We start from the raw sequence: 60,684 nt of genomic DNA on the forward strand, positions 1-60,684 counted from the left end.
TAATATGAATAAAAGCTTAGGGCAGGTCACATACCACACCTGACAGTATGTCTGATCTGTAAGAACTGGCAAAACAGCGAGGACCAACAAGCTGTCCAACTGTACCACCCGCCTCAGCGGCGGCCTCGGAAACGGGACCTGCTGCGCGAGCTCGGGCCGGCAGCAGGAAGAGGCTCAAACGCAGCCGCTCCCGAGGGCTGCAGGAAACCCAGGGCTGCGCTGGCAGCGGGGATCGGTCTCGGCTATAAGGACATTCCAAAGGAATGGGGAGAATTTCTTCATGAGCAGCCACAAGGTTCAACTCTATGTGAAACCTCATACCTAAAAAATGTCACTTGGTGACAGCACTGTGAAGACATGTTCCTGGCAGAAACCTGCAGCTACCGCAAGTCTGAAAGAAACAAAACAGCTTTGTAGTCATCTAACAAACCTGATCTAATAAGCAGATACTGTTGTTAGTATACATACCAATCAGTTGGTGAGATGATAGTTTGATTTCACACTAAACAAAATCCCCGCATAATTTTCCCCACATTTTGCTATGCGGGCACTAACAGGGCAAGTAAAGGAATGACAGCTAGAGCCAAACAAGCCTGTTTGCCCGTTCACCACCTGAGGAGCAGCACCTGGTTGACACTGTGCACCTGTGAGCAAGACAGCAAAGGTACCACAGTGCTCAGCAGGCTGCACCATGTCCCTGCAGGCCCAGGACACGGACTGCGCACCCCTGGCTCCCTTCTGGTAGGAAGAGTTCCTTTACAGTGCTGCCTTTTTTTTTTTTTTTCCCCCCCCCCTTAAGAGGTTGTGGCAGACAAATGAGTAAATGCAGAGCCAAGATGACGCATTAGCTCTCTCTCTCTTTTTTTTTTTTTTTTTTTTTTTTTCCAAAAATGCTTTACAAGCTGGTTTGGCTACAATAGCGCTACACTGTACTTGAGCAGTCACAACACATCCATCTCTGCTACACTTGAAAAATGCAGAAATAGATTAAATCTATTTAACCTGCTCTAGCCCTAGTGGGCTTGTAGTCCAAGTCTTCACACACACACACACACACACACACACCTTTAGCAACGTCTCCAAAAAGCCTGTGGCTCTGCACGTGTAATTTTTTGCGCCACCTCCCCAGCAGTCTGCAATCCAACTCAAGTCTACTTCTCTCATGTTAAAAGATGGTCAGAAATTGCAGTGCTCCCAAAGTCCTGCAAATATAAAGCCATTGGAAAGGTGCTTTTCTGGAGTTTAAAACCCCCCTAGCATTGGGCCACTGAAGCCATGCACAACTATTGCCACCATCACTGTGCATGAAATTCCCCAATGTTGGCTTAAATGAAGCAACATCCTGGCTGACTTACTTAAATGAAGTAAAATAAAGTATGTAGTAAAATCCTCTAGGAAGGGCAGTACCTGGGATCCTAAACTTTCCAGCTATCAGGCTGAGCTCTCCCTTCTAAAGCCAGTTTTGCCAGGGGCGGGAACTATCATGAGGCAGCTTATTATCAAAACCCACAAAACTTACTTAACATTTTTTTTACAAACATCATTGTTTATGCCAAGCACGTAACTAGACATTGAAACAACTTACCAAGGAGCCAAAGGGCTGTCAGGAGGCCTTTAACGCGTTACCGTTGCACACACAGACATACATGAACCTTGATCACACGCTGGGGCCTGGTGCCTTGCAGGAAGTCAAACCAAAGGAGATGATTCACCTGCTTTGCCCAAGATGAAGGCATTAAAAAAGTTTTTTTGTTGTTTTCTTTTTTTTTTTTTTTTTCCTTTGGTAAGTGTCAGTGCAAGTATCACATACAAAAACAGGCATATAATAATTGTAGCCTGGAACTAGAAATTCCCTGGTGTCATTGGCTAAACCAAATAAAAGGCTATTGCCATCTGTAAGTACAAAAGCACAAAACTGTCAGGGCTTTTTCTTTTAACTGAAACTGAGATGATTAATAGATGTTTAGAATTCACTGCAGTAATATAGTTTGCTTTTTAAGTAAGTTCTTCGGCATAAAAAAGAAATGTTTCTGAAATTAATTTCCTTCAATGTTGTCCCCACTGGATCGCTCTCAGAGTCCACCAAGCGTCTCTCAAAAGTGATGGGAGCAGAGCGGGCGCCTCCCTTACTCCATAACCCACAACAGTTACCTCAAGGGTGAACAGCTCTTGTGTACACAGACGATGCTGGCTCTGTGTCATGAAGCCGCATCACTGATGTCAGCCCCAGCCAGGGACCCTGGTACAACCAGCAGGAGCTGAGGGAGTCTCCCCTTTTACCTGAGCTCTCCTCATGCCCTGCAGCCGCTCGCTCAGCAGTACCTCAGGCTCTGCAGGGGAACGTCAGTCTTAGAGTGGTGCCAGGCAAGGGATTTCTGACTCGCTGCTTGCCTAAAAGCCCTGGCCACCTACCTCGTGCTGGCCTGCACGTCCCCAGGGCAGCTCTCCAGGAGCACCCCTTGGGACAGGCCAAAGCCATCACACCAGCAACATCATAGCAGAGAGAGGAGAGAGTCAGTCTAAGAAAACGAGTGTTTAATCAGGAAACGAGAAGAGACAAGGGATAAGAAAAACGATTACAGGAGAGTAATACCCCAGCAAAAAGAAACACGATTGTACGACTCGAAACGACCAGGATCAGAACATCCTAAGAGCCAGCAGTGCCCAGGGAGGGCCACTCCTGAGGATGAGCCCAAGCACTTCCAGCAGTCTCCAGGCAGCTCAGTGCAGTCATGGATCCCCATTGCCCAAGCTCCAGCCGTGGGAAGCCGCAGAGGTGGCCCTGGCCCTGCCGCTCCAGTCTTGGCCTCTCTCAGCAGGAGGTGCTGAAAGGAATGGCGGGCACGTTGGCTGTACAGAGCAGTCCCAGCCTCTCCCAACAAGAGATGGTGTGTGTGGAGTAAGAGAAGCCCATACAAAAAAAACAAAAAAAGAAAAAAAAAAGTTTACATATTTATAAATGCCAAAATAAATATTTAAGACAGACTCCCCCACCCCTCAAACATGTGCACAACCACACTGCAACCTGCTCGTGGGCTGGCCTCCGGGGGCGCCAGGAGAGCAGCAGCGACTGCCACAGGGCAGCTGCTCTCTGGCCTTCTCGTTTCCTGATGCTTTGGAGGCTGCAGCCCACTGGGAAGGAGAGGAGGAGCGAGCGAAGCAGAGTGCCAACACGCAACAGTGCTGGAGAGGAATGTCATGGAATAAATACATCAGATCAGTGGTTTCCAACAAGTTTAAACTAAAATTAAAAAAAAAAAGACACCAGAAGGAAGGATGGTGTGAATGGAACTACAACTATGCGGGACGAGGGGCTGCGTGTCCGTGGAGCTCCGCTTGCTGTCACGGCGAAAAGGTGGTCATTTCCAGAGAGACCCTTTGCCACAGCTCCTTGGTCTGCTTGCTGCGCTTTAGGTTCTGGAGAATATCATTAAACTGCATCATGCCCATGGGGGTCAGGCAGAAGGCGCTTCTGGCGCTGCGGATGGCATTCACAAAGTCATCGTAGTCAGCTGGAGTAAGATGGATCAGCCGGTGGTGGATGTACTGGATGGGGACAGGGAGAGAGCCTTAAGGTATTTGCTCACGCCCTCACACTGGTAATGCTCGGGCAGGGCTCTAGAGGTGACACATCAGAGGAGCCTGTTACCCCACAGCAGGCACAAGACCCGGGGGCTCTGGCAGACAGGGAGCAAGCTCCACTGGCAGCAGTGCTCTATCCTGCTGCTAACATGGCTAAGGAGACTGTCCCCTCGCAGCATCAAAGCAGCTGGGCTCTTCCTCATTCTCCTTCCTGAGCATCAGGCCACGGCATAGCCTGCAGCAGAGGGGTCAGCCAAAGCTCTTCACCGTGACCCACCTGCATTCACCTCACACCGTTAGTTCTGCAGGATACGTATGCAGCACGCTCACAGGACAGCTCCTTTGCTAACGGGTATGGCAGCAGTACGGATTACACTAGTAGCCCTAGACCTAGGGCACTCAGGCAGAATCTGCCACTTCGCTGAGTTTCTCAGCTAAAGCCCCAAAACTGCAGGTCCAGCTGCTGAAAAACCTTGTTCCCTAATACAGCTCAGAGAAACAGCTCAAGCAAAGCAGCTGTGAGTGTAATGATGCAGCTGTGGTGCCCCAGAATATCATCTAGGTGGTAGGACACCCCTGATCCCACCTGGAAAGTAAGTCTACAGCATTACTCGTCATGTATTCAAGAGAAGTAGCTACATGTGAGGCAGTTTGCTTACACTGGTTTAAGGAACAGACAGCTCTGCTATCCTAGCTGGATCAATTAAACAAACTTGTCATGGTGTCAATAAATCCTGAAGTCTCTCACCTGTCCTGGTAGCTGATCAAGCTATATCCACTATTAGTGCTCACCCTAGCTCTCTAGACAGCTGTGCCAGCACTCAGTGAGGCGGTGAAGACAGGCCACAGTCAAGAAAAGAAGAGAAAGACAGGCTAGGGGAAGGCAGACAGACAGTTCAAGAGCAAAAAGATAAAGAAAAAAAGTGCGGAAGTGCAGAAGTGCAGCATTCAAAGCAAGAAAGGACAAGGACCACAAACCCACACCATCTTGCAGGGTGAGCAAGGGGACCAGAAGCCTTGAAAAAGAATCAGTACAATGGCATCCTTTGGACACAGCCTCCGAAACGGCAAGTGACCCCCTACTCCAGAGCCTGTGTGACCGATGCACCAGGCAAAGGCCAGTTCAGCTACCAGCCCCTCGAGGCCCCTTCCCCTCCGCACGCGCAGCGCCTGCAGGGTCGGGGGCTCTGCCAGCAGGCAGGGAGGGAGCACGTTACCTGCATGTAGGCCTGCTGGCACCTCTGCACCAGCTGGTGGAAGGCTGGCGTGCGCAGGTGGTTGTGCACGTGGGCTGGGTTGAGCCTTTGTAGCGCTTCCATGATGATCTCCTGCAGCACAAAAGGGCTCAGCACCCCCTTGGCTGCACCAACACAAAACTGATGCACGTAATTTACACCTGCACAGGAAGGAGAAGGCAGAACAACACTGTGTTACAACACACCAGAAGTCAGGCAACCACCCAGCAACAATCTGGGTTTGGAGCTCCCCTGGCAGCAGCAGGAGAAGCCATGCCACCAGACAGGTTGTTGGTAGTCCTGTTTTTGTCAGTTCTTACTGCTCGCAAAGGAAAAACAAAAAGGAAAAAGAAAAAAAGAAAAAAGACCCAAGATGAAAGTGAAATGTGCTTAAACCACCCAAGCTGGTGGTTTAAGCACATATTGCTATAAAGGTCTTCACAGAAGGCATAAATATACATAAGAAAGGAATACCTATGAAAGTAGAAAGCGAAAAGAAAAAGCTATTTTTATAGAACAGAAGATATACAAGCTCTGAATACAGTCCAACCCCATGAACTTCATCCAGAGCCTGAAAATAAACAGCTTGTGGAAAAAAAACAGAAAGACAACAACTGACTGAATGAAAGAGCAGCAAGGACCTTCTGAAACACCATCAGCAACAGCACACCGCTTCCCCGTCTTTGAACTTCCAGTCTTAAGAGAGCTTTTTCCCCACGACCCAATTCCAGCAAGCAGATTCCTGCTGCAGAACTGCTCCAAGCCTTACCTAACTTGGCAGCTAACCCAAGGAGCCATTTTACATCCTCCGTGTAGGGTGGGCTGCGGGAGAAGTTGTTGGGATGGTCGTTGTGAGCTCTTCGGCCAAGCATCTCCAGCGCCAGCATCCCTGTGAGAAAGGGGCAGCCAGAGTCAAGCAGCACTTCTGCCCACAGCACTCAGTCTAGCGCTTCCTGCACCGCCACTTGATTGCCCTGCCCTTCGTCAGCAGCAAATGCCCTGGCTGCAAAGAGCCCCGAGAAGCAAAAGGCCAAGTTTGGAGACTGTCACTATAAGGAGGAGGAGCTGCAAGGACAACTGGATCTGCTCCAGAATGGGAAATCCACTCAACTTTCACACCTTGCTAGAGCTGCAAAGAGACCAAGAGCATCTAGAACACACGGACATAAAGGATGCACTGCAAGAGATGCCCTGAAAACAAATCCTTCCCTCCAAAACTTAGGAACAGAGGAGCTATCCAAATCCACCAGTCCAGCTGCAACGGCAAGAGGCCCACACCAGGCTGCAGTATGCTAATCTGCACACATTTCTCTCATTCCTTTACAATTCCTCACACAAATTGTCCCATTTAAACATTTTTTAAAGCCCAGCAAGTCCTATGTAAACTAATGTAACCTAATCTTCTAGGCCCTCCTCCCACCCCCTTCTTGGTTTTCCAGGCTATTAAATGCCTTTCATGTCTTTCCACTTACCACTGCAATGTTTACCATGATATTTTCCCCCTTTCTGGTTGACGAGTACTTTCTCCCTGAGTTTTCAAGAAAAAGAAATGAAGCATCTTCCAGACAGTCTTCCTCCAGCTTCTTGCTGTTCCTCTTGCTTTGCTGCCCTGTACTGGCTTTGCTAATTTGATGTCACTCTCTCCATTCCCCACGGGCTGGATTGAGCCCTCACCACATACGAGCAGGTAACTGTAATCTAGGCCCAGCTGTAACCTCAGAGACTCAGATAGCCTTATCGCAGCACCAGTCAAGGCAGACACTGTTTATTTTCTAACAACCAGTGTGACTGGGAAAGGAATAGTAACTCTATACCCATATTCCAAGAATTGCACATTCTGCCCATACCAGTCTCCACAACACAGTTGGAGGGACAGAGACAAGGTGAGCCTTGAGCTGTGCCTGCACTGTTCATGAGGAGCAAGAACTCATCTCCACCTTCTTACGTGGTCACCGACTTCCACAAGCACATCCTCAGAGCCCCGGCAGGCTCCCTTGCGGTACCTGCTGAAAGGCAAGACTCTTCCCAGCTCTACCCACTTCGCTTTCTCTTCAGCTCTGCAGCTCTCCAGAGCAGCTGTACCACCTAGTGCTTCACCTCCTGGGACGCTCACCACACGCTCATGGCACAGCTCTCCCCATGTAGCTAGGATGCCATCACCCCCAATAGGTGCAGTAGGGAACTGTCAGACAAGAAGAACCTGCTGCAGCCCTGCCCTGGATCCCTCCTGAGGGGGCCACGGGAGCCCAGCGTGGCTGTCCTTACCAACTCGGTATGCAGAGTGGAGGTAGTGCAGACCTTGGGGGCTCACAGGCTGACTGTGCTGCTCATCCTCGGCAGGAAAACCCCCTGTAACAAGGGAGTTGGGCTGTGAGGACAGGGTTGTCAAGGAAGCCCCCTGAATCGCTGGGAACGTTGATCCTGCATGGACACTTCCTACTGAAGAGAGCAAAACAGCAGCATTAGGACCAAGCACCAAACCTATGAGAAGCTTTACTTGGGCTATCCTCTCCCTCACCTGCCTGCCCACTGCCCAGGTACTGCTCTGCTCCCCTAAACAGAACAATATGGCAACCAAAAACCACAGGCTTACAACTGAAATACAGTGGGCTGAGATGCTTGCTCATCTCTTCCCAGTATCCCAGTATGATATGACAGACATATTACCCATGATTTACATCAGAAATACATGCATTAACACAAACGTTTTTTCTATTTATTAAATTACATGTGTGATTCTGACTTCTTGTTCAAGGAAATGAGCATGTCAGGCTCTGACTGATGCAAAACTGCTGAAAAAAGTCATTGCATGAGAACTGTATGGAGTCACTCAAAGTTCAACACTTTGAGGTTCCTCCATGTTTGTTGCAGAACAGCTGTGACCCCCCTTGCAAGAACCTTGTGGGAAGGGTGTTACTGGAGGTTCACCTCCAGCTGATCCTTAGAAAGAGCAGCAGATGCAAATACTGGCAGCCCTTATCAACAGTAACAACAGCAAGGCAAACCTGAGAATGCTCGGACACCTTCAGATACTAAGGGGGGCAAATTCCAGGGAATCACAGGAAACATTGCACTGCCAAGCCTGTTACAGGAAGCAGTTAAACTGCACTCTGACAAGAGCCTCAAGTTTATCCAAATTTCCTGTCAAGAAAGGCCCACAGAGGGAAGCAAGGTATGCTGGAGAATTCCAGAGCAGAGATACCATTGGGTGCCTGAATGTTGCTGCTTTTATTTCCCAGCTTCTCTTTGCTACTGCTGTCCCAGCCTGGGCAATGCTTCATGTTACTACTTCTTGTCTCCCCTACTACCTTCTCTGTTGTTTGGCTGGCTTTTTTTTTTTTTTTTCCTCCCAGTTGGCTGGGGAGAATAACCGTTAAGAATGGGCTAGACTGTTGCCAAAGCTCGAGTGTACATGGCTACCTTCACCCTGAACAGTGAAACAATATTTTAAGAACTGGAAAACAGAAGTTTACACAAGCTATGAACAATGGAAAGGGTGGGGCTGTTTTTTCCTTTTGTTATTCTAAGTGCTCTAAGATAAGTTAAGAGCTCTGGAGGCTTCAGAGCTCTTGGGAAGCATGCAGAGATCCTTTCTCACAGACAGAACTCAGTTCCAAGCCAAGACTGAGGCTGTCAGTAAACAGAGGACACTTCAAATTCTGAGGCTTTCAGGATTCCTCATTTTTTTTTTGTGATGGCTTTTTGGGATTAGAATGAAAGTGCCCTTAAAATACTGAAAAGGAAGCCTTCTCCTGAAAATCTGGATAACACATCTCTCAAGTGCTTCTGCACATGCCAGTCTTCCTGAGTGTGGTCAGTTGTAAGCACTGGGAAGCAAATGTGCAAACAGGCAAACCCAGTATCTCCAGAGAGCCTGAGCCCAACCCTACCTGTGGGTGCAGCACTCTGGTTCGGAGGGAACATTCAGTCAACAACGTATCTACTGTTGCAGTGCTGCACAGTCCCTGCTGGGTCTTCATCCTCACTCCAGCCCCCACCCAACACGGTGCAGTCACTCAGACTGCCATTGACATGATCCTACCAAACCCTCTGTCCTCTCTAGAGTTGTTCCTAGAGTACCTTTGGAGTTCTGGCATCTCCAATCTCTCGGTCAGGAAAGACAGCTATTAATGCTACTGTAATGCACTGTTCTGCTAGTGTAGCAGAAGTTTGCCTGCTGTCTGCATCCTCTTTTATCTGACCCAAAGGGATCACAAAAGCCTACCCAACATTATCTATGCTCACTTTGCCCAAAGGAGAGACTGCTGAGGAAGAAAAAGGAGGGGGGATAAACCTCTAAAAAGTTAGAAGCCAGAAAGGCCAAGGAGGTATCCAAACACTGCAGTCGGAGAGGCCAAAGTAATCTCATACTGAAAATTTAGACAGACAGAATTTAAAGCCCCACTAGCTGACCCAGGTTTCCCTGGCATCCCATTAGGAACCCAGTGAACCTCATCTGTAGGATGAGGTGAACTTGGTCAGAACTATTCAGTGCAAGAGCCCCGATCCCATGACGCAGTTAGTGAGGAGGACACGACTGGAGAGCAAGCAAGAGGCACAGCAACCATACCTATGCCACACACAGCCCAGGAGCTGTAACACTCACTCGCTACATTGGAAGACAGTGACAGTCCTGTCTCGCTGTGGTAGGGATGCACCGCAATCTGCGTCATGGATGGAACCGGCACGCCAGGGAATGACACCGCTGTAGCTGCCAGGGACGGCGTTGTTACCGAGTAAGGGTACTGCGCTCCTATGAATGCTGGGTGCACACCCTGGAACAGAAGATGAGTAACAGTCATGTCTATGTCCCCTTAACATTTAGAAGAATTCCAAAACATGATGTCCCCAAACTAACCCCAGAGTATTAGTGGGACCTGCAACCTGACAGGAAGGAGGAAGCATGGGAAAAAAGCCACACAAATTATCTTGAACCAGATGACTATTACATCTACTTGCTCCTCATCCTTTTAAATCTAGTCAGTTTGTACAAAAACACGCCAAGAACTCTCAACAGGCAGAGGCTAAAATATCCTTTGCTGTTTTTCCTTCTGTAGTTCTTACTTTATCTGAAAGTTCTCAAGAAGATAAGCTTTCTGTCAAGTGCCTTGTATGTTTTGAGAAACTACAGAGCAATAATACTTAAAAGCTACTGACATAAGACTGTATTTTATACTCTCTCAAGACTTTACACATACCCACTGAAGGCTCCTTATCAGTGAGAAGGAAGGCAGATACCACAAGAAGCTAGAACTCACGATGCAGCAGCTCTCGGCCACTTGCTCTCCCCAGTCAGACGTACCCCTCTGGAAGCAGCCACACAACTCCCTGCAAATGAACAAGCCAAAAGCAACCCTCACCTGCGGGTAGGCTGAGCCAGGCACCGGGAAGACTGCTGGTCGCGGCATGTGCTGGATGGTGTGTCCAATGTACTGAGGGTTGCAGGGGATGTGAGTCTGGAGGGTGGTGTACGGGTGGAGGCCCTGCGTGTGCGTGTGTGCCATGGCCGGTCCTGCCATCGTATGCTGCTGGTACATAGTTGACCCCACAGAAATCACCGGCATGACTGTTGCTGCTGCGGTCACTGCGGCTGCCACTGTCACAGTGGTTGGCTCAGAGGTCACCCGGCTGTCCGTCAATCCGCGCGCTGCTTCAGAGGCAGCCCGTGTCCCGCTGGCACTGCAGCCAGTGGCTCCTTCTCTCTGCGCTGGGGTCCCACCAACTGTCTGCTCATAAAGCCAGTACCACTGGTGAGCTACTTCAAAGAGGACCTCTGGGTACACACCGCCTCCCTTGGCGGCCTCCTCTACCGCCATGCAGGCCTTCTCCAGCATCAGATTATCCTGAGGGCAGTGGGAAGAAAAGCAGAGGATGAAAAATACCAAACCAGAAACACCAGGAGAAGGTACAACTACAACAGGAGAAAACTATAAGGCATTCTAAAAGAAGTGATGCTACGGACAGCAAACAGAAAACATGCTGTAGAATACCACGGCTATTCACGAAAGCCAAGAAAAATCCACAGAAATGCAGTTAAGGCTGTCCAGCAGCAAAAAGGAGCCAATTCCACCAATAAAAACCTGTTCTTGATGGTGGAAATCAACTCATGTGGCCATCCCCCACGTGATGCTCACCTGCTCCTTACACTGCACCAGAGCCCTCTGGATCTCATTTGGGTTCAGGGCATGGGCATGGGGCAGGCAGCTGAGCGCCAGTTCAGCAGCTGCTCGCACCATGTTGGAGTCTCTGGCCCGTGAGGCCCTGTCTGCCAGCGATGCCACCTCCGGCGGTGTCAGATGTCCATCCCAACACTCCACCAAGATATTCAAGGCTGCACTGCCAATCTCCATGGCCTGTCCTAAAGGTAAGAGAGGAGGTTGTTTGACTCCTGGCACGTCAGGAAAGCAAGAACTTTCCAGGGAGCAGTTTTTGGTTTTTGTGCTTTAGGAGCCACACAGGGAGAAAGCTGGCAGTGGGACTGGATACAAATAGAGGGAGAAGGGAAATGAAATTTTGAACACATTCAAAGAGCACATTCAAACACAAACATCCACCTCCTCAGCAGACTCCCAAAGGAGACCAGTCTCTGCGCTACTTCCCTTTCCCAAAGGGGACCCCTTTTGAGAAAGGGCCTGTGGCTCCAAGCCCTGAAGCACACTGCAGTACAAACAAGAAGAAACGAGTCACCAACATTTTTCATGTCAAAACAAGCACTACAGTGTAAATCACTGGTTCCTAGTTTGTACTACAGGTTGTGCCACTGGCTTACATGGCTACCACAGCACCTCAGCATTGTCACATTTGGGCACAAACTCCCCTGCTTCCCCTCCAAGAGCAAGCTTCCCAATAAAATTGTGCTGTAACCTGTGATCCAGGAGACATGGGACGAGTAAGTTCGAGAGAGCCAGTTGGGAGACACAAAGTTGTGCAGCCCTAGTGCATAGAGCCCGATCTCGAAGGCGCAGAGGTGAAGGTTGCGGTGTGGTCCCTGGTGCCCACCACTGGAGGAAGGGTGGGTGAAGATGGAGGTGCTGCTATTTCCACCTGCTTTGATAAGGACTGTCTTGGCCAATTCAAAGTAGAAGTGAGCAGCTGCCTCCGAGGGCTGGTTTGGGACATGAGGAGCATGGCTCTCCAGTCGCCTGCCTTTATACCTGAAAGAAGATGGAGAAACCTTTCAGAGAGCAATAGGTACCCCAAGTTCAGTAGCTGGGGCCCAGCTCTGTCTTTAGGATCCAGAGGAAACAAACCAAGCTCTCCTAAGGAAGTTACCTCCCTCACATCATGCCTGGAGGTTGTCTCTGGGCATTAGCGTTATTCATTACCTGCCAACTTCCACAGTCTTTGCACGGGCTCCCCCGCTGGCTCTCCTACTGCCACTAGAGGAGGAAGACCCCAGCGAATCACTTGAAGAACTGCTGATACTGTCACTGTCCTGTCCTCTGCCCCAGGATGTTGTAGCCCATCCTCCACGTAGCGGCCGCCGACTGAGTGTTGGAGAGCTGTCGGAGGTGGTTTCAGGAGCACTGCTGTCAATACTAGCCATGCCTGCAACACCAAAGCCAAGACAGCAACGTCAGCAGGCAAGACCCTACACCCAGGTCACCAACAGTCCTGTGTAAGGAAAGCCATGCCAGTGGCAGTCAGCCTACCAGCTGCCAGGCATTTAACTTCTTTGCAAACTACAGGAGATGGAATTAGCCCGTTTGGCCATTTTGCAGTTCCCTGATTAAAAAGCAGAAATATCTAAGCAGTATCTTGATTTCCCCCTTCGCACCATTCCAGCTCCTCAATCCATCTTTATAGCAGAGTATAACAACAAGAAATAAATATGCATACAAGGTCAAGTCCCATATTTTGTATATGAAGCAAAAGGGAAAACTGGAATAAACAAAGTTTATTCTTCCATGCCAAAGGCCTCAGAAGCAAGGCCTCAGTGGAAGTCAAAGGCCTCCACTGCTTCTGTAATTTATTATAGAATTATTATTATATAATTATTATGATTTCCTTTAGGAAAGGCTGACAGGCAGAATAAAAGAGCAGGTCAATGACTGAAACCCCAGCAGGGTGGCTAGCACAGCACGCAGCTGCATCCTACCTGTGTGTTTCTTCTTCTGCCTGACAGGAGAACCCCAGCATCTTCCATTGTAGCCTCCGCGGCTGCCAAGCGCCAGGCGACTAGGAACCTTCCCCTCTTGTTTCAAGACAGTGGATTCCCCCACTGGCTCACAGGGGGACCTCTGAGAGCTCTCTGCATAAACAAGACGGTCACAAGGTAAACATGACTTGTTTCTGTACCTTTAAAACCAGACGGGCCAGCCTAAAAGTACGAACATTAAAAGACACAGTTTTTTTAAAAAAGTGAGAAGCAAGTTGGTATCATTTCTCCTTCAGGATTAAACATATCATCAGATACCAGGTCAAGAGTATTTAAGCTTAATAACTCAAAGTTTGTTTTAAGTTTTAGAATAACAGTGCTCCAGCAACCTTGGTTGTATTGTGCTAACTCTCAACCACTACTGATCTCTTTGCGAAGAGTTAAGAGATCATCTGCTTTCCACCAGATGCTGTTGTATGTGATGCTTGCCAGTGAAGCAGGGGCATATCTTGAAGGAAATCACACCCCATTTATTGTCATTGTAATTACTATTCTCAAAGGAAGGCACCTAACTTGGTGCATAAACTTTCTGAAATGCTGTGATACAAAACTAAAAGATGCAGTCGCAGTAGCTTTAGGCATACCCAAAACAGCTAACAACTGACCCAACACAGGAGAGCCTGAAAGGTAGTCTGAACTCCTATGCAACGAGGTCAACAGAAATGGATCCAGCCAAGCAAGTAATGGGAGAATGACATTCTGGTAACAGTCATAACGGTCAGGTGCAATAATGTAAATCACTTTCAACCACTTTCTGAGATTAACAAGAACTGAGTATCCTTTTGCACTGATAGCCAAAGGGTTTCAACACAGCCCTTCCAAAGAACCTCTTACCCTGCGCACTCTTCTCCATGAAGTTCTCGGGACTGCTCTGCACTGCGGTGCTCACGCTGGCTTGCTGAGTGACAGAAGTCCCTGGAAGCTGCTGGATAGCTGCCGTGGACTGGGCAGCATGCTTGGAAGGAGATTTCTGACTCGCTACGGTAGGTTTGCTGGATGAGTAGAAGGAACTCAGAGTCTGTGGCTTGTGTGTTTGACTCTCTCTGTCTAGGAGTTTGTCTAAAATCTTTAATAGCAAGAAGAAAATATAAAACTTAGTAGGAGAGTGAGAAAACAGGCACTGCACAGAGGCAGAGAGAGGAAAGTTCAAATCAGCTTTCTGATGGAAAATAAATTCCATTTGTTTGGATAATAAAGAACACATTTGTCTACTTTCTAGAGGCCCCTTCTTGTGCTGGAGATCAGTCATGCACAGTTGAGGGCCATTTGGCTTGCATTACCAGGGAAGCAGATTCATTTGTACTCAGTAACAGCCCCATCTTTAGTCCAAAAAGCCACATGGAAGGCACCCAACACATACAATGCAACAGTAATTCTGCCACACCAAGCACAGAACAGGGCTGTGTATGCATGTAGTTATTTGCTTGCTATCTAAAAATTACAATTACTGAGACTTTCAGACACTAGAGAAACTGCCAGAGTACTCTCTCTCATCCCTGGTTATTACGTAACAGGGGAGCAATTCATGAACACATTTTATGGGTTTGTCCATTTCCACTGTTCATTCTGCACATGAAATGAACACTATAAGTGTGATCAATCTATTTGTAGACAGCTGATACTGCAGGTGTTCTCTATTAATCCTTGTAGCAGATAAACGTATAGTGAAAGAGTTTCTCCCATAGAAGTCAGAAATAAACACTAGTTGGGTAAACCTGTTTCTGACTATAAAAGATAATAAATTCTTCCTGAAGCTCTAACAGTTTTTGGTACTGGAGTGGGGGCGGGGGGGACACAGAGTTGTGCTCTCTCTCTCTCTCTCTCTCTCTCGCATAGACAGTTAAAGGATAGGTGGATTGAACTTGTAAATACAAGAGGTAAGAGTGATTAAGAACAGGGGCTTTGCTAGTTATATTGTTCTGCGACATTCCTGTAGCAAAACCAAATCAACGCCCAAACCACACACACAATGCACCCCAAAAATCCCTGTGAATAAGCAAAATGCAGTGAGAATGCATTTCCAAAGTGGTGCCTAAGAAGCCTACAGAAAGAGTGCCTCTTCCACACCAATGCACAGTGTGCAGTCAGATTTTGTATCAGTGGGAGAACATAAGCACTACAATCCGGCTTGTAAATCAGCAGGCAGACCATGACACAGCAACTTATATACCCTGGCAGAACTGTGAAATCTGTCAAAAAACAAACACAATTTACTTTGCATTATCCTCTCTGCTTTTGAAGGGATACACACCTTCTTCAGCTTAGACTGATCATCCTTGTAAGTAATCATCAGAGCTAATGCCAGATCCCCCTTTTCCCTTCGGGTGCCTTCACACAACAGAGGATGTTCTGCTTCACTTACAGTTGTCTTCATGCCTGCAGGCCAGAAAAGGAAGGGATGAAAAGACAAGTGAGCTCAAGGGTTGTATACAACATCATGAGCAATAGCTATTCCTCAGACTGCTTTATTCACCTCACTATCGTAAGTGAAAGAAGATTTTTCCCTATTTCTCTGTTCACTTCAGAAACAGCTGTTGAATAACCGGCGCTGCTGTCTGTCCCAGAATACTAAGTTTGCTATGACTTTCAGAGCAACCAGAGATGCCACAAGAGTCCAGGCAAACCCAGAAGTCCATCTAGAAACAAACTTTTCCAGCTTCTGCAGATGCTACAAGCAAGCATTCCCATGCCATAAAGAACTCATCTTCCTCCTTTCAGAGATAAGGCAGCAGAGGATAGGTCTTGCTTAATCCATTCTATTGCTTCTTTTCATGTGCTGCTCTAAAACAGGCATATGCATATTATCAACAGTATAAAACAGTAGTATATATAACCATTTTTTTTTGTTGCTGAAGCTGATAAATGATTACTGGCAGTAATCCAGTACATGCCAAGATCCCAAGTTACATGACAGGGCCTGGGAATACTTCTGCTAGTGTTTTACCACCACTTCTGAGGTGACTGCCTTTTGATCTCTGAAACTGTCCACTCAATTAGAGCCCACCCAATATCTTTTCTGACACACACAAGAGTGACTAAAATGCACATTTCTACTTTAACATTCCATTCCTGCCCCGTATCCTCCCTTCCATTATTCTGCTCTTTGCGAAGGCACCTCAAACCTGGCATGCAAGACACTTTGCATACAGAACCAATAATCCATGTAAATGCCTTTATTTCTCCACCAAAACAAAACAACCCCACAACTCTCACCACCAGAATGAGGCAGGAGGCAGAAAATGGGTGAGGAAAGTCTTGTCTTAAACAAAGATTCTTACCAAGAGCAGCAACAGCTGCTTCAAAACCAAGCTCTTCATCTCCAGGCATTTCATTATTCCAGTTACGGCTTGGGGGTCTAGAGCCTGTAGGAGATACCACTGAAAGAAGAGAGGAGAATTAGTGCTCAGCTTTCACAGAATCACAGACTGGTTGAGGTTGGAAGGAATCTCTAGAGACCATCTAGTCAACCCTCCCTGCCCAAGCAGGGAGGCCTAGAGCACGGGGCACAGGGTGGCGTCCAGACGGGTTTTGAAGATCTCCAGAGAAGGAGACTCCACAACCTCTCTGGGCAGCCAGTTCCAACTAGGAAAACTAGGAAAAACTAGGAACTTTCAAAACCAGGAACTCAGTACAAACGGTATTTCTGGCAGCTTCCTGAATTTGCAGAGCTTCCTGTGCTTTACTTTTACTGCCCTGCCATCATATCAAATTCAAAACCCCATCTCTATTCTTGGTCTTTTCTCCTTCTCTCTCTGACCTCAGAAGGCTCCAAACCAGGCAGACACACTATCAAGGAAGTCTTCTAATCTCAGGCTGTTGGGCTCTTTCTTAGTTACTAGGTTTACATTAGCCAGCATAAGGGAGGAAGAGTCAGTCAATCATTTACAAGTGTTTTGCTAACACACCAACAGTGCTGAATCATAGAATCACAGAATGCTTAGGGTTGGAAGGGACCTTTAGAGGTCATCTAGTCCAACCCCCCTGCACATGCAGGGACACCCAAAGCACGTGGCACAGGACTGCGTCCAAGCGGGTTTTGAAGATCTCCAGAGAAGGAGACTCCACAACCTCTCTGGGCAGCCTGTTCCAGTGCTCTGTCACCCTCACCGTTAAGAAATTTTTCCTTAAGTTCCTGTGGAACTTTTGGTGCCTCAGTTTCCGGCCATTTCGGAAACTGAGGCACCAAAAGTTCCACAGAACTTAAGGACCACACATCTTCTTCACGGCCTCCTGAGGGTGACTAGAGACACTGATTAGATCCCCTCTCAGCCTTCTCTTCTCCAGGCTGAACAGGCCCAGCTCCCTCAGCCTCTCCTCGTAGGGCCGATGAAGTATGATAAGTTTCCAATTGTTTTCAAACATAGGCAGAAACAGAGCCAATTCCACTGGGATAAAAAATATCTCTAGAACTACATGAAGGAAATAATGGTGTAGAAAGATCAAGCTTAGGCTGTTCACACAGAGACAACAGTTCTTTTCTGAAAACCTCTCAAAACCTAGAATCTTAGAACATGCTGTTTGCACATGCAAGCCAATGCAGACTGTACCTGGAGTGCACAGGACATCAAAAATAAAGCTAGCCAACATGAGAGGCAGGACAGGACGATAATCACACAAGGTCCCTTCTCGCAGTTCTTCAGCTCTTCCTCGAATAGTGTTCATCTCATTAGTGCCCAAGGGAATCTTCTTCAAGAGGGCTGCAATCTCAGACTCCTGATATGCCAGCTTCACCTAGTAGTGGCCACAAGGAAAGAGAAAAAGCAGCCATCAGCATAGGTCCTGAGCAACATTAGAAGTGTTTGGTTGGATAAGTCATTGGAAAAATTCTTACACTCTTTTCCTACAATTTCTAATTGTAGGAAAAAACATGTAACATTAAGTAATACATCAGCCTGAACGAAGGGGGCCTGGCTAGGAGGTAAATGTTAATGGGGTGGCAAGAAGCAGGCCACGAGAACAGAGACCACAGAATCATAGAATCATTATAGTTGGACAAGACCTTCGAGATGATCAAGTCCAACCATAAGTCCCTCACCACCATGCCTGCTAAACCATGTCCCTAGGTGCCTCACCTACACATTTCTTGAACACTGCTAGGGATGGCGGCTCCAGCACTTCCCTGCGCAGCCTGTTCCAATGCTTGACTACTCTTTCTGTGTAGAAATTTTTCCTAATATCTAACCTGAACCTCCCCTGGTGCAACTTGAGGCCATCATGACATTCACAATCCTTTGCCATTCCTGCACTCTCTCCATTTTAACATGGGAAGGTGAATGTTTTTGGCAGAACAGCTGAGGCAGCTGGTGACTGCCAACCTCACAATTAATCTTTTCAGACCCTAATAACTACAGATAAACCAAATAACAAGTGTACTTAGTGAATTCCTAGCAACAATACACATTTTCAGAGCCCATGCAACCCTGCAGTCAAAAGGAAGACAGCTGCAACTCACAGACAAGGTCCTAATTGGCCACTTCTTTCTTCCTAAATAAGGAAGCCTAACAGTCATTAGGTTGAGTCCACACTAACACACTTGCAACTGTATACGTGTTCATATACCAACAAATCAAACATCAGCAAGAACAACAGTTTTCCTACATGAATTTCCTACATGAATTGCACTAGTGCACCCAAAGAAATACATTTCAAACCTTTTAAGCAGTGCAAATATGGACAATTCAGTTTACAAACAGCTCTTTTTTCAGATTAGTTAAGCAAACTGGGAACATATTTAAGATAACATGAAGTAAGCTGTTGCAAAGGAAAAAAATACATTCATAAAGGAACTGTCACTCATGTAAACATTTTTAAGTTCATAGATTCATGTGAAATCGAATGCTTGTTGGCAGATGAGGCCTGAGCTTCCTTTCAGTGAAGATGTCCTCAGATGAAGTGATCATCCCAACTGCCTCCCAGGAAAGTCTGTGTGTGCTTAGGATGTGCACACAATCCATTTAGTTTGGAAAAAGCTATTTTTTAGGAAACCTATAAAAGCATGACCAAACTTCACAAGTTGCAATGGGAGCTAGGCAAGCATAAGCATTCAAGTAGCACAACGCTGCTTATAGAATTAATCATTTCTAAACACTTCATACCTCCAGGGCCTTGGTAGAAGCAGGTGGCCTCTGCAGCTCCAGGGCAAACATTCCTATTCGGAAGGCCAGGTTGTGGTACTCCAGCCGCTCACTCAATACAGTCAGCAGGAAAGCAGCTTTGGACAAGGTGTTGGTTGCCATCCAGGTCTGCTTACTTGTTGATACCTTGTTCTTTTTGCCCTGTTTGAGAAGAAGATTGCAGCAGGACATTTTAGGAAAAGAATTCACTCCAGCTGTGACAGTATGAACAATAACTTTCTGTAAAAACTCCTACGCACTGATGAAGCAAGACAAGGACCAGCATTTGTCTAGAAGCAGGTTTATTCCCACTCTCCTGATCAGTTCTATGCCTGCCCTCCCATCCTTTCAGGAAACAGAAGGAAGATGGGAACAAACTTAAACTTCATTCCCTTTTTGCAGAATTCCAAATCCCAGTGGTTATGGATGATCATTGCTCCTTCCCCAATCTCATTCCAGCCCAACACCAAGGAAGATACAGCAGACACGTCAATAAGACAAATGTCCAATATTGGATTGGTGCTATGCAGGCAGATGTTGTATGCCTGACCCTTCCAAGGGCAGGGAACTCTGCCATACATCAAACACTGCTTAGTGCCACTACAACTGATTTTCTGGAAGCTTATGCTTATACACATGCACAGAGCTGCACAAAAAACAAAACTTTTTTTTGTGGCTGGTGTATAACCTTAAAGCACACAGCAGAAAGTACCTTTTAAACTTCAAAATATCCTTTGAGGTTGGTGCTAAATAGACTGTTTTGTTCTACCAGATTTAAAATACATTCCTAAAGGAGCTGTCTCCTGCAGGTTTTAAAAGCCAAAGCAAGATTCTCTCTGCAGCAAATGGAAAAGGGAAAGAGTTTTTAATAAAACTCAGTTTCCAGAATCGCCATGTCCAGCTGAATGGCCTGTTATTTTCTCCCTTCTTTTCTCTCCCTCTTCTTGTCCCAGTGATTGGGCACATTAATGATACCTGAGAAGTCCAAGCCAAAGAGAGTATCGAGGAATGGCCCTGCATCACAGTAAATGAGAAATGCCTGGAAATGCTGCCACACTCATCGTACATATTCCTTCTAATCTCTAGAATAGAGATATTAGACAAGAATAGATATTAGACAAGCTCTATCTCTACCTTAGTTGGTGGCTGTTCCACTTTGAGATCTGGAGGGTTGGCCAGTAGGTCCCTGGCCAGCTCTACAGTTAAGCGACACGCTTCGCTACTGTAACCATGTGCATATAGAGCCTCTGCACAGGCAAACAGGATCTGCAAGAAAGAACAGATGGTCAAATCTGAACCACCCTCCTCAGGCTGGAGGCAACATCCTCAAAGTACTTGCGCCCAAGCTCCTGCAAACACAATTCACGATTAACCTTAGCAGCAGGCCCTCTCTCTCACAGAGTCCTCCTTCCTCGCACCTTCACCACAATCCCTTCAAGTACTCCTCTAAAACCCCTCTTCTTCTATGATAAAGTCCCCACCTCTTCCTCTAATTGCTATGATCAGGAAATTACTCGAAGATAAACTAAAACTGAAGTTCAGTTACCGTAACTGTTTCCATGCATACCCTTTTCAGCTTCCCACTTATATAGATGCAAGCCCTAAACATATTTTGAGATTATTACAGTAACTTGTCACAGGCTGTCTCTTGCTTTCCAGAGAATTTTTGTTTACGAGGTTGGATTTAAATTTTTCCTGCTGGGCATGTCTCGGTCTTTTTTCTTTTTTTCTTTTTTTTTTCCCCTCTTCATTTGAACTCAGTCAGTTTTGCCATTTCCAAGAGACAGGCTGAGAAAAAGCAGACACTGTTTTGCCTACATTCATAAAACTTGGAATCTGAGATGCTATTATTCAAAACTGGGAAGCGAACAGAGCAAGGGGGAAGCAGAAGTGTGATACCACTACATTAAGATTGTAAATATGTTATGATACAATGGGTTATGATTACATTATAACCCATTGACTTAAAAATACATGAGGTTAAGTATGCCAGCTGAGAGGGTAGGGAGACAGTAATGCATACAAGACAAAGAAAAGTGCAAGACAGAGATCTGAACTAGATCCAGCCCACCTCCATCCGATTCTCCTGCTCCAGAGGCTTTATACCAGCAAATATATCTTGTTCCTCATCATTTCCTCCTTCAGCTTTGTCATCATCTTCCTTGGCTACTTCCTGTGGATTCAGATAGTATACCTGGTAATCGTCTTCCTCTTCTCCCTCGTCCCCTCCCCCTGCTGCACCATTCTCCTCCAATTCTTCTGGCTTCAGGCTCACACCACCGCTGGTCTCATCTGCAGAAGGTGGGTCATCATCGCCACTACCCGTTTCTCCCACAGGATCCTTGGGTGATTTCTTGGATGCAGAACTGCTCCTGACACTGGGCTCAGGTCCCTCGGAGAAATACACCCCACCATCCTCCTCAAAGGTGTCCCTGTAGCTCCTGCTCAGAGGGCTTTCTGTAAAACTAAATGTGTTGCTGGCTTCTGCCCCCAGAGCCAAGCTGCTGTCGTCCAGGCTCATCTCTGCCAGGTCCGGCTCCAAGGAGCTGTCTTCACTGCTCATGCGGCGTTTCCCGCTGTGCTTGCTGGTCAAGCCTTTGCTCACTGGCAACTTGGTTTTGCCCACTCCAGTTTTATACACAGTTTTATCACCTTCCGCTGAAAGCCGCCTCAGGACCCTCTGCGGTGCTTCAGAGACAACTTTCCGCTTCCCAGTGAGCTCCTTTGGCCGAACCGCCGGCTCCTGCGGAGAGGGCCGTGGCCTGTCCCCAGGCTGCGGGCACGGCCCGCCGGGCTCCTGGCCGTGGGCTCTGCCAGTCTCACAGGCAGCTTCTGCGCACTGCAACCGGCAGCTCCGCTGCTGGATGGCCTTTACCCAACAGAATGAGTTCTTCTTGTCAGTGCTGCTATACGTGATCCCAGGAATGGGATAAGCCTCTTCCCAGTTGAAGTAACAGGCTTCCACAGCTGGCTTGAAACCCTGGAAGAGCTTCTCCAGGGATTTCTTGTGCTGACCCCTCTTGACATTATCTATGACTTTCAGCTGCCACTGTCTGAGCTGTGAGCAAAGGTCCCTGCGCCTATGGGAAGAAGTGAGAGGACAGGTTAGAGAGCAGACAAAATACACGGGCAACAAACTACCGCCCAACCCAGAGAACACCTTGGGGATCTGATTTACGCTGTAGCAGGCTGTCCTCAGGAGACTAAATTACTGCAACCCACAGGCACAGAACAAGCAAGACAAAAATACAACTGATGTTCACGGAAATCTGAGGAGCTGATAGGATTATATATAATTATTACAGCAATGACTCCCATGCTCTGTATTACCCAACTCCAAACCTCACTTAGAGCCTAGGCATATGAGTGAGATAGTTTGCGTGGACTACACATTCAGCTGATCAAATTCAAGACATGTCTAGACGCCACACCAAGTGTCTCAGCCAACAGTCATCTTATTCCTGCCACAGATTTTAGGAATCTGGGATACAAGCCCAAAACTTCAATCCTCAGATTTCCTACCACAAGAACACAAAAGTATATCAAAATAGGGTAGTCCAATTTAGGTGCAAAGGAAAAAACAACCTCAAAAGAATGGACTGTTCCTATCTGACCACTAAAGAAACCAATTAACAACGGAGCAGATTGGCAGGGCTTGGTCAAAGAGAGGATTTTCAGAAGGAAAAAGGAGAAGAGGGAACTACAGAGAAAAGGTAACATGAGGGTGACAGTCTGCAATGAATTACAAATGAGGTAGCAAGTTTCCTTATGGTTCACTGTGAACAGTAGTGAGAATGGACAGAAGAGGTTTCTTCCTGATGACTATTCAAACTCTAAGGGAATAGGAAATCAAGCAGGAGCATTTGAAATATGCATGAGTTTAACTAGGAGCTTTGAGCAAGTTTGAAGTTCATCAGACAACCGGAATGTGAATACACATAGCACAACTTCATGCTTTATTAAAAGTCACAGAGCTTTTATGTTTTTTACTATGTGATGTGATTGATGTTTGGGTTTATTTTAAGCCCCGCTTCCAGCTTCCTACCATCCTCAGTGTGTTTTCATCACCTATGTTTAGCTGCTTCATACTCTAAACTGTACAGGACAGAAACTGCATTCATTTTAGTGTCCTGGATGTACCTTACAAAGATACAGCATTATATTAGTGCTATGCAGCAATTTACAGAAAGCACATACTATTAACTTGCAATTGCAGTAGAAAATTGTGTAGAAAATCACATCCATTCTTTGTTCTGAAAAAAATCTGACCATTTATAGCACATTAAATTAATACAGTGCAATTTGCACATTACACTTTTTAGACTAGACAGCAAAAGATAAGTTATTAGATGTCAAGCACACTGTTTAATGACAGCCCTCAGTACCTAAAATGGTATTCAGATCATGCTAAATAAAGATTTACCAATGCATGATATGGTTTAGAAACCTACAGAAACCTCACAATTTTCCTCAGGCAAATGAAAAATACATACCTGTGATACTACTTGCCAATACTTTGCAGAGAACAAGCTCCCTAAGAGCACAGAAAATAAGAAATGGTTCATCTTGAAATGGGAACAGTGAATAAATGGGCTAAATAAAAATCAACTAAACTGTCAAACTTTTAAAAAGCTTTAAAAAGCTAAAGTTAAAATGTATTGGAAGCCTGTATTACCAACCATAGAAAATGTTCTCCACTGGGATGCTGAAAGGCAGAATTATGCTTGTATGTTAAAGGGTGAAAAATTAGTTGTTTTCTGAGAGAGACATGATATGATGTTGCTAAAAGTAAGAAAAGATACCAGTTAAAGTTGAAAGCCATTAGAGTTCTCTTGAATCCTATATAGCGCATAGGCCAGAAGGACTAACAGTTGAACAGTTTGCTTAATGAGGTAGTGACACAACCACAGGACAGCTACAGGAAGAGACTCGGAGGGTGCTTGCCTACCACGGCATAACCGAGAGCCCAGAGCCCGCTGCTGAAGGAGTCTCCACATTCCGCACCCGTTACTGATTACCCGGTTCTGGCGCTCACCTCTGCGGACTGATAGTTGGGTCGAGGACAGCCAGCCTCCAGAGCACCACCATCTCGTCACACATGCTGGCACAGGCGTGAGCAGCCACTTCCGACTGGCCGTTGCTGCGGCCCGTGTGCCCGCTGGCGCTGCTGTGCGACGCGGACGTGCGCACGCTGTACCACCAGCCCGTGATCTGCAGGAGAGAGGGCCTTCAGGAGAGCTCTGCTCTGGCTCGCACGCCACCCCGCGCTCTCACCTAGCTTCCCAACCACAAGGCTGCTGAATCTGTGCACCACGCTGTGCCAGTGATTAACAGGTTGGCAGCACCCGCTTCGCGTGTCGTACCAGAACAACTGAGCAATAAAGCAGTAGCACTTGGTGAGAATCGAGGGTCTCAAAATTTGTTTCATTCCCAGAAGGCACATGTTCCAGGAGTAAAATAAAATAAAACAAAATAAAATAAAATAAAATATTATAAAATTTATCCCATGTATTATGACTCAAACTTACCAAAAGATACTTCCTATAAAAATAATCAGAGCCTGAGATTCAAGCACACAACACACGTCAAAATGACAGCTCATAGCTAGTGTACTTTGTTTTGGAAAAATTATTGTAATAAACCACCCCGACTGGATAGAAATCAAATCATATTTGCTTAAAAAAGAATTCAGACTCATACACTGATATTAAAATGGGCAGGTATTTTGAGGGTGTAGTATTGCTGGGCATCACTGAATCAGCACAAAAGCAAGCTATAAGCTATTTGTGGTGTGGGAAAGCATATGCCTGTAATGCATTTAGATTGCTAAAATTAAAAAATAAAAATTTTAGCCACGAATTTAAAGGTGCATAGGATTCTGATTTGCAGAAGTTGTTCTTTTTTTCTGTAGAGCAAGTAGGCTCAGTTACCTGCTCGTAGTTGAGACACTGGTCAGTCAAAATCTCCAGCAAAGGAGCTGCGTTGCTATCCCGTCTCTTAAACATCTCCCGCACGATGGAGAGCAGGTTCCAGATTCCCTCGGGCTCCCTTCCTCGCAGAGGGCGCAGGAGACAGGCCCACTCAGCAGCAGCTGGTGGCTCCGTGGAAGAGAGATACATTGAATTCACATCACTGCATATAGAAGAGAGGTGCAGTGATGAGGAATAATGAACTCAAGCACAGACTCATAAAATCCCACGGGTATATGCTACATCCAGAAATAAATGTGTATGCTGTGTGCATGCATAACAGAAGACAGGATGCATAGCTGAAGTCTGAGAATACCAAGCAAGGAAAGTGTTGTACAAAACCACAGCATGCTCCACCAAAGCAGCATTGGACACAGTATGCCAAACTACAGTCTGGAGAGGCAACATCAAAATTAAGCATCCTCCATTCCATGGCATCACAGAAGGGTACATATTTTCAGATTATGTGAATATTACACTTTTCCTTGAACGCGGAACACTTTACCTGAAAACAACAGGAGAGGGTCCACAGAACTTATGAAGAGTTTTCTTTATGTTGTCGCTCAGAGTAGACTCATCTAAGTACCAGGTGCTTTGATCTGATGCAGAGGGTCCGGCAGTGGGATCTTAACAAAAGAGCACGTACAGAGTGAGGAGGTTTTGAAGAGCTGTCGTCCGTGTGCCCAAGCACAGAAATTACAGGGAGCACATAAACAATGTTACTCAGTTTACTTCACCAGGTGCAGAACCACTCACTATTTCAAAATGCTATCCCAGCACTGACAACACTAAACAAGGTGATGCTGGCATACTGAATGGCAGAGCTACAACCAAGGACCAGGAGAAATTCAAGGATTGTGTCAACAGAAACCTCATGAAATTCAGTGACGAAAAACGCAAACTTTTGTACCTGGGGCAGAAAATCCTATCCATCAGTACAGGTTGAAAAGCAAATGGCTGTGTAGCTGAAAGGGCTTGAAAATTATGGTGAATGTCAAGTGGAATTCACAAATAAATCAAGATGCACACAGGAATAGACTGGCGAAAGCATGGCAATCAGATGTGAGGATGTTATTTTACCCCCCTCTACGTGATAGTAGTAAGGTTGCATTGGAATATTCTATCCAATTTCAGGTCCTCTCATTTGGCCTCAAAAATGATAATGAGAAACCAGAGAGGATTAAGCAGAGAGCTACCAAGAGAGCTGGCACAGAGCACACGACCTGCGAAGAAAAGTTTTATCGAACAAAAAGAGGGTGAGTGGTGATTGAACAACAGCCTTCAACTGGCACAAACACAACACAGCCAAACCCTTTGGTAGGGGAAATGACAAAATAAAGGGCAGCATCCACAGTGGAAGGTTCGTACTGGTCATTAGGGAAAATACTTTATCAAGAGGGCAATGCAGCACCACAATAGCTTACCACAAAGATAAGCAGAAAAAAAATCCATTCAAAACGGTGCGGTGCTCAAAGCTCCCTTCCTCCCTGCACACCCTGAGGACTCCACCACACTAGCAATTTCCTGTAGCTGCTCCGTATATAAACATAAATATTGGTACTTTTCCCCTTCCTTTGACCTCCACCTGCAATCCTAGATATATGGTGACCCACCAATTCAGGAACTCAAAGCAACAGAAAAATACTTGCTTCCTATCTTTGACACAGATTACTGAAAGAGGATTCAACAGTTACCTGGGGCTCCACACACTGTGTTGATGGCAGTGGACTGAGACGATAACAACTCATCCAGCAAGCGCTGAGCAGTTGGAAGAATCTGAAAACATGAAGGAAACATTCAATACACACTGTATTTCTTGTCCTGCTATCTCCAGCCAAAGACCCACCTCGACTTTCATAACTGAAGGACTCATAATATCACAAGTATTAAATATCACATATGCATTTGTGTTTATGTATGCGTATGTATGCATGTTTATATGACGGGCATATATTTACCTATTTGTGTGTGCATGTGTATATGTATGTGCATAAACATGTGTATATGTAAACATATATATATATATATACACACATATGTACACTGCCCTTTCTTTTCCTAGCTCTTTACCTTTCCGTTTAATAGCCATGTTTCCAGAAAGAACAGTAGAGGGTGCTAAAGATAATACAATAGCAGAAATAGCTGCTCCACTTTCTCCTCTCCTGTCTCAAAGTAAACCTTTATGCAAAGCTTGTTCCCTACATTCACGTCCTAAGAAGTAAACAAAATCATCACAGGTTGTAGTTCCTTTCTCCTTTCTCGAGGAGGAGGAGGAGCTGCCAGCAGAGTGTGATACTGCTGCTGGTTTTCAGAGATACAAAGTGACTGTAGCCAAGATCACCATTTTCCTGCACTTATTCTGAATGCTTCTTGTTTCATGCTCCTAAACCATTTCTCTAAAAAACAACTTAATGGGAATGGAGGCAAAAACTATAAATTGCATCTATCCATAATTCTGCAGGCAGGCTTCAGCTCGTTTGCCATGCTTGTAGCAGAGGGACAGCACACAGGCTGAACACTGAGCTCATGCAGCCAGAGCTCCTGGCCGTTCAGAGCACAGGCAAAGGCAGCTCACATTGGACTGCAAAGCCCTGAGGACTTTTTGGTCCTTCTGGTCTTTTTGAAAGCAAAATGGATAGGAAAAAGCTCTTTTTCCCTCACTCTCAAACTAAGTCTGCGCTACAACTGTAGACCTATTTAGTCTTTAACATTCACTTTCACAATAGGGTAGGGAAATAGGCTTTAAATTACTAGCAACATCTGATATCCCCCCCACCTCTGTACAGCAGCTGCAGTGGGAGATCGTCCTGGAAGGCAAGAAATATTCAATAGCCTTGAGACAAACATTTGCAAATAATATGCACCCACCTCATAAACAGATGGAGAAAAACAACACTTCAGAAGGACATCCTGCATTTGAGCCACCTGATGATATGGGCTCAGCACTAAGCTATTCTTGCACCTTTTCCACTACCACGTATTTTAAGATACCAAGAAGCAGAAAAGTCACAGGATGATACAATGTCACACCTTAAGCTGAAATACCAGGGAGCTCCAGAAACTTTCCCTTGGAGACCTTCCCTTGGACACTTTTGCCTAGACACATATGCCTAACTGGAACTAGAAAACTCGGTTACTGAAAGGAGATTAATCCTGGGAGAAGAACTGTGTAAGAACTTCCGGCTGCTCAACATCACTGACATTTTCATAGAGATGCAAAAGATCCTTTCCACCAAGATTTTGAAAAACACCTCCTATCTTGCTGCATTCCTGTGGACCCCAGTCCCTCACACTTGAAAGTAATTTGGCATTATTACTGGACTATAATAATGTAACTCACAGCTGGAAATATGGATAAAGTACAACCACGTGAGCAACCTACTCTGTTTCTACACCATGTGGTCAAAATACAGGGACCAAAGATAACAAAATATCTCCACTCAAAAATATCAGAGACTGTTGGAAAAATTTGTGGCACATCCCTTTTTTTAAGGGGATTACAGGCTGAGGAGCACCTGACAATAAAATCCAAACTTTTTTGTTAGGCAGAATCCCATCAGATTATCTGGCAAGAAGTAATATATTTGTCCAGATGTTACTGGGTGCACAGGCTGGTACAAATAACGGAAGGAGAAACAAACTTTGCAGAAAGGGACAGACACTAAATATATAGAGCATCATATCAAGCAAACAACTCGCATGCTGTTCAGGGAACAACGACCACCTCTGCTAGCCTTTCAAAACTCTCCTTCACAAAGTACCAAACTATGTGGCATAAAGTTCAGAGGCCTTAAGTCGGAAAGAAAAGGGTTTCCCCTTTTTACATCGTGCAGAAACATGCACATGCTACTGGTATTGAACTCTCAGCAACAAAAAATATGTGATTTTATATAATTTTCATATTATTGACTTCCCTGTTTCCTCTCCTAAGGAGATTAATATCTCTGACGATAATTTAGAGGCTGCTTCAGAGACAGAATATCTTAGTGTCCCAAGCATACTATCACATTTTAAATATTAGGCACATGCTGACAATACTCTTAACTTCTACTTAAGACATTGTGCACATGATACTGAAATGTGCCAGATATTCAGGCAGGGCACTGTTTCTCTTCACGGTATCTTTGATTTGTTTGTATAACCAATGCATATATTTTGACCAGATGACAGAAATTATCTGACCTTGAAAAATAAAGATATCTGAGGAATAAGAAAGATGTTACCTCTGACTAACTTCTTTTTTTCCCCTCTATTGTTTTCCATAACCCAAATGATTCTTGGGAATCACCACGAAGCTACACGGGAGAAGTCAAAAAATCACTGATGGGTGCACTGGGGACTGCCCACCTAAGGCATATACAACTCAGCCCCTGGGTAGTCTTCTCAGCTGGCAAAACTCGCAAAAAAGGAACAACATGATTTGTTCTGATCTACGGTTTTCACCACTGTACATGTATTTTGTGTTGTATCTTCATATACATAAGCTAAAAACATAGGTATGCTAATATTTATAGCCAGCACTCTTCACTCTCCTTTTAAAATATTTCTTACCTTTCATTGGCAACAATTGTCAAATAATTGAATGACAAACTTGAAAAGAACTGAAAGCCAGCAAACTTCTAATCAAAGAGCATAACTCATTATCTAGCAATAAATTCACCCAGAATAAGGACACTAGAATTTAGAAAGCCAGTGCTATTGATTTTACCTGTTGTGGAAGTTCACTGATCAGGTACTGAGCAAATTTTTGCAACTGGTCTCTTTGCAGCCGAGACAGGGACTCAGAAACAGGTGCCCGTAAGCAAACGGCAGATGCCTGAGGAAAGAGAAGGAAACATAATGCTGACATTAACAGGTCACACATAAACTGGGCTCACTGGGCAATTAATGCACCATAAACATGCATTACAGCAAAGCACTTCATTCTTGGTCCCGATGGACACAACTTTCTGCATTGCAGATAAGATGCAAATAAGCTGTCTAAGTTTTATAAAAGCTGTTTTAAAGAATTTCTTGTCAAGAAAACTGCTTTAACAGCTGTGCTTAAGATCTGTTGTTGCTAGCAATTGCACAAATACTGGCAGAGATTTCACAAACAAACTTCTTAAATAGGACATTATTTCTAAGCCTCTGGCAAAGGAAGTAGCTTGGTGAGGGGCTGTTTCATAGAAACACAACCACCTCTTATCTCATTAAACATTTTCTCTTCAGCCTTAAAATCAGTCTTGTTTCATATCTCAAAACAACAGATCACAGAGAATAAAAACCAGTTCCCTCACTTTTTTCACCATGCCGACTAAAAATAGACCAAACAGCACCCACCTAAAATTTAACTCAGAAGCAGGCAAGAGCACTTGGATGATAAAGATGCTTCTGATATTGATTTAGCTCCACAGAGCAATACCCTGCAGAATGTAATCTGTTGGTGTTCACAATCGACCAGCTTTCAGGTGGGAGAAAGGATGGTGGGAGCATGACCATCTTACACAGGTTTCTAACTTTCTGGGTGCCAATACTATAAATTAAAGTTTGCTTCCTAGCTTCTCTTTCCACAAACATTTCAAAGCAGAACATAAGTCTTTGACAACTTTACTGCCATGACTAAAGACAGAAAGTATACTGATACTCTGATATTTTCACAGAACTTTAAGCCCACTCCAGCTGTCTATTTTGAAATGCCACTGACAACTTATTGGCAAGTTTCAGCAGGTAATTAGTGCTCATATAGGAACCCAGAGTCGATCATAATCATGTTAGTTATAAAATGCTGGGTGACAGCAGAAAATCTTCTGTTCCTTTCAGTCTTCCAGGCTTGATTCTTCCTTAACACATCCTTCTTACAGTGTTCCAAAGACTTGAGGATTTAAATCTGCACACAAGACTGAGTGCTGTGTGCGTGCATCATGTGAATTTCACTGTATACAAGGTCAAATACAAATATAAACATGACTACCTTCTGGAAATCCATAGGTCAAAATGACAAACGACCGGGTGAACATAAAGGCCAACAGCGACCAAAATGACCTTTCCTCTGCACTCTGAATGATCAAACAGCCTAAAGAAAGAGCTTTTAAGTGACCCTTCCCTCCTTGCAGAAGTGAAGAAAGAGTGACTAATTCTAGCCTTTAAATGAGAAACAGTAAGGGGCCAAAATAGATTGTTTGCCTACTCTTAGCAATTCACACGTTATCAAAGGATATCCTGCAGCTTAGAGCCTCAGTCAATGCATACTGCCGACCGCAACTCTGAGCGCACACTTGCACAATCTGTAAGCAGAGAGGAATGCCAGGAACAACTTCCCTAGGGCGAACGCATGATGCATAAAGCTGGAATGACAGACAGACTTGGGGGAAGGATGCCTAGGGAGGAGCGAAACTGTATTTAAATGCCTACATTGTGTATCCGGAAGAGACAGAGCGCCACGACGTGCGCACACCACTTGGCGCCGGCTCCGCAGGTGCAGCTGCAGGACGTGATCCTGCAGCGGTCGAACATCACGGCCACGTTGTAGGCACCTTTGGGCGGCACCATCTGCGGCGGTACCACCGTGGCACTCAGGTGGAAGCCTGGCAAAAGAAAGAAGTGCAAAGTTACTGCTCCGCTGCCTGGCACAGGACACATTCAACTAGTATGAAGATTCACGTAGGACATTCAGCTAGCAGGAAAATTCACGTAGGCGCAATGTAAACAGTAAAACAATAATATTTGCAGCAACCTGGCAACAACACCCACCCAGAAATGGCCACTAGTTTAAGGTCTCCAGCACTGTCACTTCCCAACCAGCTATGACAGCACATTACCAGAGACAAATAACATTTTTTAAGTTCAAAAAGACAAGCTTTTAATATACTGATCTATATTTAACCAGCTAAAGCCAAGTGGATCCAGGCACCACTGAAGGGTGTGGCTTTTGGATGGTGGGGTCACAGCTAGACCGTACATACTTTGAACATGACTTCTAGGTTAATTAACTGGCAACAGGGAAGCAGAACAGGTTAGGCCATTTCTTCCAAATTATTTTCAGTTCAATCAATTTTCACAACAGAGCAGTGAACTAAACGAGGCAGCTCTTACACCTCCTACCATCACCTGTGGTTTCAGAAGTCACCAATTTAACAAAACAATTTCTTGTAAACTATACACCTCCTTGCAATTTGAACAACAACAGAAAAATACTCTTCTATAAAGCCAGGTACCCCAAAAATGAAAACAAACAAAAAACCTCTTGCTCAGATTAAAATCAATGGGAAAGGGAAAATTCAGCAACAACACTTAAAAGAATCCAGCCCCCTCCACTGTGCTCACACAAATGAATTATGAATCTCATTTCGGACAGGATGACAAAGAACTTTAATGAAACTTGGCTTCATGTAAACTCACGTACAGCACAGTCCGTACATGCCCTCACAATGCAGCTTCTTCTGCAAATAATGGTTATCCAGGGGCACAACATAAGAAGCTGGAAAAGGCCATTAAAGAGCACAAATTTTCTGTCTGTCTCTAAGGCCCCTAACACCAGTTAATTTTCTCCAGTAGCAGTGAGTATCAATCTCAAAACCTTTTTGCTAGATTCAATTTCAGTTTTAATGCTACATAAAAAAGCACAGCAGCATCAAAGCTATAATCAGAATTCAGCCCAATGATTCACCTTAGGTAAAAAGATATGGCTTGGGACAGATGTTTGAAACAGTAGGTTATAAATACAGGTTACTACATTTTATTATGATACTGTAAGACTATAACAACCATGGTGTTCAGTGGCTCACATGACCTATTAAATCCAATTGAAAACAACGTGCAGTAATTTTTCCTCAAAATATAATACCTATGTTAACTTGCTGTTACCTTGTTTAACCTTTTTATTTCTTCTGCGCTCCAGGATTCAAATCCTCTTCCTGATGTGGGTGATTATTTTGATTAGTGCACATAATGCCACCCAAATTCCTCTGCTATTTTAGCAATTGAAACAGAATCAAAACAAAAAAAGGCATTCACCACAAAATTTCTGTACTGCTTATTACTAGTTCCAGTTCTAATTTATGCTCCTCACTTGGATAATACAACCCAAACAGTTCATCTAGTCCTTCTGTTGCACTAGAAGCATCTCAGACTAATGCCAACATGTCCTGATTTTCACAAAAGCAAATTAAGCATTTCACAAACTGTAACTGCAGCAGCTCTATTTCACTGAGAAAAAGCAGCGTTCTCAAGGTGGTAAAGCAGCATGGGTCACAACTACACCTTCTTATCCAGAGCCTAGCAGGAATATTTTAACTTGCACATGAAGACAATTAACTGAGTGCATACAAAGAGGAAAGTCTGTTTTTAAAAAAAGACAAAGAGAAGAAATATTTAAGGGCTTCCACACAACACATCATCATGTTGAACTCACACTGCAGTGTGATAAACACTTCTGCCTGAGACACTGCTAATTCAAGTGGCCCTGCCTGACTCTCTTGCACCATCAATCTCGATGTACTGAACTGCCTGGGGGATGGCATAGGAAACCGTATCAGGGAAAAGATCTGGATTAAATTAATGACTACCTTTTATCATGATAAATGTCACAATCCACTTCACTGTGCAGCTTACAGGCAGCTGAAGCTGCACAAATTGAAAAGGTGGCCATAACCAGGACTCTTCTGAAGTGCTTAGCCCAACACGACTCCTTAAAGAAATATTCATCAAACTGTACTCATGTACAGTACAACTGCAACTCTTATCTGTCTTGGCAGCTCACGGCTCTTCCTCTCTTGCTTAAATGTGAACACGAGTCATGTCTCCTGTTCCAACCTGGCCATCGCACAGAGCAGAGTGCCAGCTTCCCTCTCGCTCACTTCTGGCTCCCTCTGGGCATCAACAGCAAACCTACTACTGCACAGAGTAGGACTTAAAAAATAACCGCCCCTGGGTACCAGCAGCATTCATTCTGCAGCTGAGAAAAACAAAGATTTGTAGCCTATTCTCAGCAAGCTCCACTCCCAGGAGACCACAAGAACAGGCCACAGGCCAGAGGAACTGCTCTGCACGGAGCAAGCTTGGTGTTCCATGGAAGTGCTTAGGCTTGCTCTGCACAGAAGGTGGATCTTATGGTTCTCATGAGTGTAAGATACACTTATGCACTTCCACACTTCTTACAGACTGCTCATACACAGAACAAATATGGCAGGCAGACAGCACCAGCCTCGCACTGAAGGATTTCATCAACAATACAGGGTATAGTTGTTTAAGGTTACTCTTGTAGTAACTGTATTACAAATACAACACTCTGCTATATGAATAATAACTAATCTTTGCAAACTTCACCTTTGCTTCGTATAACATAGGCTTTTTGCAAATATTAATTTGAGCAGATCACCAGGAAGTCAAGTTCTTTTTAACCCTGAAGAATATAAATGTTATGGAGACACAAGCATTCTATATAGTTTTACCCAAAAGACTCAGATCAGATTAAGCATCAAATTTCCAAAATTGGCTTTTCACTCAATTTTACAGCAGAGCTGATGAAGGCTGCAAAAACAACAAAACAAAAAAACACACAGTATTTTGCTCAAGAAATTACAAAGCATACACACAGCAGGGAGCTGAGTGTAGCATGCCAGCAAAGCTGGTTTTGAGACATGGTCACATCAGTGCTGTCCAACTGCAGACATAGTTTGGTGAGTGTGAAATACCCAGAGACATGGAGCTGCAGGGCCTTACCTATCTGGAGAGGGTCTTTGACAGCCCTCACCCTGAAGAGCTGCTCGCCGCGCTGGAACTCATCTGCACTGCCGTTTGCCAAACACGAGTACAACCTAGAAGAAGGAAACATAACATAACAGCATTAGTCTAGTTCCAAGTAACCACATGTTCCTATCTTCTGCATTCTTTCTTGACCTCTCTTTTGATAAATCCTCACCATCTTCACCTTTAAGATGAACTCCCCCTCTTTTTTGCCACTTCTCCACAACACCTCAAATCACAAGAATCATTAGTCTCTTTATAATTGGGTTTGTAAATGGCCGCTGAGATTTCTAGGAATTTTAACTGAATGTTCTGGAATACAAATTCATTCATGGTCTAAAATTTAACTTTTAAATAAAGAATAAAATTACTTCAAGGTCCATCCAGCATCATCATGCCACAGCCAGAACTCCTTTGCCACATGCTCACATGAGATTTTCTACTTCTGTGCTCACCAGAATAATTGCTATAGAACATAGAACTGACTGGATTGTTCTATTCCTCCACAGCTGATCTATTTAGATCAGCTAGGAACAGGAACTATACTGGACAACAAATGCACAATAATTCTTGTCTAGTGAGCAGTACTCCTCTGAAAGCACCAACGAAGCAGAAATAGTGCACATTACCTGATGTCTTCCTCATTTTCGGGGAAGCTCCAGAAGGCAATCCGCAGCTGCAGTTGCTCAGGCACTGGCGGATAAACTTTCTCCACCACCTCGAATGGAATGTGAAATGCAACCTGCTTTGCAGACAGTTCCACCAGTGGGATCACCAGCCCATCTAGCAAGACAAGAAACAAGGTGCTATTAGCCACTAGCGGAACTAAACTTGCAAGAGGTTAGTGATCAGAGAAGGGAGATTTTCCATTTTATCTGTTCTCTCACCAAGTTCAAGGATCAAGCACCACAGAACTTTTCTGCAGAGTCACCTGACAGCTTCATGTTGGCTTTCAGCCCCACAGGGAAGGGGCTGGACATTCCTAAAAACCCAGATGGTCATCAGGACACCTGCACTAGCCTGGTAGACATCAGTGCTCAAACTATCTTCTGACAGTTCTAGAGCCATTTGGTAAGACATAAGATAACCAAATCCAGTTTCAATACCTAAGTAGTGGTGGTGGAGGGGGGTTGTCTGTCCTTTTTTTTTTTTTTTTTTTTGTTAACTTTCAGTATTCTGCAGTTTACACAATTTTCATTTAAAATCATGTTTGCTGTTTAATTCCTCTCACAGCCACCTTTCATGTGACATCTATATCACAAGTTCTTTACAGGAGCACTGGGAATTCACATCTTCACACAGCGCTGACTGCACTGAGCCTCTGAGGACCTTAGAGTGCACTACAGGCTTTACACAAATAAATTTAACCATCACCCTTCCACCTAACGAACTCCATTTTTTGTGTGTTTTTAAGTGCAGATCACAATTTCTTGACATCAGGCTAGGGGGAACCTTATGTTTCTGCCAGGGAAGAGGAGAGATTCTGCTCGGGGCTCAATTACACTCCCAACCCACCCGCCAGCCTTGCCCTATCTGCAAGCACCTCGCTGCTTCCCGGAGATCACCTCCTGACCTGACCCATCCGCAGAGCACCCCGCCGCCCCTCGCCTTCCAATCCCCGTTGCCAAGAGCCCAATTCAGTTTCAGATACTCGATGTTATGTCCCTTCACCTCCCTAACCAGCTTCTAAAGCACCACTGGAAGTCAGAATGAAAACGGATCTGGCCCCTGCTCCCCTTCCCATGGTCACAAGGCAGCAACTCAAAGGAAAACTTAAACCCCGATGTCACTGAGCGCTTTCTGCCCCTCTGCCTTGAGACACCCTCCAGTCCCAATTGCTGGGAAGCAGACAGGAAGGGAGAGGGTTTGCAAACACATGCATGCAGTGAGACAGCCAAGACCCCCAGTACTGAGCAGGCCTGTCAGATGGAAGGATTATATAAATGTGGAAAGAACATACTGTTTTCAAACGGCCACCGTTGTGATTACAGTGAACTAGGCAGCACTCCCTGCTTATAGAGAGGCAGTCCTCTACTGCCACAGGATTATGTCTCCATCACCAGCAAACCTTAATCTGCATTAACGATGGAGCTTCTGTTTTACAGTGCTAAAATCCCATCCACAAATGTGAGAGCAGCAGAGACTACAGGGAACTCTGATGGAAGAAGGAGCATTTCTTTCTCTTCAGCTACCTGATAACCAAGATCTCAGGGGAAGTTATTCCTATTCCCACTCTTGACAATTGGCACAGGTATAAAACTTCTGTCAAGTCACTAAAGAAAACTATTTACTTACTGCAACACATTCAGTTTGAATATCACAGTTGTTACCACAGTAGCGGTAAAAGCCATAGGAGGTGCAAATGGAGACACACTGATACTTGAAATTTCACTGAACAACTGAAGGGAAAATATTTCTGTACTTTTAATAGTGCTTTTTGTACAGGGGCACTTTATCCATGTCTTTCCTTACATAACACTAGAAAAGAAATAACACCTAAACAATCTGCATCTACAAAGGCACAAAAAAAAAGAAAAAAAAAAAAAAAAGCCTTCAGTATCACCGCACATTCTTCAAAGAGCTGGACTGCTCGGGGGCAGCATCCCAGAAAGTGACACTGTATAAAAAAACAAGGATTTGGTGCCGGGTATGAAGGCCAGAAAATCTTAGAGACAGATGGTGTTGGCGGAAAAGCAGCAAGAGCAAAAGCATTCTGATAAATATTGCTCTATGGCCATGCATCACTGTTTTAAATACCCTCCCGCACAGGTGCGATGCGCTGGATGCAGAGCAGGTAACCAGAGGAGGGGCAGCACAACCGCTGCAGTCACCTCCCATCTCTGCTGCACAACATGCCTGTTGTTGTTCAAGCTAAACTACAACTCCAGAGAGACTCTGACAAGCTTCGCTGAAATCACCTCTCCTAAGAACATCTATCTTGCGAGTGGGAAAGAGTCAGTGCTGCTACGCATCAGAGGCCTGCGTGCTTTCAGAGGAGTCAAACGGGAGCTGCACAGCGCCCAAGCTAACAATCTGGGAATGCTCCGACCTCCTGGGCCAGCAGCAGGGCAGCAGCGCTCGCCTCAGATGGGAGCCCGACGCTCGCCTCCCACCACGGACACCAAACCAGGATAACCAGGGTGGTGGAAGCGGATAGGCATCACCAGAACCATTTCCCCAGGGCGCAGGGCACTCCCCACCACCACCTGCTCCCAAGTGCGTTTCCGAGCCCAGTCGGGAGCTTGGCTTGGCTTCGAATCAGGCAGGATAAATGGCCTGGGCCGAACCAAGATGCTGCTTCCAGGCGCCTCTTTTCCCCCAGAGACACTCACCTCTGTCGTGCAGTCATACGATACATTAGCACGGCTCCTCGGATGGAAGGATTTAGCAGGATCTCCTTGAGGCACAGGCCCTCAGCTTTTCTACACAAGCTACCAGGATTTCACAGTACAAGAAGAAATGCAGCCTTACTGGGAAGGACAAGTCACATCAGTGATGTTTTGTTCACTCAGCTATACGGCTGCAAAGCTCCTTGCCTGTAAAACTCATTGCAGCCTTAAATTAATCACAGATGACAATGACCCTGGGATACAGAGATGCACCATAAGTATGTGGGTGCCAGTCCCTTTGCCAAGTCTCTCAGATTTACTCCTTCAGAAAGGCATTCGAGCGACTAGCTCATGACATCCCTTCACATGGTAGCAGGTTACTTAGACAGTTTTGCTCATCTTACCCGATACGAAGTTAAAAAGAAAAGTGGGAAAAGGAGTCAAGGTATAGGATAAAACCCAGCACCTTAGAACTGCGCATCCCAGGGCAACTGGAGCAAAGAGACATGCTACAATGCAAAAATGTGCAAACGCTGCAGAGAAAGCAGGGGGATGAATCTTTTAGCTTTCAAAATAGGTAAATCAGGACAAAAATCACAAGACCTGCCTAACAGATCAGACAATCTGGATAAAACCAGAAATCAAACACACATAAGCATTAATCTTTCCAAAACCTAATCAGGAAATATAAACTCAAACATTGGCATGAAAATCAATAGTAAAAGAAAGAAAAACCACCAACAGAAAAAGACCAACTAAAGAAAGCCTCTTTTCTTCTCAGGATGGTCCTGTGCATGGCTTAAAAAAAAAAATCAAAATACTGCACACTTTGTGAGGTGAAGACTGCTATTCACAAAGAGATACCTGGTTTAACCCAGCAGCCCAAGGTAACGGGCTGAGCTCCCACCAAACACACCAAGTGCTTCGTCGGCCGCAGCGCCAGCAGCAACGGGCACGAGACGGGCACTGACAGCAGCCTCCCCTGGCACGGCTGGCTCTTGGAGACGGACTCACAGATTCTCAGCACAGAGCTAAGACATTTTTGAAACAAGCTGATAGCAATAAAACTTGACAGGGAAAATGATCTAAAAAGCAATAATCTAACTTATAACGTCACAAATCTCTTTTAAATGCTGAAATTTCAGTAAGAAAAAGAGAACCATAGAGAAGATATGGTAGAATTGAAAAGTGGAAAATGTTTTTTCAATAATATTTTAGGAGTGGGTGAATTCACATTAGGTAGCTTGCCACACAGTGTAAATACTAAAGTAAGAAGTTAAACCTCTCTAGGTTTCCCCCATGTTGTCAAAGGCAGAGAGAGTCTTAGCTAAGAGCAGCTCCAAGGGGGCAGCTGAGCTTCTTTTCTCATCGGCTTCCCTAAAGCTGGCTACCATGGACAGCCTCAGGTTAGTGCTATGCTTTCATTAGATTAATACTGTTTGATTGTGAACACTGTCTTATGAGTCCTAAACAGAGAGAGACTCATTCCAAAAGGATATCTTTAGATATTAGCCATATTTGATGGACACATACAAACACGCACACAAAAAATAATAACTAAAAAAAAAAAAGGGCAAAAAAACAGGGCTTAAGTTCTACACAAACATATTTTCAGCAAATACAAAAATCAAAATCTGATAACAAAGAAAATGGGAAAAACATTGGAGCTTCTACTGAGGATAAAGCAAAGATAAGTGAAGTCAGGAAGCCTGCAATCTTAATATTAAAAATAATAAGAAGAATCCAGTAATGAAATCAGAGATGTAATAAAGAATTGTCAAGTCTGCAAGATAGATGTACCTGACAGAAGAAAATATTAAACTGTGAAGCAAAACTAGCAAGGATCACTGCCTGCTCTTGGCAAAGGACAAGACAACCCACACAGAACAAAGGAAATGTTTCCTTGGAGGAATGTAGCCAGATAAAAAGCCTAAGAAATCTCAAGCAACTATGACTTATGGGTTAAATTACTAGCAAATAAATAAAAAATAAATAAAAATAACAGCTGGAAGTGAATTGTTGAGATCAGCTAATCTACTCACTTCACATCCCAGAGGCAGGATGAAGCAGACCAAGACCATTGCAGGTACATCACATTTCATATGCTTACCCCCATGCAGAACACACAGCTTAAACAAGGGCTAGCTCACCCTTTTTGCTACTATTTCATGTGAATTACAGGTTTGACTCTTATGATACTTTTGTAACAGCTAAAACTAGCATGGAGAACTATCTTGCAGGGAAAAAGCAGATACACACAAACCTCAGCTCATACAAGCTGTGCACATAGCTGGCTATGTTCACCAGGAAGAGCAACTTCTATGGAAGCAGGACTTGATGATGTTTGCATGTAAGTGTAGCTATGTCACTTAATCTTTGTAGGCCATAACATGTTGAGGCCAACAATTATTCATAAAAACAGATCATGTTCAAACATGTTCTTCAGTGCAGTAATAGAGCTTGTGTATTATATATACACAGACTGCTTGAATGACTAGCAAAGAGGGGCCATGAAAATATAAAAGTTATTAAATGGAACTGAAACAAACCCAACTAGGCCAAGCGCAAGCGCACTTGTTATCTGATTACATTATTTCCATTGGGTTATAAAACATACATATACATACATAAATACAACTACTAGTGAACAAATCTTATAGTGCAAGATTTCACAGTGCAAAGGCAGGATTCCTTGGGTTTGTTAGAGATACCCTAAGGGAAATGGGATGGCATTTTTTAGTAGAACAAATAATGCATGTCGTAAGACATCTTGAACTGCACTAACTTTTGAGATGGCTCTACAGCTTTCATAGCTATCCCTAGTCCCCAGCTCGCACTTCCCCTCCATCTCCACCACTGGCCTCAGTCCAAAACAGAGTGAAACAAAATAATACCTCTACACTGAAAGCAAGGACATGGGGGAAACAGAGTAAGCACTTCAGGAGGCAACAGCTATGATGAGAAGTAAAAACAGAAAAGCCAAGAGGAAATAAGCAGAATGCAATGACAGTGAAATGGGGGGCAGAGGAACAAGCGAAGGAAAAAGCACAAAACCTGATAAAACCTGTTTTGCAAATCTTATCTTAAAAATGGTAAACATTACTTCTCCATTTACAGGATTTGCCAGGCAGAAAAACAAATCTGTTACTTTTGGATGCAATTACAGTATCTTTGTTCAATTAATTTTCATTAAAAGCCTATCGTTGACATGTACTGGTGACAAATGCCTGCCAGTGACAGATCAATATCATTTTTTCTTTTAAATGCTGAAATTTAGCACCATTTGAAACCAAAAACTGTTCAGAACTCCCAGAGCTACAAAGTGATCAGAAGGGGAAGATCTTCAGAAATGCTGAACTAACATATATCCAGCCTACGTGAGCCCTAAGAGGGTATTTCTGTCACGATGCGGGTTTGTGGCTTTCAAGCATGAACTTGTGAGAAAGGAAGCTTCCCGTCTGCCCCGTGCAACTCACAAAGTTCAGGCCACGTGACAGAAAACACAACACACCTACAATACACACACTGCAACAGGATCCATATATAAATGGTGGGATATGAAGAGCATCCTCGAATACTATCATCTTAGGAATAAACCATACTAAGCACAATTAAATGCAAGCTTTGTGATGCAGGGACACACAGAGCAGCTGTATTTGCAGAGAGGCAGAGTTCTTGATCAAGGTCGAAGAGGTGCTGCAGCAACTTCAAGACATGAAGTGCTGAACCACAACCACCAAGCTCCAGAAAAGAAACTAAGTACCTTAACCTACAAGAAGCACCTGAAATAACCAACTTAACTTTAAACATACAGGAGAGAGAGATAAAAGACAAGCACTTAAAACAGTAGAATTATCTTGAAACGCCCATGCCAAAATGCACCAAAGCTGTTGGGACAGGGGTGTGGAATAAAAGGGTTTAATCTAAATTGAGCAGCTGGAGAAACTTTCCTCACAAAGCCTCACAGCAGAACCACTGGAGCAGTTATGAAGTTAAACCACAGAGTAAAAGAAAGATTCAACTGATACAGGTTTAGAGCAGACTAGCTAACAAAACACACTGGATACAAAGGGGGAAATTTGACTCTGGACTTATAGCCCTCCAAATGTCATCGCGCTCTGGGTTGCAGATGATCTCTTCGAGTCGCACAGCTGGGCCCAGCGTAGTTCACAGCGGTCACACAGACAGACCACCCATTGCTCCTGCGCAAGCCCCACTAACTGGTCATCCTGTGGCAGCTCAGTACAGCCAAGCGCTTGCCAAAACAAGCACAAAGAATGAATTTCTTGCCCCAAATGCAATACAAGCAAAGAAACCCAACTAGCAACCTGAAGAGTGATGCGGCTCTGCTATAATCACTTCACAAATTGAAAAACATGGATTCCCCAAGCGAATTTCCCACACTGCAGTGCCAGATCCTGATAATTACATGCACACAAGAAGCTCTTGTCCCAAACAAAGCAAATCCAGCTCTAGCTTGACAGTGCACAGAACCAAGCAAGTTGAGGAGCTGAAGATATAATGCAATGTCAGTAAAGTACTGACTCCTGCTTGTCTTCAGCGAGGGTTCCTCTCTTACAGATCAAGAATTCCAGGCAACTCTGTATTGGGCAGGAGGTCTCACAAAGCAATTTGTCTTAAAAAAAAAAAAAAAAAAAAAAAGCAAACTAGAGTATTGCTAAAATGTAGGGGTTTATTTCCATGCTACAGACCCAGGGAATGGAGGTGGGGATACTTGTTCCTGGTTCCTAAACTACTCACTGCAGTAGTTCCTCTACCAAGTCAGAATAAAGTTTCAGCAATTTGTTTCTCAGACTACCCACTCCAGAGCAGTGCTTTGCAAAGCCAGCTGCAATAACACGTGCAGAGCAGTGGATTGTAGAGGAAACTCCTCGCCAAAACACATCTATACAAGACTTTCAGGTGATGGGATGGAAAAGCAGAAGAGGATCAGAGGACACGAGAGCTCTGGAGATGCAGAAAGGATGCTACAGACACTGCTGCTGAGGAGCAGTGTGATATACCTGTTCAGAAGAGACGATGGGAGGGAGCGTTCTGACCTGTGAGCTCGGTCAGTTTTGTTCTCAACAAAAAGTGTTTTGGTAATTTGTAAATATGCACATACTCAGAGCAGCCTAGCAAGGGTAGCTAACCTGATCTGGAAAACAGCCAAGACAAGGCGCTGTAGTGTAACTGTTAGGCATATCAGACAAAGTCAGCCACAGGAGAAAAACCTCCTCATGCATTCTCCATGAGGGCTGTACACCAGGCTGCTTTTCCTCACTGTGAAAAAAAAAAGAAAAATAACCTTTTTTTTTTTTTTAACTGAAAACATAGCTCTAGAGAAAAGTAAGTGATCACCACACAAGCAAAAAGCCCCAGAAAGTAAATAAAGATTCAATCTGAAACACTAGCACATTAATTTGCCCATAGGACAAAACAAATGAAAGAGAATACCGAATACCAATGTTACTAGGTTGTGTTTTTGTGTTTATGTAATTCACCTAATAAACCTTCACATAGGCTTTATTAGAGGCTGTAAATAGTGTAGAACTTTCAGGAAGAAAAACTATCCACAAAACACATTTTGTAAGTTTAGGAACAGGTCTGCTTCTCATTTGCTTTTTCATCCTTTTTCCCCTCCCCTACCATCCTCCTCTCCAAGGCTACTAAGGGCATTAAAATTGTAACAGGATCTGTGTTAGGACTCTCATACCTCTTACTTCCCCACCTGGAGTTATACAGCTCTGAACTATTCTGCAGCAGTGAAATTATACTGACAAGAATGAGGTGGCGCAGGAAATATAGAGGTGTATCAAACCCTTTGAAAGGGAAAAGCAGAATTTGAGTGGGCCTACATCAGTCCTAAGCCACACAGCGACATTTTTATGTACAAAATTGTTGAAAAGATGAATAAAGAACAAAACTTTTTCACTAGTACATGTTGGAAAAGAGAGGTGAGATTCATAGCCAGCAACTGTTAAAATTACAAATCCCAGATGGCGGATTATAGAGTAGAATTGGAAACCTCACTGTTAGCTGACAAACTGCAGTATCTATTACTCCACAAATTCCATTAAAACCATCACAATCAGGTTTTAAGAACATTTATTTGTTGTTTTATTAAATGCAGAAAAACACACTAATTTTATCAGAAAAAGATGCCCAATTTATCTTCAACGTCTCTCTCACCTATGGCCAAAGCTATAGCACGGAATCAAACCTAAGCTTAATTTGGTTTCTGAAAATTGCCTAACACTACATCATAAAGAGCTCTTATATATAGCCCAAATATTTGATGGCTCAAACTATCCTTTTGTCCTTTTGATGCTGTATTCATATTTTTAATTCAAAATCAGTCAAGTAGATGATTTAGCTGTATAAGTACATCCTGACACCATGACTTCTATTTCCACGATTAAGACACTTGAGGAAGCAAAAATAAGTTTTTTCTATAAGGCAGACCTTAACAAGCATCAAAATATCTAAGTATATAACATTTTTCTATTTCGTACACAAATCCTGGAAGATTTGCAACATAAAATACTAGAAACTATCACATTGTGGATTTGGGCGGATGGCTGCTTTTCCAAGTGTCAGTAAGTTGAAACCCAGCCCAGTCTTGCAGTTCCCATTCGGGTTCTCTGATGTACTTTAAAAATATATATATGTGAAAAAAAAATTCATGATGGTTACTCACACTCACTCTCTTTATGTGGACAGTGCTTTAAATATATATATATATATAAGTATAAATGCTGACCTAACTTTGCTGCCCTTTTGAAAAACAGTATCACCCTGACACTAAGATGAAGCATAGAGACTGCATCTCAAAACATTTTTTGGTTAAAGAAGCCAAGCACGAAGAATCTATATATTGAGCTCAACTCCTACTTTCTGCTGCTGTACTTTTTAGAAAATGAAGCCAGGAACATCTCACCAAGACAAGAGGCTCAAATGTACAGGAAGATGAAGACTGACTTCTCACTTCTCAGTACATTTTTTGGAGCACTTGTTTACCTCAGAACTTCATTTGCAATTTCTCTGTGTCAGCAAGAATACTTCAAGACACAAACAAATATAAATAAATAAAATAAGGAATCGTCTCTTCAGTGCAGCATGAGAATTTAGTAAGAAAAATCACTGCTGTTGTGTTATTCCTCCTTTCACCACTGGTGAATACGGCTAAAGACTTTTGCTGTGCCCAAGTAAATTTTAATCACAAGACAGGTAACTCGCTGTGTTATCCCTCGAAGCTCTGCTTGCAATTAGCAAATCAAATGAGGGCTCGCACATCAGAAATCTTGTCTGCACTCCAAGGTCTCCTGGTTAAAGGAGAGATTTCCTTTCTTGCCTTATGTCCTTAAAGCATCACAGCTACAACACTACTGGTGTGCCAGAAACCAGACTCCTAGAAAGAGCATTGAATTGTGTCTTTAGAACTTCAGGATGAGCCAAGGGTGGAAAGCTAAATGTTATTTTTAATAACCAAGGGGGAAATAAAGATATTTTCTGAACTCAGGACTGAAGCACCTGCACATTGCTCCATCATTAAACTCAAATTCCTAGGACTCTTGTGCAATGATGCCACGTACACAAGTTCTGTCTAAGATTTTGCTGCAAGGTATGTGTAGTAGAGAAAGCTCTGAGCAAGGGTCAGAAGTTCCCCAGACACAAGTCTCATCCAGCTCAGAAAGGAAAACTGTGTTTTTCATGCAACTCTACTGTTTCTCCTGTGCAGTAACTGAAACCTTTTGCAGAGGACTGTACTGATGAAACTGGAGTATTTGATATTATGTTAATGAATGAGCCAGATGAGATCTATTAGTCTCCTCATAAGCTCCAAACCTCAAGAGCAAAATTTTGATAAGCTCTTTTCTCAACTCTCCCCCACTCTAACACGATTGACATCCAAAACTGCAAAGTGAACATTAGGCAGGCAATGCAGCATTCACAGCTTGATAACCTCCTCTGGAAATTCAGGCAAGGAAAATCTTAATCCAATCTCACCCTCCCATTGCCCTCCCTAAAAAACAAATTCATTTTAAAAAGAAAAAAGAGCAGCCGGGACAAGCAACCCACAGCTGTTAGAGATCCCAAAATGAACAGCAGATTTTTTGCAAAGCAAGACAGTCAGTGCTACAAAACACTGTATTCATGCCAGCTCTGGCCAAGGTTTCATGACAAATTGGGCAGCTTGCACGCAGAGTAACTCTGGAGCTGATGAAGCAGAATAGCTCCAGGCTACTTCGCTCTCCCTGTGCTGCTTCCCGTCTCACTGTCGCTCCGTGAGGGAGCGAGCGGCACAACCTGCATTGCGTATTCAGAGCACAGGGATCAAACAGCTCCTGCTCGGCTACCGCAAGGCTCAGTGCTACCTGTTATTCCCACTTTGCCCCATGCAAGATATTTTAAAGCCTTAGAATTCACAATTTTCCACTGTTCTTGGTGACTAAAAACATGTTGAAGAGACCATCAGCAACCAGGCATTTTTTTCTAAACACAGGAGACAGAACATAAACTTAAATCAAATTTGTCAGGCTGCATCACAACTGAGCATCTATCAAGAAATACTGGTATGTCCCAGTGCTGAAGAAAAAGCCTTACAAAATACCACAAACTACTTACTGTGCTGCTCACCATCCCAAATACCTATCCTGAAGAATTACATGTGAAAATAAACTTTAAAACAGCTTTTTTTCCCCCTGTGTCTAAACCCCAGTGCAGTTATCGCTGCTGGACAAACAAATGCATTGGCAAACCTGGAAGCGCGCGTTCCTGAGCACATCAGAATGGGATCAAGCCAACCCCATTGGGCCTTTTGGGAAAGCCACCGTCTGTAAAGAATCATCAAGAAACTGCTAGTAGTAAAAAAGCTTTCTCACCTCTAGGGAAAAAATGAATAAAATAAACATCCGTCAGCATGCAAAATAAGATACTGCCTGTTAATATGACCAGCAGGAAATCATGGGAGGTTTAAAGATCTGTTTTATAGATAGGAGTCAAAAGAAGCTAGATACCTAAATGTTCTGGGGAAAAAAAACTCCATTTTAATCTCTAGTTTTGAATGTATCCTCCCAAATCCAACCTGTGCTCTAGCGCTTTGGGGGCAGTCCCAAGCCCACTCGGAGCCAGGCTCTCCTGCAGCTCAGAGGGGCAGCAGCCCCCAACCGCCCACGCTTTCCAACCAGCAGCTGTGGCCTGCATGGGCTCTCCCTGCCAAGGGCATCCGGTCGCTCCTTGGGATCCCTTCCATGTGCCCCTCCTGTCCTGTGGAGGAACAAGGGCAGGAGATGCTGTGTGCGAGGCCCAGAGGAATGCAAGCACCAAGGAAGCAGCTACAGCACCTTTATGCAGGAGGTGGTAATTACAAGCACGTTACCATTTTTGGTGCACAAAAATAATGACAAAGGAACCCTAGAAAACTGCCAGGCATTAATTAAATACATGTCATTGCATGAGTCTTCTGCATCTGGCCGAGCAGACCTCTCCAACAGCACGAGACTGAGGCAAAGTCAATCCTCCTCTGGAAACATCTCCAGAACTCCCTAACCAGCCAGGAAAAACTAACTCCCTGCCCTTGGGAAGGATTAGCAGCTTAGCTGACCCTTGCTCACTACCGCCTTAAATGCCATCAATCAGTCAATGGAAATTCCCAGAGCAGTCCGGGTCCTGCACCACCACCTCCCCTGTGTAGCATCACCTCCCTCCAAGCAGCAGGAAAGGTCGGTGCAGGTGCAAGTTACAGCATTGTCACCCGGCCCCTCTAGCCAGCTCTGCTAAACAGATTTACAGCTGCATTTCTCCTCCCATCTCAGCATTTACTGACCTAAATATGAAGTAGCAAACAGCATCACATGTAACATGCAGCAGGAACTGTAAACAGCTAGAGAGAATTATTAAAAGATAATGATTGCAGACCCTGAAAAGGTCCTGGACTCTCAGGCTGATTTCTTTGTTGTTGGTTACTTTCTAACTCACCAGCAAGACTACCAGGAAGTTTGGAAGTTAAGTTGTTACCAATAGTTACACTCATTGCAATCAGTGCTACGTAAAAGCATGGTCACCGTCAAGCTATTTGATTAGCCTCTAACATGGATTAATGAGGATCCAAGTTTGTGCATCCTCTCTAGACACATGCAAATTTGCAAATTAAGAATTCTAGTACAGTGCCTTTAATAAAGAAACAAAGATTAAAGGGTAAGTTCTTGAGAATCAGGATTTGTTAATGCAACAGTCAGGCAAATGTAATGACATATTGAGAACAGGAAAAACTGAAGTCCTGCAAGCACAAGAGAAGACCCAGAGACACTCCATGAGGTCACACGATACTCAAGAGCCACAGGTTCAGCAAACCTTTCTGTACTTCAAGGAGGAATCCAGTTCTGTCAGTACATTGACAAGATGCCAGCAACAATGGTTTAGCTACATGTGGCATTGCTTTAACAAATATTTCTTTTTTTTTTTTTTCCTAACAAATATACGCTTTAACAAATATACTTTTTCTAGTAGTTTATCTGGAGAAAAAAAAAAGCCTCAAAGAACCATGCTAATTTTGACTTTAAAAACTGCTGTTTGCTTCTCACATGTCCACCAGTAAATTCCTAATGTTTACCAATATTTATGAAGGGCAAAGAATCACCAGTGTCTATTTAAATGTTTTACCTCTGTAAACAGAAGAGGAGGACAGAATTGGTGGCGCACATGTTACCAGCCCACTGTTTCATCAGGTCACCTCATAAGTGACTTGCAAGGTAAAAGCACAGCTGGATCCTTCCTGCAAAGAGTCTTGTCACCTACAGATAAATTCCGGGTAAGGTTTCTCTTTATCACACCACTGATTTATACTTTTGTAAGGGCCAGCTTTCCTCACATCATTTTTAGTCTCTGACCTCCCTCCTTTTCATTCTCTCCAGCCCATTCTCCCCTTTCCCACACTGCAGCATCCAACCTTTTTCCCATGATGGGACAGGCTGTCTCCAGAGGACAGAGTCGCCCTCCCCCATCTCACCCGTTTATCCTTTCCCTTTCTTGTACACACCAATCCTTACCCCAAATCAAAAAGAAGCTTGAAAGCTCTACTATTATACCTCATGGCCACAGAACAAACCCAGTGGGCAAAAGAAATACAAAACACATTGGGAAATCAAGAACACACAAGTCCTCCACTTACAGCAGAACAAGGGATGCTAAGAATTTGGTTAAAGTCACCAACCCTGCTGCCTTTTCAGAAAGTGTCTACCTCCTGAGGAAAAAGAATGGCTTAACTTAGGAATTTTTCAGTGCTGACCACACACCAAGAGTATCATAAAAATGCAGAAAAATCAGCACACAAATTTGTCAACTGACTGCATGCATATTAAGCATGCTTGACCATCTCCTAACTTATAACTGTGAAATACTAATATTTCTTCAATTTTTTTGCTGGAGCAATCTAGAAACACTAATGATTCATAACAGCAGTAATATTTTATTCAAAACTCTTTTTAGTGTCACTTTTTTCAATTTTTGCAATTCCAACTCCACTTTAAGAACAGAATAAATTGTTTTTGACTTTTTGAGTATGCTACTTAAAGATATGAAAACAAGAAGTATCATATCAAAACTAATTATGAATGCTTTAAATAGCCAAATATTTACTCCAAAAATTCATTAAAACATGCAAAATATCTTTTAAAGCTGTGCATTCCTTTTTTCTGCAACGAAGTAATGTGCAATAACTAGGACAACAGACACTTAAGGGGAGACAGTTTCTCCTGCTGATTTAATACCTGGCCTGTGAGATCTTGACAAACCACTGATGCCCACCGCAGTGCCTCTAAAGGTCTACTCTTTTTTTAGGAGCAGGGTAGCTGGGAGCAGAGAGAGGAGCTTTTTTATTTACTTTATTTTTAAGAACACCCTATGACACCTGCCATTCAACACTCTCTTTTTATTTCTCTTTTCTTTCACTCCTTATTTCTGGGTTTTTTATTCTTTGCTCTCAACATTTAATTCACCATCTTATTATTTATTCAGCACACTAGTAAAAATTATATTACTTATCAGCCTTGGACTGTCAAGAGCTTGGCATGGATAAGGAACCACTCTCCTATCTGCAAGGACAGCGTCAATAATGTGTGCACATTTCCCTTCAAACTCACTGGTTATCCCGACGCTACAAGATAACACACTGACTTGAGTACGTACCACTTCAGAGAGAGGGGGGAAAAAAAAAATCAGGGGAAGAGGAGGAATCTAGTCCCAGGTCAAGATCTGAGTTTTATTTCCATAACTAATATGAAGAAAATTGTTACTTGCTGTACATTACAGCAGAAATAAATATTTTGATAAGTCTGATCTGTTTCTTTATGCCTGCCAGGTCTTTTCTCATTAAAGCTGTAATAAACGTACACTGTATGAAAGGTGCTATTTTCCTGTATGTGGGCTATGCTGCATTTTTGTTGCTTTTCCTCAAGCTGAACTGGAATTTCAACGTTTTTAACTCACATATTAAATTGCTTTTAACTGACGGTTCTTCGAGCAAATAGACCACACCACTACGTTTAGACTGCAGGCTACACAAATACAGAGCAAAGTACGTATGAAACCGGCAATAATTCACTTTATGAATCTACTAGGTCATCTGCATTAACTGAACAAGCCTATGTAGGTTCTTGACACTTCCCACCACTTTTGGGACCTGAGCAACTTGCACAAAAATCTCTAGCAGTCACGTGACGAGTTAGAAAGATTGATTTGTGTTATAAGGCTCAAAATCAGACCCCTAAAAACACAGTAATTTGCCTGCTGATGAAGATGCACTTCATGGCTAACCAAGCCCTGAGTTAAAATTCTTCCAGGGTTCTCATCAGGGTAGGAATTACATCTTCTCCTACATTTTCTAGAATTTATCAAGAACAAACAAACAAAGCTCTTGTCTTTTCTGCTTTTGCCCCTTATCAGCAAAACTCCAGAGCAGCATCCAATTTTCTTTGCTGTTTCGATGGGTGACCCCAGGCAGGGACAGAGCTCCTGACACAAGGCTCTCTGCAGTGATGTAAGATATACAGAATTAGTCTTCCGTTACTCCTCCTGCTTAGAGCACAAATTATATGTCAATTCAGACAAATTAATTTAACAAAGAAAACAACTTCTGCTGTTAGCATTCAAAGAAGCGCCATAAGCAACAAAAGCATTTTTGAGCATTAAAAGCAAACACTGTATTTAACCCAAGTTATCCTGAGGTAAAATACTCTATGAACAAAAGATATTGGTGTTTCATTACAAAACTACATTTGTCGAGATTACCACACATTTACAGCCTGAAGTTTTACCTGAGAGAAAAACTTAAGTGTCTTATCTTCACTTAGTTTTTTACCTCAAGACAGAACTATCATTCTACAGGTTAAAAAAAAAAAAAAAAGTAGAAAGTAAAAAGTAGAAAGTAAAAAAAAAAAGTAGAAAGTAAAAAGTAGAAAGTAGATACAAAAGCTCACATTTTAGCAATTAAAAAATAAATTAAATTGTTAAAAATGGTCAAAAGAAAAAAGAAGATGAAGAAAGAGATAGGACACAAAGGAAGAGTACAACTTGGAGCCTAGGGTCAAACCTGGATCCTTATGCTCACTTCCCTAGAGCTAGGCACACCACAGAGAAGGATAAGTCCCTATAGGCACATGAGACAAACACAGCAGCTGATCATTCAGCAACATGAAAGAAACATGAAAACCTGAAGGTGAAAGGAAGGAGAAAACAGGCACAAAAAGAAAAACCCAAGGAATTCAGGAAGGCATCCCTGTAAAAAGATGACACATTAAGAAATGGAAAGAACATGCCAGACTTCTGGTGCGGGAAAGAGAAGCCTATTTAAAGCAAGAGGCCAGGAGACAACATTAGAGTTAAAACTGAATTGGTCCTTTAGAAAGGCAGCAGACAAAAAGTCTCCTCTTGATAACTCCTTTATGTAGTCTCTTCCATGTCCATTCTTGGAGAAAGGAACCCAGACATTCAACTGTCTCTAAAATGCCGTCTCTGGAGTCTGTCTGCAGCACCTCCAGCTCCCATGTACCTACAGCACCCAGTCTGTACCTTGTATTACAGCACTGATACTCCATTAAGTCATTCCTCGACTTGAATTTCTGTTGCTGCTATATAGAGGACCAACAGCATTACCAACCACTACTATAATATAGACTGGGTTATAGTTCAAAAATAGGAGAAATCCCTTTTACCAGGGCAAGAAAATGTACAGAAATGTATTTCCTGCTAGCAGCTAAGCCTTCTTTGTCGTATTACCTCAGAGACCATTTCTCTTTGGACATCTCATCTCTGCTCATTTCATAAACATTTGAGATATCTTCTCACTTACATTTAGCTTAATTCTATTGCTTCTCCAAAGAAAGTCACTAAGCAGCTATACATGAATTTTGCTCAACAATTTTGTTTTGGGGTTTTAAATGTTATTAGTGAATTTGGATATACTACAATTATAACTCTATTTGAGCTAAAGCAGATTTATCATGTGTTGTATTACATTAAAAAAGGATGCATTACATCAGTATCTCCCAAAAGTATAGGTTGATTGCATAATCTCCCTCTGAATAGCAGAGGCACAAATAAAGTAGAAAGAAAAAATCAATTCTAGCCTTATAATACACAGTAATTGTCAGTAACAGAACAGCAGCAAACCGCAGAGTCTTCATTTTCAGCTTCACCAGGCTCAAAGAGAGGATACTTTGGAGGGCACCAACATTCTTCTCTGGGAAGAACAAAAGTCTGAAGGCTGCATTATGAACATGAAAGAGACTGTGCATTTCTGCTGCTGCCTTCCTGCAATTATTTTTTTTGCACTAGAGTTAATTTTAACATATTAAGCAGTTAATGGCAATTCAGAGGAAGAAGCTCTGCTCTTCAAGTCATTTGTTCTTTGTCCTAACTCACTAACGAAATCCAGTCAGTCACTTTACTACTGTAGACAATGTTCAGACTTTGATCAGGTTTTTCCTCTAAACCGATCATATTATCACCTCAGGCTCTATCTACTCTGTGCCAAATAGCCCAGCTCCACAGCTTGTATTTTTTTTTTCAGGTGCCCTGCCTCAAATTTACTTAGCTAGCATTCCTAGCAGTTTGAGAGAAGCTTTGCACCTGTATCACCACCTTACGACATACAATTTTCAACTAAATGCTACCATAACCCATTTGCTGTTTTTTTCTAGATGTTTTCTAGACCTCTGCCTGCAATTCTTAGTTTAGTTTGAGGAGTTTTGCCACACACTTAGTTCACGCTTACAGTCAGGGTGGGAGATCAAGATTCTTTACTAGCTGCCTATTGAAAACAGTTTTCACACAACTCTTCAGCATGCTTCCAGTAGAAGCTGGTGTGAAGGAATAAATACAAACTAATTAGAAAAAAAAATGTGAACAGCATTTACGGCAACCTCTGAACTGTTTGGTAAATATTTGTTCTTAAGAAATTGTTAAATAAAAGGGACTAAAGGCAGGAAAAGGTTTTGTAGCTTCTTGGAACAGACAAAGTCAGAGGCTTGGGAGTTTGGAGCAAAGACACTTACTTTGACTTTAGGTTGAAAAAACACAACAAATCACAATTCTAGGTTTCTGGTACAACTACTTAGATACTGAAATTTATAAATAAATCAATTTTAAGGATCGCATTAGAGAAACTCAAATGCTTTTCTCCACTCCATCATCATCTTTCTATCTAGTAGATGGGGTGAATGACATGCAAATAAATAACTTAATTTTTAAACTACTCTCAGCAGAGAATCCTGTCTGCATTAGCTACAAACTACACCACATCTTATATTTACACTTGCATCAAACAAAACCATAATATTAAAAATCAAACAAGAAGAAAATGAACAATCCCAAGCTGCTGACACTCCTGCCAGTCCCAGGACAACTCTATTTGAACTAATTAATGAAGAATTGGACTCTCAAAAGGACAAGTTCAAAACAATTGAAAAAGCTAGAAATCCTTTTTATTACATAACTTGTTTGACTGATCCCAAATCAAAACACTGGTCGAATGCCAAACTGGAGAAAAAGACTAAGGGAACATAATTCCTTTTGTTTTCCTTTAGTGTTCAAAATTGAAAAAATAAATAGTGTCTAACCCAATTTTTGGCTTGCACAGGCAACTGCACCACTACAACCACTTCACAGGCCACTGCAAAATGGTAAAAGTGCCGAAATAAAAACACACAAGCTGAATTTAGAATTACCACATTTTAGAAGACTCCTTACAACTGACCACCTCAGGATCTAGCAAGACCTACAGGTATTGGAAATAGATAAATCAGCACATCCAAAGCTATTCCAGAAGATAAAAAAACAGAGCAACATGCTATGTATATTAAAACACCTATAAGCGTTCCATAATGATGATAGCATTTATGATTTTGTATACTAGATAAATAATTACCTGGAAGTGAATCTCTGCTCATACACTTCTCAGAACAACTCTGAGTAGAGCCTGGGACCTGCCCACAGAACAGACAACAATATCCTTTTCAAATATCTGCCGTGTTTTCCAAAACAAATACTTTCATAGAAAGGACTTAAGTGTCTCTGCAAAGAACACCTAAAAAAGGGGAGCAAGTACAAAAACACAGCCCTGCCTATTCGAGTCTGCAGAACTTGGAACAACCATGGCTTGGTACGGTGTGAAAGACAGCAAGGGTCCATGTACCATCTACTGAAGTGGTCTTTCTGTTAATGCAACAAGTGGACAACAGTAGAGAGGGCAACTGCTGCTTCCTTCTAACCCAGCCAAGAAAGCTAGAGGAACTCAAGCAGGACCCAGCAAAATGTATGAACACACGCTAAACCACTGACGAGCAATCAGCAAAATGCATCTTGAACAAATACAACCACCTCTACAAACATGAATTTGCCCTGCAAATTGTACACACACCAGTTTCACACACTTCTGCTGAACTAGTGATGTCTCCTTTCCCACAGCCATTTGCTTTAACACCTCGGCTCCCTTCCATTAGCGTATGCAACAAGACCTAAAGCAAAGCACAGAGTCAATACTCTTGTCCTGTGCCCAATCCTTCTTCCCACATCTCAGGCTTCACAGCTCGAAAACACATAATATTAACACTGTTCACCTGCCTCACACCATCAAATGCTCCAAACTAAAACCAGTGCATCCTGGCAGCAGGATATTATAACAGTTATCTGGCTTGCATATTTATTCAGCACTTCCCTCTCTGTTTTTGTTTGTTCATTTTGTTTTTTTGTTTGTTTGTTTTGCTTATTTGTTTTTTCTTTTCCTTCTTAAACTTTTTTTTTTCTTAAAAAAATCACCCGCCCTTGCTCTTACAGTGACTAGTCCAAGACACTGCATATCCTAGACTGCAACCAATTCTCAAATTTGTCAATAATTTAATCTCTTCTGAAAATCCAATGGTACTTTCTGGACCTAAGTTCCTTCCAAGCAAGTATCTGTGTATATTGCAACACTGTCATATTTCAGCACAATTCTTTATAAATCGCATTCTCTCTTCTTATAAGGCCAACATTCACAAGAGAATGAGGTTTTGTAGCTCCAGACAAGAAGACAGTAACACAGCAGCTGATGGTCATGAAGGTCAGCAGTAACAGGAAAAGCACAGACACTGGACTGGAAGAAAAGAAAGGAGACGTAAGGAACAGGGGTTTGTGTTAGTTCTGCTAACTATGTGCCTAGCTCTGCACAGTGTAAACTCCACCTGAATTCGAGGGTCAAGATGTATTGGGATAAAAGAGAAATTGTTTCAATTAAAAGCAAAAACAACAACAATGACAACAAAAAAAGAGCTAGCAGCTCTACAATAGATGTAAATATCTTCTGAATAGCTAATACTGTACAATTTTCTGTCTGTTATCAAAAAGAAATGACTGTCAAGAGAAGGGAAATAAAACAGCTCTTACAGAGTGGACACATTGTAGCTTGGTCACTTCTTAAGGTCTTCTTGCTCTACTACTACAAAAGAAAGTTCGTTATTTTAAGAGGAATAAAGGCAAACGGGGAAAGTGACTGCTCCAAACAAATGAGACTTGCATGCTTCTCCACGAGCAGTGCTGAAGCAGTTGTAAGCACCTCTGTGAAACCCTAGGGTAATTCTATCAGGGCAACTGGGAACACGTGCACGATTGTTTCCAACCAAGTTTGCAGCTTCTTTATAGAAAATTCTTTTAGATTTTCAAGAAGCAGCTCAGAAACCGTGCTCAGTCAAGGAGCACTACAGCAGTACAGAAAACACGCAGATGACAACGTGCCCAAAACACAACTTCTTCTTCAATTCTCTGGTACGATTCCCAGTTTCCACCTTTGTTCAACAATCGTCTTCTCACCACGTCCGATGTCTCTTTGCACCTTTGACATTTCCTCTGCAAATGAGCGCACCCGCCAACCCCGGGCCTCTCCTCCGCGGCAGGAACACCCCGCAGAGCGAGGTGCCCTCACCTTTCATTTTGACAGTGGGAGAGTTGGGTCCGGCCGATTGCTTCCTCCATCCTCTCCAGTTTTGGCACAGGCTCTCCGCCTCGGAGATGAAGGAACAAAGAGAGTCTTCTTCAAAGCGGTCGGAGTCTTCAAAGGAAAACCTCTCGCCGTCCTCCCACTCCGCGAACATGAGTTCCATCACATCCAGCTGACCAGAAGGGGAAAAAACAAGAACAAACGCAGCGCTGCTCGCTGGGGCAGGTGGAGGGACTCGAGGGCTCCTGAACGCTTAAAAATTCAGCTCCTTTCGGCTCCCTGCGCTGCAGCAGCGGGAGGAGCGGCGCGCGAGCGGGCGAAGCGGGAAGGCAGCGCACGAACGAGGGAACCTTGTAAAAAAGCCCAGCAGGAGAGTTCTTTAAAAAGTTAAAAACCAGGAGCGCGCGCGGCGGCTCCGGGGCTGCCGCTCCGCTCCGGGGGCGGCCCCGCCACCAGGGGGCGGCCGCGAGCGGGGGGAGCGCGCGCGCGGGCGGGGGTCGCACGGGGGCGGCCCCGGCCGCTCCGCTCCGCGCGGGGCCGCGGCGGCTCCTCAGCGGCGGCGGGGGGGCGCGGGCCGCGGCTCGAGCCCCATGGGGGGAGGAGGGGGCGGCGGGGGGCGGCTCGGGCCGCGGGCGGCGCGGGCGGCCCCGCCTCTCGCCGGGCGGCTGCGGCGCGGCTCTAGGTGCCCATGGCGCGCGGCGCCTCGCGCGCGGCCCGGCGGCGGCTGCTCGCGGTCCCGGCGGCGGCGGCGGGGCCCCTGCCCGGCGCGGGCACTAAGATGGCGCTGCGCCTCCCAGCTTCACCTGCGCTCCCCCCCCGCCAGCTGAGCCCCACTTCCGCCCGCGCTGCTTCCGCCTTCCGCCGCCCAACGGCCGCGCGGACTGCAGCTCCCGGCAGGCCTGCCCGCCCGGGCGCGCCGCGGGGCAGGCCGGGAGCTGGCGCGGCGCGGGGCACGCTGGGGGCTGTAGTCCCGCCCGGCTCCGTAACGCGGCGCCGCTTGGGGCTCCCGCGGGGAGGGGGCCTGGGGCCCGGCCCGGGCCTCCACCGGGGCAGCCACTGCGGCTTCGGGCAGCGAGGCCAGGGCAGCCCCACGCTTCCCCCCCAGCCACCACAGCGCCGTGCAGAGGAGTAGCACTGAAACACGCTACAGCAGCAGCCGTTTTTTTAAAAAAGACTATGTGTATATTATATAGACACACATTCATATACACCTACGTACACCACAGTTAGGGAAGAAGACTGAGAGTAGGACACACAGGGAAGAAGAGCTGAGGCGAGAGCTGTGTCCCAGCCAGGGCACGAGCCGTGCTCCAAAATGGCGGGGAGGCTGCGCTGCTCCAAGGCCGGGAAGGGCGCGGGGCTGCAGTGCAGGCTGGGACAGCCAGGGGCCTGCAGGGCAAGAGGGGCCCAGGGTGGCAGGACAGGAGGCAGCACTGAAATTAAAATGGAGAAATGACCCCCTGGTGTGGCTGTCCTGTGCATTAACTGGAGGCCATTTGGCGCCTCGCCAGTTAGGGACCAAAACTTTCAAGTAAAAGCCCTACTTTTATAGGGATAAAAGGTTTCAATAACAATATTGTTATCAGGATCAAAGGTAGCCATAAAGCAAAGTTGTAACATCAGTTATCGCCCTAAGGAATTCCTTTTCATATTATACTTGCAATTAAAGCAGAAATTTTTAATGTATGCTTAATTTCAGGACCTAGTTAATGATCCCATTATCAGAGAAGACTTGTAAAGTAACTAATGGTAAGTTTCCACTTTAAGACAGAATTAGGTTTCAACCTGAGAACCACAGACTAGAGCTACATCTGCTTTCCCCTATTTGTAAGGGGGAAAAGAACGAGCAGTAGAAGAAAAGTGGTCCTAGAGCTGAGGAGAAGCTGAACTACCATGTCCTCCATCTTAATTCACTGTAGTCCTTGATCATAAAGGAATCCATGTTAATTGATGGATCCTCACAGCAGGCTGTAAGAGGACCTTGGACCTCAAGGGGAGTTACTCGTGTTTTCTTTTTAAATTTATAATGCTTACCAGCGTAGGATTTAATACACTGAATACAGGAAGGTACATTAGTATGCCGTCCTCAGCTGTGAGATGTATATTTACCCATATAAACCCTAGTGTGGTAATGTAACTCCCTGGAGAGAACCAAGGTCCTGATTAAAGGTGGTGGTGACCTTGCTTCTAATAAAAAGAGAGCAGACCTCAGGCTCTTAATCCGTAACTTTCTCCAAAACTTTATCCATCTTAATGCGTTGTTTACCCAAAGCTACTGTCCCAAAAATACTTAGACAATTCCTTTAAGGGATTCTCTTGAGGAGGTATCTGAGGTGAGAGCAAATACATGGAAAGAATGCTTTTTTCTTAAAAAACACCTTTTTACATAAATCATTGTTTAGCTAAAAGTAATGTTTTGAAAGTTTTCTTTGCCATAAACTTTATGAACAAGCTATGCTTTCACTTCACAGAAAGAGCTCATTTATACTCATGCACACAACGATAAGGATCAACATCTAAAGGGTCATGTTATCCTTAATAGTCTGTTGCTTAATGTATATATTAAAGCCTATTAAAGCTAATAGATCTGGTTATAGAGTGCTGAATATCCTGTAAAACACCACGGGCAGTTGGTGGGATGCTGAGCTGGGTGCTAAGTGGCTCTGTTAGCACAAAGATCCCCACAGCCTGCCAGAGGGGAACCTTCATCAAAGCAGTTTTAGCTGGAACAATGTCATCCACCACACTCATGTCACATGCTGGCTAGCCATGGGCTCTTCTTGCCCTGTTTTCACTCTCAGTGGCCTGAGGTTAGGGACCCTGAATATCACTTCTCTTTTTAAGTAGATTAATTCCTAGCACCTTCACATTTTTTAAAAAAATCCAGACCTGAGTCTTTGTAAACCTCCTACTGAATGACTTCAACTAAGTTTCAAAATGCCATATAAGACCTAACCATTACAAATAGAAATATTAAAGCAGTTTTGAACTGCTGATAACACACTATCTGTCCCAAAATCAAAACTAAGGGCAAAGATAGTGGGGCTGCAATGCAAACTGCATACTTGATGATTTTCCTCATCCTCCTGACGTTTTCCCTCAGGCAGCCCGGTGCAGTCTAACCAGGCAGAGCTACTGGGCCTGCTAGCTTGGGGAGGAGGAAATTGGCATGCCTGGACCCATCTGAGAATTTGGGGAATGATCGAGTCCAGCACAACATCTCTGCTCACGTGCCCCTGTAGTACTGCACCTCAGTAGCTGAGCCAGGGCAGGGTAAAGGCTCTGAGCTGGGCTCACAAGAAGGCTCTCAGCAGCGAGCGCCCCTTGAGCGCAGAGCATCTGTTCCACGGTATACAGAGAATCATCACTACGTAAACTAAGATGCAGAAACTATTCCTGTATTGAACAGAGATTCTCCAGGAGAACATTTGGGATTCCCCGAGTTCAAGGACAACTCGCATCTTCCAAAGGAAAGAAAGGAGAGAAGGACACCACAGAGATAGATGGGGAGCAGGATGGGGCTTCCCAGTCCAAGTGACACCCAGTGGCTTTGGCTTGGTGCTTCTCCCAGGATGGCAGCTAATGCTGGCAACAGGCAGCTAGTTCAAGCAATCTACCACACGCATCCCCGCCATGCAACAAGGTCCACGTTACGTAGTCTGCCTGGCAGAGCCCAGCGTGAGCCAGGTACAGGGCAATAGGCCATAGCACACAGCAGCAAGTTCTGTCTCGTCTCCCAGATAATCTGGCAGAAAGATTATTCTGTGCTCAGCTGGAGCAAATCTGTGCTACCAGATGACCTTCTAGGGCACAGCAGCAGCAGTAATTAGAGACCCACAATTCACTGCTAATAGGAATTCTCAGAGTCTGCAGCAATAGTGGTCTGGGTCATGGGCTGTAATACACAGCAAAGAATCTTTGCTATATCAGGAAGTAGAAGTATAGGAAGGTATCACAAAGCTTTACAGAGTGCTGCATGAAAGAAGGGTTTTATGTGAGGGAAAAGTGGCTCCCTCATAGGGAAAAGATAGTTTAGGAGATTGTGGTAATCTTAAAAATCTAACAATACAGCTGAAATTGAGGTGTGCTTTGACAAGGAA

General features: G+C 44.2%; 1 protein-coding gene across 4 annotated transcripts; it reads right to left on the minus strand.

Annotated features, from left to right (window-relative positions):
- Window positions 1–2,518: 2,518 nt before the first annotated feature.
- On the minus strand, window positions 2,519–56,979 carry ZSWIM8 (zinc finger SWIM-type containing 8). 4 transcript variants are annotated; one of them, XM_088526399.1, is made up of 26 exons: window positions 56,570–56,979; window positions 35,413–35,566; window positions 34,760–34,854; window positions 31,451–31,623; window positions 29,766–29,873; window positions 26,752–26,833; window positions 25,563–25,683; window positions 25,019–25,220; window positions 24,124–24,299; window positions 21,160–22,168; window positions 20,223–20,354; window positions 19,071–19,250; window positions 17,523–17,706; window positions 16,254–16,352; window positions 15,227–15,351; window positions 13,810–14,041; window positions 12,916–13,068; window positions 12,143–12,365; window positions 11,682–11,971; window positions 10,952–11,175; window positions 10,178–10,660; window positions 9,424–9,592; window positions 7,083–7,253; window positions 5,587–5,706; window positions 4,800–4,978; window positions 2,519–3,546 (listed from the first exon to the last, which is right to left on the minus strand). In XM_088526399.1, exons 1-26 carry the CDS (start codon window positions 56,745–56,747, stop codon window positions 3,343–3,345), a joined length of 5,466 nt encoding a protein of 1,821 aa, XP_088382525.1. In that variant the 5' UTR covers window positions 56,748–56,979; the 3' UTR covers window positions 2,519–3,342. The 4 variants fall into 4 exon arrangements, with proteins under 4 accessions (XP_088382525.1, XP_088382524.1, XP_088382523.1 ...); XM_088526398.1 differs by having other exon boundaries at window positions 7,083–7,256; XM_088526397.1 differs by having other exon boundaries at window positions 7,116–7,256; window positions 9,388–9,592.
- Window positions 56,980–60,684: the final 3,705 nt, after the last annotated feature.

The sequence above is a fragment of the Tinamus guttatus genome, unplaced genomic scaffold (assembly GCF_059628265.1).
Source record: "Tinamus guttatus ecotype Peru unplaced genomic scaffold, ASM5962826v1 Tinamus_guttatus_pri_ptg000246l, whole genome shotgun sequence".
NCBI classification, from domain to species: domain Eukaryota; kingdom Metazoa; phylum Chordata; class Aves; order Tinamiformes; family Tinamidae; genus Tinamus; species Tinamus guttatus.

Excerpts from the sequence above, each read along its gene's own strand:
- ZSWIM8 (XM_088526396.1), bottom strand. The coding sequence starts at position 56,747 with ATGGAACTCATGTTCGCGGAGTGGGAGGACGGCGAGAGGTTTTCCTTT. Across the intron at positions 11,972-12,142 it reads AAGACTGTGGAAGTTGGCAG|GTATAAAGGCAGGCGACTGG; the intron begins GTAATGAATAAC and ends ATCTTCTTTCAG. Across the intron at positions 3,547-4,799 it reads GCCAGCAGGCCTACATGCAG|TACATCCACCACCGGCTGAT; the intron begins GTAACGTGCTCC and ends GTCCCCATCCAG.